Source organism: Hibiscus syriacus, unplaced genomic scaffold (assembly GCF_006381635.1).
Source record: "Hibiscus syriacus cultivar Baekdansim isolate YM2019G1 unplaced genomic scaffold, ASM638163v2 tig00112348_pilon, whole genome shotgun sequence".
Classification (NCBI taxonomy): Eukaryota; Viridiplantae; Streptophyta; class Magnoliopsida; order Malvales; family Malvaceae; genus Hibiscus; species Hibiscus syriacus.
In genome coordinates this window covers 22,808-94,896 of record NW_024063309.1, presented here as the reverse complement: position 1 = coordinate 94,896, position 72,089 = coordinate 22,808, and the positions used below count along the sequence as shown (strand labels likewise).

The 72,089-nt window shown below is 34.4% G+C and overlaps 4 protein-coding genes and 2 pseudogenes across 6 annotated transcripts; 3 read left to right on the top strand and 3 right to left on the bottom strand.

Annotated features, from left to right (window-relative positions):
• Positions 1–25,332: 25,332 nt before the first annotated feature.
• LOC120178383 (protein MHF2 homolog) lies at positions 25,333–27,887 on the bottom strand. Of its 2 annotated transcripts, none has more exons than XM_039184242.1 (6): positions 27,695–27,887; positions 27,552–27,600; positions 27,412–27,458; positions 27,300–27,339; positions 26,074–26,127; positions 25,333–25,447 (listed from the first exon to the last, which is right to left on the bottom strand). In XM_039184242.1, exons 1-6 carry the CDS (start codon positions 27,782–27,784, stop codon positions 25,344–25,346), a joined length of 384 nt encoding a protein of 127 aa, XP_039040173.1. In that variant the 5' UTR covers positions 27,785–27,887; the 3' UTR covers positions 25,333–25,343. The 2 variants fall into 2 exon arrangements, with proteins under 2 accessions (XP_039040173.1, XP_039040174.1); XM_039184243.1 differs by having other exon boundaries at positions 27,552–27,573.
• A 6,049-nt stretch (positions 27,888–33,936) lies between these two features.
• LOC120178382 (alpha/beta hydrolase domain-containing protein 17B-like) lies at positions 33,937–37,002 on the top strand. The gene is made up of 5 exons (XM_039184241.1): positions 33,937–34,238; positions 35,475–35,511; positions 35,605–35,841; positions 35,952–35,999; positions 36,131–37,002. The coding sequence occupies exons 1-5, from the start codon at positions 33,937–33,939 to the stop codon at positions 36,692–36,694; spliced, it is 1,188 nt and encodes a 395-aa protein (XP_039040172.1). The 3' UTR covers positions 36,695–37,002.
• Positions 37,003–39,797: 2,795 nt separating this feature from the next.
• LOC120178381 (autophagy-related protein 16-like) lies at positions 39,798–43,090 on the top strand. Of its 2 annotated transcripts, XM_039184240.1 has the most exons (5): positions 39,798–39,921; positions 40,046–40,172; positions 40,750–40,931; positions 41,037–41,232; positions 41,934–42,956. In XM_039184240.1, coding segments are annotated over exons 1-5 (1,530 nt in total). In that variant the 5' UTR covers positions 39,798–39,919. The 2 variants fall into 2 exon arrangements, with proteins under 2 accessions (XP_039040171.1, XP_039040170.1); XM_039184239.1 differs by lacking the exon at positions 39,798–39,921 and having other exon boundaries at positions 39,998–40,172; positions 41,934–43,090.
• Positions 43,091–43,238: 148 nt separating this feature from the next.
• LOC120178387 lies at positions 43,239–47,403 on the bottom strand (annotated as a pseudogene).
• A 7,952-nt stretch (positions 47,404–55,355) lies between these two features.
• LOC120178384 lies at positions 55,356–56,911 on the bottom strand (annotated as a pseudogene).
• A 1,074-nt stretch (positions 56,912–57,985) lies between these two features.
• Positions 57,986–60,902, top strand: LOC120178386 (26S proteasome non-ATPase regulatory subunit 6 homolog). Its single transcript, XM_039184244.1, has 8 exons — positions 57,986–58,139; positions 58,246–58,360; positions 59,280–59,370; positions 59,454–59,599; positions 59,698–59,917; positions 60,014–60,122; positions 60,266–60,434; positions 60,651–60,902. The coding sequence occupies exons 1-8, from the start codon at positions 58,001–58,003 to the stop codon at positions 60,823–60,825; spliced, it is 1,164 nt and encodes a 387-aa protein (XP_039040175.1). The 5' UTR covers positions 57,986–58,000; the 3' UTR covers positions 60,826–60,902.
• Positions 60,903–72,089: the final 11,187 nt, after the last annotated feature.

The following is a 72,089-nucleotide window of genomic DNA, read 5'->3' as shown; positions in this document are numbered from 1 at the left end:
ACGTTGGGGATGATTAGTGAAGATCATATAGCCGTTTTAGTGTGAAAACAATTAATAAAAATTGGTGTTTGATGCTTTCTTTCTTGTTTCTCTATGATTTCTTATCTTTCAAAGGCTTCAGAACTTGTTTAAATACACCTTGAATCACTTCTGAACGTTTTGGATGATTAGTGAAGATCATATAGCCGTTTTAGTGTGAAAACAATTAATAAAACAACTTGGAGCGTAGGGGGAATCGGTACCCCCTATGGGGAATCGGTTCCCTAAGTGTAAAATTCAAATATTTCGATCGTTATACAAGGGGGAATCGGTACCCCCTGGGGGGGGGAATTGGTTCCCTCCGAGCATACTGGAATTCTCGGAGCCAAACCATTCAGGGAGAATCGGCACCCCCTTGGGGGGGAATCGGTTCCCTCTGAGCAATCTGGAATTTTTGGCTTTGAAATGGTTCAAAATACTTTGTAAAATTATTTTGAAATTGTTTTAAGATTAAAACTTAATTTTACACTTGAGTAAGGATTAAAAATGATTTTTGAAAGATTTGGAGTAATGTTTTTATATTCGAATAGTTATATCGAATATAATTAGAAAATTATTTGGAAAATCTTAAAATTCATTTAACTTAATTTGTTATATCGAAACATCAAAATGTTTTCAACAATCTCCCCCTTTTTGATATAACAAAACATTTTAGTAATTTTAAGATTTTGAAATTACTCCCCCTTACTTTAACACTTCTCTCATTTATCATTTAAAACACATTTAACACTTCTCCCCCTTTTTGTTAAATCAAAAAGACATTTTAAAGAATTTAAACAAGGTTTTGAAATCATTTAGCCAATTGATTATATATAATATAAGCTACTAAGATCACAAGCAAGAGAAACGTTAGCCATTAGTTTCATAATCAATATTCATAATTAATGTGACATGGCAAAATTGGTCATATTGCTATAATGATGTAAATGATGCAATAAATTTAACTAAACCATCAAAAGAAAATATATAAATTCAAACAAACAAATCCAAAGTCACAAAATCAAACAATCCAAAAAGTTGAAGCAATAATCGTTTTAGTTCAAAGTTTTAAATTTAAGCACAGAATCACATATCCGAATCAGGAGGAGGAAAACGAGCTCGCATAGCGGGTATTTTGTGAGTGAGGTCATTAATATGCGCGTTGGTTGCTTCGTTGTTTGCACGCATCTCCCGAATAATTTCTAATTGTTGAGCTCCCATTGTGGATAAGTGGGACTCTATAGAAGTAAAGCGCGAATCCATGGTAGCATATCGGAAATCGAATGTCTCCATAAAGGATTGAAAATATGGAGGCATTTGATGCGTTTGTTGTGCTTGCTCTTCGGGCTTCTCCTCGGGTTGCTCAGACACATCTTCGGCTTCATCGATGTCTCGCATTAATTACTCAAGCTCGAGATCTTCTTCAGCTTCGGGTGGAGCTTGTGAAGAACTAGCTCCTGGAGTATTTGCAGAAGATCGAACTCATTCACCAGTTTCCTTATCCTTAATCCATCCCGCTCTCATTAAGGAAAGAAGGTTAATTTGTTTCTTAAGGGGGAAAACGGCATCTAGACCGACTCTAAGCCCAGCTTTGGAAAACAGATTACTCAAAATGCAACCGTAAACAAGAGATGAACAGAGTTTCTTCTTAGGAACAAGATTTACGGTTTCAACAATTTCAGCAAAAATAATCTGAGGTAGGTTAATTTTAATATTGTTTTCGAAACAATGTAACCACCAAAGATCTAAGGCTCTAAGAGTAGAATAACGACCTCCGGATGGTCGAAACCACCAAGAAATCATTAGATGAAGAAAACGTTCATGTAGGTCTAGGACACTCGTATTATCTCTTCTTTTATAACGAGATCCTAAAACCTGTTTTTCATTTAAAATACCATCGTTATCTAATCCGAATGTATTGGCTATGTAAGCCGAGTCAATATATAAGAATTGTCCTAGGAGGTAGGAACGAATTCCTATAGTTTCGGTTTCAGTTTGGTTTTTAACACAAACGGCATTACAATAGAAAATACAAACAAGTTGATGGTAAACGATGGGTTCAAGGTCAAAGAGTTTATCAAATTTTTCACTCTTGTAAAAGAGGAAGATATTTAAAATTGATAGCTAACATAGCTTGACGAGAAGGAATACGTTCTTCCCGGATTTTGTAAGAGTCGAAATATTGATAATACCAAAAACGATGATTTCTAGGACCAAGATGATTGAAACACGAATTTTGGATAGTCAAGTTAGGATCAATGGGATTAGGATTAGAAATTGGAATAGGAGGAGGATTTGGAGGTGGATTTGGTTGACGGTGTGAGCGACTAGATGATGACCTAGCACGTTTAGGATTGGACATGGTTTAGGAAATCAGAATAGAATGGATAACCTACAATTTAAAACACATGTATGTAATTCAATCAATCCCAAAACTCAATTGAGTCCTCAATATTTCAAGGTTCTCTAAATCAATCCTAATGGGCAAAGTTTTTGAAAACTTTTGAAAAATACGGTTTTGAGAAACAATATATGTATAGTTTTCATAACAACAACATAATTTAATCAAAACACAATAATTTGAAAATTAACAATTTTTTTTTTAATTTCGAAAATTAAAATAACAATTGGAAAATTCTTGTGTTTTTGATGAAATTAGTTGTAATATCTAGTTTCTAATCACTAAACAATCAATGCCCGATCTAAAGTTCATCCTAGAACTAATTAAAACTAGTCCTATGTTCAAAATTAATTAAATAGTGAGTTTAGAAAATTTTACCTTGAAGGATGAGATTGAGTGGATTTTGATGTTGTTTGCACGATTTTAATGATGATTGCAAGTTTAGGAGATGATATTTGAAGTGAATTCCGATTAAAATCGATGATTTGAGGCAAGAATAGAGATAGGGAGAGAGTTTGGTGGCAAGGAAGAAAATATAGGGTTTTTGAGGATTTTGAAGGGTTCTGCCCGTGTATAACTAGAACCCCAGGGGGGGTATCAATTCCCCTGTGGGGGGAATCAGTTCCCCTTCAAAGGGGGAATCGGTTCCCTCATGGGGGGATCGATTCCCTCTGCACCAAAATGCTAAAATCCGATTTTAAACACCCAAAATGCTAAATTAATTTCCTCTAGTGGTATTGGCAACTCATATATTGAAAATTAATCATGTTCAAACAATTAAATTAATCTTTAAACGATATTTGAACATAAAATTAATTTTTCATTAAGAATAATAAACTCCCCCTAACTAATAGCAATGAATTCAATCAAAAATTACTATTATAAGCATTTTTCAATATTTATTAAAAGTGCTAAAATTATTTTAAACACTAAGTGAAGATAGGTCAGTTAAACCTAATTCTCTCCTAAGTGTCCAAAATCTTTCCTTATCTAAGGGTTTTGTAAAAATATCCGCTAATTGGTGCAAAGTATCAACAAATTCTAGAGCTACATCTTCCTTAGCGACATGGTCTCTAATGAAGTGATGTCTAATTTCAATATGTTTAGTTCTAGAGTGTTGGATGGGATTTTTAGTGAGACAAATAGCACTAGTATTGTCACACACTTGATAGGAATAGTACTTACTTCAATTCCATAATCTAAAAGTTGTTGTTTCATTCATAAAACTTGTGCACAACAACTACCAGCTGAAATGTATTCTGCTTCAGTGGTAGATAATGCAACACAATTTTGTTTCTTTGAAAACCAAGAAATTAGCATATTTCCAAGGAATTGGCAAGTACCGGAGGTGCTTTTCCTATCTAATTTGCATCCTCCATAATCTGCATCTGAGAAGGCATGCAAGCTAAAGCTAGAGTCTCTAGGATACCAAAGTCCTATACTAGGAGTGTCCTTAAGGTATCTAAAGATCCTCTTAACAGCTAGTAAATGTGATTCTTTAGGACATGATTGAAACCTAGCACACAAGCAAACACTAAACATAATATACGATCTACTTGCGGTTAGATAAAGCAATGAACCAATCATGGATCTATATATTTTAACATCCACACATTTACCTCCTTCATCCAAGTCAAGCTTTATAGAAGAACTCATTGGAGTGGCATAGGGTTTCCCATTTTCCAATCCAAATTTCTTGAGCATATCCTTGACGTACTTAGCTTGATTGATGAAGATTCCATCTTTTCTTTGCTTGATTTGGAGTCCCAAGACCCCATCATGCTCATCTCGAACTCACTTTGCATTAGCTTAGAAAATTATTGGCAAAGAACATCATTAGTAGAACCAAATATTATATCATCAACATAAATTTGAACTACTAATAAATCTTTACCTTTTCTCTTTAAAAACAATGTAGTGTCAACCTTTCCTTTTGAAAAACCTTTTTCAATTAAAAAATTTGACAATCTTTCATACTAAGCTCTAGGAGCTTGTTTTAAACCATAAAGAGCTTTTGTCAATTTTAAAACATGATCCGAAAAATTTGAATCTTCAAAACCTGGAGGTTGTTCCACATACACTTCTTCTTTTATAAAACCATTTAAAAATGCACTTTTAACATCCATTTGATATAATTTAAATTCATGAAAACATGCAAATGCTAATAACATTATAATTGCTTCCATCCTAGCTACGGGAGCGTATGTTTCATCATAGTTTATGCCCTCTTCTTGAGTATACCCTTGAGCAACAAGTCTAGCCTTGTTTCTCACTATATTACCACTCTCATCAAGCTTATTCCTAAATACTCATCTACTACCTACAGTAGATTTATTACTAGGCCTTTCAACTAATGTTCATACTTTACTTCTCTCAAATTGATTTAATTCATCTTGCATAGCCATAATTCAATGTTCATCTTTTAATGCTTCTTTGATGTTCTTAGGCTCTATGCATGAAATAAATGCAACATAATTACAAATATTTCTAAGAGAAGATCGATTTGTTACCCCTTTGGATGGATTACCTATAATTTCACCATCCTTGACATAGTTGTACTCTCTTGGATAAGATACTTCCCTTTCTTCAATGGTTGGATTCTCAAGAGGATCATGAGTTTCCTCATTTTTCTTTTCTTCCTTTGATGATGGTTCTTCAACGTCATGTCTAACGTCATTTGTATTTATAACACCTACATCATCATTCACACAAGAATCCTTCCTCGGAAGGGGATTATCATCGAAAACAACATGTATAGACTCTTCTACAACTAAAGTTCTTTTATTAAATACTCGATAAGCTTTAGAATTTAAGGAATAACCCAGAAAAATTCCTTCATCACTTTTAGCATCAAATTTTCCAAGGTTCTCTTTACCGTTGTTTAAAACAAAACATTTATATCCAAAAGGATGAAAATAACTAATGTTAGGCTTTTTATTTTTTGAAAATTTCATATGGAGTTTTCTTTAAAATTGGCCTAATCATTACTCGATTTACAACATAACAAGCAGAATTTGTGGCTTCCGCCCAAAAATATTTTGGCAAATTATTTTCACAAAGCATGGTTCTAGCCATTTGTTCTAAAGTTCGATTTTTCCTCTCAACAACTCCATTTTGTTGAGGGGTTATAGGTACTGAAAAATTATGGCTAGTATCATTAGAATTACAAAATTCAATAAATCCAAGATTTTCAAATTCAGTTCCATGATTACTTCTAACACTAGTGATAGAGTAACCTTTTTCGTTTTGGATAATTTTTGAAAATGTGATGAAATGTTCTAATGCTTCATCTTTTGTACTTAAGAATAGAACCCAAGTATATCTAGAATAGTCATCTACCAAGACAAATGCATATTGTTTTCCACCCAAGCTAGTAATTCTAGTTGGCCTAAAAAGATCTAAATGGATCAATTGTAAGACTCTACTAGTTGATACATCATTAATAGATTTAAAAGAAACTCGCTTTTGTTTTCCTTTAGCACAAGCATCACAGATTTTATCATTATCAAATTTAAGCTTAGGCAACCCTCGAACTAAATCACCTTGAATTAGCCGTTACAAAACACTCATACTAGCATGTCCTAGTCTCCTATGCCATAACAAATCATCATGCTCATCCCTAGCAACTAGGCACAAAATAGTCATATTAATAAAATCTAAATGTATCATGTATATATATATATATCACTATTTTATGACCAACAAACATAATCGAAAATAGATGCAATGTTAATCAATTTTGCAATCATTTAAAATAAAACATTGTATCTTTTATCAAATTTATTTTTCAAAAGATTATGCTTTTAACTCATTCACATATAAAACATTATGCAATGTTGATTATAGAGATTAAGAGAACATGCATAAAGTTTTTGAAAATGTTATGCATTAAAACTTTATAATATTTAAACAAAAAATCTATGCATAAACATTAAGAAAAAAAATTCAGGTCAAAATTTTGCAAAACCAAAGTTTTTGAAAAATCGATATCAATTGTTAAAGAGATATCAATTACATTTAAAAACAATTTTGACCAAAAAATAATATGATGAACTAGAGTTTATAAATCATTACCCAAAAAAATTACCATGTTCATCATACAATAATTTTTTTTAACATACATGAGATAAAACATAATTCAACATTTTAAAAACTCATGCATGCATAAACTAAATGAGCAACCAAATAATAAAAACATTAAGTTTAGAGGTTACCCATTCCCTTTTTATGTGTGGCTAGAGCATCTTGAATATCATTATTTTTATCACCATTGCTCTCACACACCTACAAGAGACATTTAAATAGATTTTGGTATCCAAATTGCTTTGGATCCTCGAACATTAGTTTCAATGCCTCTTGTTCCTTTTGGAACCCATACTTGTCTAATTTTAAATCGTTTTCCTTTCTTTAAAGGACAAGTATGTTCCTTATGACCATGATAATGACAATGTGAACATATTGTCATTATTGAACTAGATGAATTATTTAGAATGATCTCTTTTTCTCTTGTTAAACATTCAAGCTTATCTTTCAAATTGAAATTTTCTTTTTCAATACTTTCAAATTTCATTTTTGATAGTTCTAAATCCTTCTTCAAGATTTCATTTTGATTTTCAAAATCCATTTTCATTTCTAGAAGAAGTTTGTTTAATTTGAAAATTTCTTTTTCAAAGTTTTCAGATTTTATTTTTGAAAGCTCTAACTCCTTTCTCAACATTTCATTTTGATTTTCCAATTCTGTTTTAGCTTTTAAAAGAAGATCATTTTAGCAATAAATTTAGAAATCAATTTATTGTATTTGGAGTTCATGGTCTCAAACTCCGAAAATAATTTATCATAAGAATCTTGTAACTCATTAAAAGATTTTGAATTTTATATATTTGAGTTAGAAGATACCTTTGGCTCTGTGAGAGCTAATAGAGACATCACTTTTATTGGTTCTTCATCTTCCTTGTCTTTATAGATCTCCTCAAGCTTATCCCACATTTCCTTGGCACTTGAACAAGAAGAGACTCCTTTATATATATTAGGATCAATTACACAACACAACATGTGCATAGCCTTTGAGTTTTGTTGAGCTTCCTTCCGTTCTTGAACACTCCACTTCTTTGCCTTCTTAGTAGGAGAGGAATATCCTTTCTTGATTATCATCCAAGCTTCCATATCAAATTCTTTGATGAATATCATCATACACCTCTTTCAATGACGATAATTTGTTCCATTGAAGTGTGGAGGCACGTCTTCTATAGAGAATGAACCGGAAGTAGACACCATCTTTATCGATTTAACTCTTCCCGGATCGACTCAAGAGGCGATTAAACCTTCAAATGAGTGAGGCTCTGATGCCAATTTTTGAGTTAATCGATTGACGGAATTGGCCAAGAGGGGGGTGAATTGGCAATTAAAATTTTGGTGGAAGCTTTTGCAGAAAATTGAAAGTAATTACATAGCGATTTAGAGTGGTTCGACTTTATCAACCAAAGTCTACGTCCACTACCTTAGCTATCCACACTAAGGATTTTCTAACAAATTCACTAATTTTTTCTTTCTTTTGAGGACAAAGAGTAACCTTACAACTCCCTCAAGAATTATACCCCAAATTCTTGAGCACACTCTTTTTCAAAGAGAAATACACAAATTTGCAAACTTACAAGGTAAAATGTTTGCATAATTCTAGAACAAGAAAAGAACACTCAAAGATAATTACAAATGAGCACAAATGGTGTTCTTGAAAGAAAAATGAATATTGAAAGGAAAATTGGCTTGATTTGCACAAACTTGGTGTTTGATGCTTTCTCTCTTGTTTCTCTATGATTTCTTATCTTTCAAAGGCTTCAGAACTTGTTTAAATACACCTTGAATCACTTCTGAACGTTGGGGATGATTAGTGAAGATCATATAGCCGTTTTAGTGTAAAAACAATTAATAAAACAGCTTGGAGCGTGGGGGGAATCGGTACCCCCTATAGGGAATCGGTTCACTAAGTGTAAAATTCAAATATTTCGACTGTTATACAAGGGGGAATCGGTTCCCTCCGAACATACTGGAATTCTCGGAGCCAAACCATTCAGGGGGGAATCGGTTCCCTCTGAGCAATCTGGAATTTTTGGCTTTGAAATGGTTCGAAATACTTTGTAAAATTATTTTAAAATTGTTTTAAGATTAAAACTTAATTTTACACTTGAGTAAGGATTAAAAATGTTTTTTAAAATATTTGGAGTAATGTTTTGATATTCGAATAGTTATATCAAATATACTTAGAAAATTATTTGGAAAATCTTAAAATTCATTTAACTTAATTTGTTATATCGAAACATCAAAATGTTTTCAAAAGGTATCCTAGAGACTCTAGCTTTAGCTTGCATGCCTTCTCTGATGCGGATTATGGAGGATGCAAATTAGATGGGAAAAGCACCTCTGGTACTTGCCAATTCCTTGGAAATATGTTGATTTCTTGGTTTTCAAATAAACAAAATTGTGTTGCATTATCTACCACTGAAGTGGAATATATTTCAGCCGATAGTTGTTGTGCACAAGTTTTATGGATGAAACAACAACTTTTTGATTATGGAATTGAAGTAGGTACCATTCCTATCAAGTGTGACAATACTAGTGCTATTTGTCTCACTAAAAATCCCATCCAACACTCTATAACTAAGCATATTGAAATTAGACATCACTTCATTAGAGACCATGTCGCTAAGGAAGATGTAGTTCTAGAATTTGTTGATACTTTGCACCAATTAGCGGATATCTTTACAAAACCTTTAGACAAAAAAAGATTTTGGACACTTAGGAGAGATTTAGGTTTAACTGACCTATCTTCACTTAGTGTTTAAAATAATTTTAGCACTTTTAAGTATAAATGAAAACTGCTTATAATAATAATTTTTGATTGCATTCTTTGTTATTTGTTAGGGGGAGTTTATGTTGCTTGATGAAAATTAATTTTATGTTAAAAAGAAGTTTAAAGGATTAATTTGATTGATTGAACATGATTAATTTTCAATATATGAGTTACCAATACCACTAGAGCCAATTAATTTAGCATTTTGAGTGTTTAAAATAGATTTTTGACATTTTTGTGCTTTATGCATCGATACACCTAACAGTGCATCGATGCATCCTTGAATGTGCATCGATACACCATGAATGTACATCGATGCATAGGGCCATGCATTGATGCATCCGTCGGGTTTTGGGTTTAAAAGGCTTATTTTTCTCATTTGGTTCAAACCCTAAAAAAACTAAACCTCTCTAGTCGCTCGTCCCTCTCACTCTCTAAATTATCTTCTTGCTCAAAATCAACAAAATTTTGTTGGAATCTTCAAGCTCTTCAACTCCTAATCCTGCTTTTATCATCAAATCGTGTAAAACAACATCACATTCCCTCAAATCCAAAATTTTTCAAGGTAATATTTCAAAAACTCTATTTCATTGATTTTTGATCTTAGGACTAGTTTAGATTAGTTCTAGGATGAACATTATATCGGGCATTGATTGTTTGATGATTATAAACTAGATTTTACAACCAATTTCATCAAAAACTCACAAATTTTCAATAAATTTTTGAATTTTCGAAATTAAAAAAAATCAAAAATCTGATTTTAGTTTTTAAATTTGATGTTTTTGATTTAATTATATTGTCTTCATGAAAAACTATACATATTATAATTTTCAAATGTTGTTTTCTAAATAGTTTTTCAAAAACTATGCCCATTAGAATTTGGTTTAGAGAACCTTGAATTATTGCGGACTCATTTGAGTTTTGGGATTGATTAAATTGCATACATGTGTTTTAATATGCAGGTTATATTCTTTTTTCTGATTCCTAAACTATGTCTAATCCCAAACGCCCTAGAACTTCATCGAGTCGTTCTCGTTCAAACCAACCTCCTAATCTCGTTCCTCCTCCACCTTCATCTCTATTTGGATCTTGTTTTAACATGCCTGAGCATCGTAGGGACGAATTGTACTCTAGGTACAGAAATTCTTTTCAAACTTATAGAATCCGGGAAGAGCGTATTCATTCTCTTCAAGCTATGATAGATATTGACTTTGAATATCTTCCGAATCTTAAAGCTTGGAAGTTTGATAAAATGTTTCAGCTCAAACCTATCGTTTATCAACAGTTAGTCCGCATTTTCTATTCCAATGCGGTATGTGTTCAAAACGAAACTCAATGTGGGACTATAGCCATTAGATCATATCTTTTAGGCCAATATATTAATATTGACCCCGCGATTATAGCTTCACGTTTTGGATTAGATGATGATGGGTTATATAATGAGAATGAAACTGTAGATTATCCCTATGTTCCAAACGCTAGTGTTAGTACTCTACGATCTCATCACGATCGCTTTCTTCATCTGATGATCTCTTAGTGGTTTAAACCATCTGGAGATAGGTACTCCACTCTTCGTATTAGGGATTTGTGGTGGATGCACTGTCTCAAGAATAAGATCAAAATCAATCTACCCTACATTATCTTCAGTCAACTAGTTGATGTCATAAACATTGTTCCTTCAAAACATGTCGAAACATTAGTTTATGGATGTCTTCTTAGTAACCTCTTTATCAAACTTGGTCTAGACGTCTCTCTCTACAATCCTATCCCACTCCAAAACCAAATCAATCTTACTTTCTTGAAGAAAGCGGATTGGAAACAAGACGAGGAAATCGGTCTTTGGGTATTTTGACCCGGTAAGCAAACCCCGGGAGCTAGCTCTTCACGAGCTGCTCCTAGCTCTTCTCGAGCAGCTCCTAGCTCTTCTCGTGCTCCTCCTCCTCCTCCGGCACCGGCTGCTGACGATGATCCTGAGTTTCAACAACTTATGCAAGATATCGACGATCACATTCCAGACGATGAGCCTGCATTGGAACCAGCACGACAAGAAGATCAAATGCCACCATATTTTTTATCCTTCTTGGAGTCATTTGATCTAAGGTTTGCCTCCATGAAGTCTCATATTACTGAGTTTCAGTGGGAGATGCGTGAACGTATGGACGCACTCACTCTTGAAGTTCGAGCTCATTATCCTCCTCCTCTCGATCTCCGATGGAGTGAATTTGTTTTCTTGGATTTTCAAACTTGGATTAATTTTTTATATTTTTGGATTGTTTGTTTTGGATTGATAAATGTTTGAATTTGTTAGAAGATGGATGTTTTATGGATTTTGAACTTATTATATATATATTTGGTTTGTTTTTATCTTTATTATTTTGAGCTTAATGATTATTAATTTTTGCATCATATTAGTTCATTTTGACCAATTATGCCATTTCACATTTAATTATGAATATTGTTTATGGAACTAATGGGTAATCTCTCTTTTGATTGTAATCTTAGCAGCTTAAGTTATATATATATTTAATCAATTGGATATGTTATTTCAAAACCTTGTTTAAATCAATTTTTAAGTCTTTTTGATTTAACAAAAAGGGGGAGAAATATGTTAAGTGTTGTTTTAAAAGGGAGAAGTGTCACAGTAAGGGGAAGCAATTTTTCAAAATTGATTTCAAATTTTTAGAAAATCTTAAAATAACACAAATGTTTTGTTATATCAAAAAGGGAGAGATTGTTGAAAACATTTTTGTGTTTCGATATAACAAATTAAGTTTAAATGAATTTTAAAATTTTACAAATGATTTTATAAGTATATTCGACACAATTATTCGAATATCAAATCAATTACTCCAAGTCTTTTCAAGATCAAATTCAAACCTTACTAAATGTGTGAAATTGTGTTTTATACTTCATATATTTTTGAAACAATTTTCACAAAGTATTTTGAACCAAAATCAAGCCTAAAATCAATTTTTCAGAGTGATGCACCGATGTACCAATCCAGCATCGATGCACCATGAATTAAATTGAACATCGAATGCATTTCATGCATCGATGCACATACCATGCATCGATGCACTGAGGATTTTATGAAAACATCGAATGCATTTGATGTATCGATGCACCAGCCATGCATCGATGCACTCTGGCTATTTTGAAACATCGAATGCACTTGATGCATCGGTGCACTCTTAGTGCACCGATGCACTAAGGGTCCAACGGTCAAAATATTTGAATTTTACACTGATGCACCGATGCACCGATGCACCATGGGTATGCATCGATGCACTGACGCTCCCAACTGAATTTATTAATTATTTTCAGACTTAAACGACTATATTGACTACACTAAGCATCCCCAACATTCAGAATCATTTGAAGGTGTATTTAAACAAGCTTAGAAGCCATTGATCAAAAACAAGAAATAACAATCAACAAGAATCAAGAGAGAATCAAAGAGAAAGCATCAAACCTCAAGTTTGAGCATTTCAAGCCTATTTTTCATTCAATATTCATTTTTCTTTCAAGAACACTACTTGTACTCAATTGTATTCATTTTTTAGTGTTCTTTTCTTTGTTCTAGAATTGTGCAAATAATCTACCTTGTGAGGATTTCCTTGTAAGTTTGCAAATTTGTAATCTTTTCTTTGAGAAAGAGTTTTCTCAATAATTGGGGTATATTCTTGAGGGAGTTGTAAGGTTATCTCTTTGGCCTCAAAAGAAAGAACAAATTAGTGAATTTGTTGGAAAATCCTTAGTGTGAATAGCTAAGGTAGTGGACTTAGACTATGATTGAGAAAGTCGAACCACTCTAAATCGATGTGCAATTACTTTTAATTTTCTGCAAAAGCTTCCACCAAAATTTTAATTGCCAATTCACCCCCCCCTCTTGGCCGATTCCGTCGATCGATTAACTCAACAGACACCCAGTGTATATGGTAAGCAATTCGGAGCATCTTTGACTCGAAGACCTAGAGTCTTCATAGGTTTACGTTTAGGCTATGGCTTATTGGTTAATAAATGATAAACAAGTGAATAAGCTTATGGAATACATGACAAGTATATTGGTAAGAAATTTATATGTGATTCATATCATGTTCATATTAGTAGCATGATTGGAAATGCAGGTAAAGTGATCATAATGCATTGAATATTGTTACTCATTTATATTTATGTGTTGCATTGCCTTGAATATTTCTATAATTGTCTCACTAAGTGTATACTTAGCATGTGATGATTTTCACTCGTAGGTAAAAGATAGCGAGAAGAGTAAGGAGTTAAGCTTGGCATCAATCATCAAGGGATAATTACATGTAACAGTGATGGCATCCTATAGTATTCTAAAGTTTCTAGCTGGCATGTATATGAATAAGGAATGCCTGCAGACTATTAATATAATCAATATCAAATATAATTTAGTATGTACAAATATTATGATACTAAACTATGTTTTAATTATTACTTTAAATGAGATTTTAAATGAGACAATTTTATTTATTATATGGAATAGAGTAACAACCCCGTTTACTGCCTAAAACTGGATTTGAAACAGAAGTTGAAATGTTATATTTTTATTTTCCAAGTTTACTTATTTTATAATAAATGTACAAATACTGAATTTGTGAAAGAAATTAGATTTTACCTATTTTAGGTTAAGAAATGTTTTGATTATTTGATGTGACATCTATGAATCATGTAAGGAAACTTATACGGGAAATGGGTGTAACACTTTTTGCACTTTGATCGCGCCTTTAAGGTACTCCACTTTGTTGATATCAATCGTCGACTTCTATTTTAGGTTTGTTAAATACTAATTTTTTTAGTTATTTTTAACCTTTTTTTCATGGTATTTGGATGCCTATCTTGGGATGGGCATTGGATAGGATGCCATCTTTTTTTAGGCTCATGTAAAGTCTAGGTGTACCAATATTAAGATCAAATAGATGATGCAATATTTCTCCAAGATAAATGCTTAGGGACGGTTTGAGATCATCGACCCCATATCACACTCCTGATTATGATAGATTGCATCAGAGGTCTCTATATTTTTAGAAAAAAAAAATTAATGTGTCCTATTATTTTTCTCTTCATGTAGTTTTCCAACTCAGAAATCAAACTCAATGTGATCCTTTGACCAACATTTTTCGTTGTTTTATAATTACGGTGTTGATATAGTAGTTTACGGTGTTTATGTGGTGGTCTACGGTACTAACGTGGTAGTTCATCTAGGGATTGGAATGAAACCCGGATCTGACAGGTTCTGACCGGGTTTTTTCTTTTAAAATTCACGTAACAACCCGGAAAAATTTAGAATAATATTAAATTGAAATTGGAGGTTAATTGTGAAAATTGGTAAATTATGAGGACTAAATTGAAAGTTTTGAAATTTTGAAGTCCATTTTAGAAGTTGAAAAAAATTCAATGACCAAGCCCTAAGTTATACCTTTGAGTGTCGGCAGGTTTTCCTTTTAAAGGAAATGAATTGGTTTCTGCGTGAAAACACAGAAAACCAATTCAGAAATTCCCTTTCCCCTACACCAGTTACCAACCTCGATTCCGACGCCGTCCGAATTCCGATCGTCGTTTTGAAACCACCGTTGTGTTCATCATCGAGCGAGGAACAAACCCTTCAAATTAATTGAAGCGAAACGCTGCCAAACGTCGAGAATTTCCAGTCAAAGTCTCGACGTTTTATTTAGCTCGATCGCCGGGAAAATCTCAAATTCATCGCTGATCGTTGCTTTGTTTACGACACCTCATGCACCATCGTGTTCCTTGTGCCGTTTCGATTCCGCCGGTGTTAACCTTGGTCTCCGTCGACGGCGGCACGTGAGGAGGTGGAGCAGTCAAAGTTTCGGCCAATTTAAAATCGAGCTCTCCGCCGTTCAAAAATTGGAACCGATCGTTGTAAGTATCTAGAAATCGCTCAAAATAATTTGTAGAAATTTTTCTGTGATTTTTAGAGCCCCGGAGGATGTCTCACGCGCCACCGCAGGGAGAGTGAGCAGCTGGAAAACCGGTTTGACCGATCTGAATCGGTTTGACCGGTCTGAACCGGTCCGACCCGACCCGACCGTTGACCGTTAACTTTCTTTGACCAAAACTTGAAATGGCTTTGACCGACCATTAAAAGACCGTTAATCTTTTCCGAGTATACATATTCTGATAGTTTTCGACGTTCCAAATCCGTTTCTGAAGTCCGTTTCATCAAATTCAAACCCGAAGGCCTCAAAATCGACGGTCAAAGTGGTTGACTTTGACTTTGACCAAGAATTTAAATTTTCAAAAAGTTATACTTTATGTTTTTCGACGTCCTGATTCCGATTCCGTAATCCGTTTGACCAAATTCAGACTTGAAATCCTCCAAATTGATAGTTAAACCCTGAAAATACTTATATACTTAAGAATTTTAGCTTTGAACAATTAAGTAAGATTTGGGACTGATAAATTATTATTATTTGAAGGTATAAGAGACTTTTCGGATCGTTCGACAGCTCAACCTAACTCTTCTAGATCAGTTAAACCACGTTCAAAAACTATAGCAGAGCGTTGTGAAACCAGCAATCAGTAAATCTACTATTTGAACCTATTATCGAGGTGTGTTCCCTAAGTACTATTTAATTGTTTTATTTATTTTGAAATATGGTACATTGAAAGCTATGATTTACTGTTTATTGATGGTTTATGGACAATGACTGATATATGATTATTGGTTTTTCACCTATATATGATTACGAATTTATGGAAATTATGCTTATTGCATAAATTATATTGATTGAAAATATTGATTTAGGGTTGGATTGAATTACAATGGTATAGCTCTGATCAAGCTAATAAACAGTAAGGACCTAATGTGACTCTTGGGTAGACTCGCGGGCCCAAGATGTTTCATTAGGTTGGCTTCCTTTACTGTGTGCTTAAGGTAAGCTATATGGACTTATGGACTTACGGACTTAAGGATATAAGCTCTAAAGCCTATCCTTATGTTGGCTTCCTTTTTGCTATGTGCTTAAAGTAAGCTATATGGACGCAGTTTTGGGAACTGCGGATGGTGCACAAGAAAAGGGTTTAAATTATGATTTTCAAAAGTTAAACTCTATTATGAAATTATGATGGTTTACTGAACTATTACTCGTTTATTGTACCTATTGTAATATTATGGTAATGTGGGACACACTGAGCCTAGCTCACCTTTCGAAAATGTTTTTCTCCCTTTCAGATACTGTTGGTTAGATACCCCGGATTGAGCACTTGGAGGATCAACATATCTCTTGAAGTCTATTTGATTGTAATGTTTTTATCATTCAGGTTGACTTTATTTTGGTGACATGGACCTTATTTTAAAGTATTGGATTTTATAGTGATTACACTTTTGCTATTAATATTCGGTTTATCGTGATTTTGATTTTTAAGACATGTTTTAAATTAATTTTTTTTACTTATTGGTATTATATTTATGAGTTGGGTTTTGATAGTATAATATCATGTCATTTATAATGTGATTTTACAATGATTGAATAACGGTTTCAGAAAATGTCTTTAAGAATCATGTATGTGATCCACTAGACTTAGTCGAAACGCATAGGTCGGGTCTAGGGGGTTACATACATTGGTATCAGAGCTTTTGGTTTTTAAACCACGGACTGTGTATGAGTCCACATTGAAAATACGGTTTTAGAAATATTTTACAAAACAAGTTACTAAGGCCATGTCACAAGTTATTAAGATTTTAACTGTGTTCGAGACTCCAAGTGCTTGTCTAACCCTAAGTTTTATCTCCTGTAGTAAACTCGAGATCCACCAAAAAAATGAGTGCTAGACATGGTCATCGAACTAGCCGTGGACGAGGTCGAGTGACTAGATTTGCAGACCCGATCAATGAGATACAAGTAGATCCCCCACCTCCGATAGGTGATCCTGCTCCTATGACCCCAACGAATCTGCCTCCTACCGCTGGTATTGGCATGACTACACCGATCATAGGAGCGACCGATATTGAGTCAGAGTCTACCGGAGTTGCTTTGGATGAGAATTTTGGTAGACAATTTCTGTAGTTAATACAGGGAGCAGTCAGAGCTACTGGTGTTGTATCCGAGGTTCCTATTTCACAGACTTTGATTGCCAATGGAGTTAGAACTTTTGGGGGACAGATTGGTGGAACTTCTACTGAAGCTGAGGATTGGCTACAGGATACAGAAAGGCGCATGGATTAGTTGGGTTTGGACTCAATTAAGAGATATTTGGGGGCAGTAGCGATGTTATATGGCAATGCCTACACTTGGTGGGAGTCAGTTACCAGTAGTGTTCCTACCGATCGTTTGACCTGGAATTTCTTTAAGGATCGCTTTCAGAGCCGTTTTCTGGGAGAGCGTTACTTAGCTCAGAGACGACAGCAGTTTCAAGACCTGGTTCAGGGAGACATGACCGTTTCTGAGTATGAGATCGAGTTCTTGAAGTTGCTGAAGTATGGATTCAGTATGGTACCTACTGAGAGAGATCGATGTCATAAATTTGCCCTTAGACTCAGATACGAGCTGCGTAGGCAAGTTGTAACCCATCAGGATGAGATATTTGATGTGCTGGTGGGCAGAGCCAAAGATGCTGAAGAAGTAGAGGTTTTAGCTTCTGGTAGAGAGCGTGTTGATCATGAACGATCTAAGAAATTTTCAGGCCCTATTGAGTCATCAGCACAGTCCGGGAAGAGGACTCGTACTTCAGCCCCTCAGAGAAGCAATACACGTTTCAGGCCTGCAGCATCCTCACCTTTAGTTGTCAGTCGAGGCGGTTCCTCGTCATATTATCATGGGCCCCTTTGTGAGTTTTGTGGTAAACAACACACATGAGAGTGTCGTAAGAAGATGGGTCTTTGCTATCAGTGTGGATTTAGTGGTCATTTTCGGAGGGATTGTCCTCAGCTAGCTTCGTTTGAGCAGACCGCTACCCAGACTCCTGTGCGTTCTCAGACTACAGTACAGACCCCAATTAGAGATCGTAGTCAAGGAAAGACTCGAGGATCAGCATCCAGGACAGATAGTAGAGTCCAACCTCAGCAAAACAGAGGGCCAACAATTTCTGAGGCTAGACAACCAGTTTTGGTTTATGCCACTAGACGTCGGGATGACAGAGATGAGTCTGAGGTTATTGCAGGTACATTTACTATATATTCCATTCCATACTTTGCATTACTAGACAATGGCTCCACTCACTCCTATGTATCGAGCTCAGTATCTCGAAACCTTCAGATTCCGATCGAGAATACTGAAAATAATGTTACGGTTACGAGTCCAGTAGGATAGACGATATTAGTGAATAAAGTGTTTCGGTGTTGTCCTCTGGAGGTTAAGGGAGAAATTTTTCCTGCTGATCTTATGGAGCTTCCTTTAGAGGAGTTTGATCTAATTCTTGGGATGGATTGGTTGACTAAACACAAGGTAAATCTGGATTACGAGTACAAGAGAGCTACTCTGAAAACTTCTGATGGTCGGACTGTTGTGTTAATTGGTGAACGTCGCGGCTATCTCTCCAATATAGTTTCAGCGATGGAAATTGATCGTATGATCCGGAAGGGATATGAGACTTTCATTGCTTGTATTTTGAACACCAAAGGTGCATTGTCCACGATCGAGGAAATTCGTACAGTTAGCGAGTTTCCTGATGTTTTTCCGGAGGAGTTGCCTGGGTTACCGCCTGATAGAGAGGTAGAGTTCGAGATTGAGACTTATCCGGGATCTGCACCTATTTCTATGGCACCTTATCGCATGGCTCCAAAAAAACTTAAGGAGTTGAAGGTCCAATTGCAAAAATTATTCGATAGAGGATTTATCAGACATAGTACCTCACCCTGGGGAGCTCCAGTTCTGTACGTGAAAAAGAAGGATGGGTCGCTAAGATTATGTATTGACTATCGGAAATTGAACAAGATGACGGTCAAGAATAAATATCCACTACCCAGGATTGATGACTTATTTGATCAATTGCGAGGAGCTACTGTATTCTCTAAGATTGATCTTCGTTCGGGGTATTATCAATTGAAAGTTAAAGGATCTGATGTTGCAAAGACGGTCATTCGCACTAGATATGGTCATTATGAATTCTTAGTGATGCCTTTTGGTTTGACGAACGCTCCTGCAGCTTTCATGGATTTGATGAATCGGGTGTTCCGACCATATTTGGATCAATTTGTGGTGGTCTTCATTGATGATATTCTGATCTATTCTAGTACTAAGGCAGAGCATGACGAGCATTTGAAGATCGTTCTGTGAACTTTGAGAGAGCATCGTCTTTATGCCAAACTAAGCAAGTGTGAGTTTTGGCTTCAAGAAGTGTCATTTCTGGGGCATATTATTTCAGGGTGAGGTATTCAGGTCGATCCAAGCAAGATTGAAGCTATTGTGAATTGGAAACGACCCAAGAATATCTCTGAGATTCATAGTTTCTTGGGATTGGCTGGTTATTATCGACGTTTTGTTGAGGGTTTTTTGATCATTGCTTCTCCTTTGACAAAGTTGTTAATGAAGAATGTGTCGTTTGACTGGGGTGAGGCACAATAGGAGAGCTTTGAGAAATTAAAGGCGGTATTGACTCAAGCACCAGTATTGATTCAACCAGAGTCCGGGAAGGATTTTACAGTGTATAGTGATGCGTCACACTCAGGACTCGGTTGTGTTCTAATGCAGGAAAGTAAGGTGGTTGCTTATACATCCCGTCAGCTGCGACCGCATGAGTGTAATTATCCTACTCACGATTTGAAGTTGGCAGCAGTAATTTTTGCCTTGAAGATTTGGAGACACTATCTTTATGGAGAGAAGTGTTATATTTTCACGGATCATAAGAGCTTAAAGTATCTTCTGACCCAGAAGGAGCTTAATTTGAGACAGCGACGCTGGTTAGAGCTTTTAAAGGATTATGATTGCGTTATTGATTATCACCCTGGTAAAGCTAACATTGTAGCGGATGCTTTGAGTCAAAAGGCGATAACAGAGTTGAGATCTTTAATGGCCAGGATGAATTTATATGACGATGTCACTCTGTTAGCAGAATTGCAAGTTAAACCGACCTTGGTTGATGAGATCAAGGCTAAGCAGCCCCTTGATAGCTCCTTGTTTCCCATCTTTGAACAAGTAGAGCAGGGGACAAATTCAGATTACGCAATTGATCGGAATGATGCTGAGTTGAGGCAGACTATCCTTATTGAGGCTCATAGTAGTCCATATGCTATGTACCCCGGTGGAGATAAGATGTATCGGAATTTGAGAGTGAGGTATCATTGGGTCGGCATGAAGAATGACATCTCGAATTTTGTGGCTAGGTGTTTGACTTGTCAGCAAGTTAAGGCAGAACATCAACATCCATCAAGTTTGTTACAACCTATCAAGATTCCTGAATGGAAATGAGAGCGTATTACTATGGATTTTGTTACTGTTTTACCTATGACTCCTTCGAAAAAAGATTCAGTTTGGGTGATTGTTGACAGACTTACAAAGTCAGCTCACTTCATTCCTGTGCGGGTAAATTATACTTTGGACAAGCTGGCGAGATTGTATATTTCAGAGATTGTCCGATTACATGGTGTTCCAGTGTCTATTATTTTTTATCGAGATCCGAGAATTACTTCGAGATTTTGGAAGGCACTACATACGGCTTTGGGAACAAGATTGGATTATAGTACATCCTTTCATCCACAAACTGATGGTCAATCTGAGAGAGTGATTCAGATACTAGAGGATATGTTGCGGGGTTGCGTAATCGATTTTCATGATAGCTGGGAGAACTTTTTGCCTTTGGCTGAATTTGCTTACAATAACAGTTATCAGACCAGCATTCGTATGGCACCTTACGAAGCACTCTATGGGCATAAATGTCGCACTCCGATCTGTTGGACTGAGTTGTGTGATAGGAAAACGTTGGGACCTGAGTTAGTGCGTGAGACGGAGGACACAGTCAGATTGATCCGTGACCGTCTCAAAGAGGCATTTGATAGGTAGAAGTCTTATGCAGATCAGAGAAGGAAAGATATACAATTTGAGTTTGGTGATCAGGTCTTTTTAAAAGTTTCACCCTGGAAGAAAGTATTGAGATTCGGGCGTAAGGGTAAATTGAGTCCAAGATTTATTGGACCATTTAGTATCTTGAAGAGGGTAGGACCTGTAACATATCAGCTTGAGTTGCCTTCTGAGCTCAGTCGTATTCATGATGTCTTCCATGTATCAATGTTGAGGCGATATCATCCAGATCCATATCACATCATTCAGGTTAAGGATGTAGAACTGAGACCTGATTTGTCATATGAGGAGGAGCCCATTCAGATCTTATATAGAGATGAACGAGTTCTTCGGAATAGGCGTATTCCAATGGTCAAGGTTCAGTGGAGTAATCGAGGCCCCTCAGAAGCTACTTGGGAGACATTGGTGTCAATGGAGGCTCAATTTCCTCATCTATTTTCATAAGGTAAATTTCGAGGATGAAATTTCTGATAGAGGGGGAGAATTGTAACAACCCGGAAAAATTTAGAATAATATTAAATTGAAATTGGAGGTTAATTGTGAAAATTGGTAAATTATGAGGACTAAATTGAAAGTTTTGAAAATTTGAAGTCCATTTTAGAAGTTGAAGAAAATTCAAAGACCAAGCCCTGAGTTATACCTTTGAGTGTCGGCAGGTTTTTCTTTTAAAGGAAATGAATTGGTTTATGCGTGAAAACACAGAAAACCAATTCAGAAATTCCCTTTCCCCTACACCAGTTACCAACCTCGATTTCGACGCCGTCCGAATTCCGATCGTCGTTTTGAAACCACCGTTATGTTCATCATCGAGCGAGAAACAAACCCTTTAAATTAATTGAAGCAAAACGCTGCCAAACGTCGGGAATTTCCAGTCAAAGTCTCGACGTTTTATTTAGCTTGATCGCCGGGGAAATCTCAAATTCATCACCGATCGTTGCTCCGTTTATGACACCTCCTGCACCATCGTGTTCCTTGTGTCGTTTCGAGTCCGCCGGTGTCAACCTTGGTCTCCGTCGACGGTGGCGCGTGAGGAGGTGGAGCAGTCAAAGTTTCGGCCAATTTAAAATCGAGCTCTCCGCCGTTCAAAAATTGGAACCGATCGTTGTAAGTATCTCGAAATCGCTCAAAATAATTTGTAGAAATTTTTCCATGATTTTTAGAGCCCCGGAGGACGTCTCACGCGCCACACGCACCGCCGCATGGAGAGTGAGCAGCTGGAAAACCGGTTTGACCGGTCTGACCCGACCCGACCGTTGACCGTTGACTTTCTTTGACCAAAACTTGAAATGGCTTTAACCGACCATTAAACGACCGTTAATCTTTTCCGAGTATACCTATTCTGATAGTTTTCGACGTCCCGAATCTGTTTCCGAAGTTCGTTTTGTCAAATTTGAACCCGAAGGCCTCCAAATTGACGGTCAAAGTGGTTGACTTTGACTTTGACCAAGAATTTAAATTTTCGAAAAGTCATACTTTATGTTTTTCGACGTCCTGATTCCGATTCAGCAATCCGTTTGACCAAATTCAGAATCGAAATCCTCCAAATTGATAGTCAAACCCTGAAAATACTTATATACTTAAGAATTTTAGCTTTGAACAATTAAGTAAGATTTGGAGCTAATAAATTATTATTATTTGAAGGTATAAGAGACTTTTCGGATCGTTCGACAGCTCGACCCAACTCTTCTAGATCAATTAAACCACGTTCGAAAACTGTAGCAGAGAAACCAGCAATCAGTAAATCTACTATTTGAACCTATTATCGAGGTGTGTTCCCTAAGTACTATTTAATTGTTTTATTTGTTTTGAAATATGGTACATTAAAAGCTACGATTTACTGTTTATTGATGGTTTATGGACAATGACTGATATATGATTATTGGTTTTCACCTATATATGATTACGAATTTATGGAAATTATGCTTATTGCATAAATTATATTGATTGAAAAAATTGATTTAGGGTTGGATTGAATTACAATGGTATAGCTCTGATCAAGCTAATAAACAGTACGGACCTAATGTGACTCTTGGGCAGACTCGCGGGCCTAAGATGCTTCATTAGGTTGGCTTTCTTTGCTGTGTGCTTAAGGTAAGCTATATGGACTTATGGACTTACGGACTTAAGGATACAAGCTCTAAAGCCTATCCTTAGGTTGGCTTCCTTTTTGATATGTGCTTAAAGTAAGCTATATGGACACAGTTTTGGGAACTGCGGATGGTGCACAAGAAAAGGGTTTAAATTATGATTTTCAAAAGTTAAACTCTATTATGAAATTATGATGGTTTACTGAACTATTACTCGTTTATTGTACCTATTGTGATTTTATGGTAATGTGGGACACACTGAGCCTAGCTCACCTTTCGAAAATATTTTCCCCCTTTCAGATACTGTTGGTTAGATACCCCGGATTGAGCACTTGGAGGATCAACATATCTCTTGAAGTATATTTGATTGTAATGTTTTTATTATTCAGGTTGACTTTATTTTGGTGACATGGACCTTATTTTAAAGTATTGGATTTTATAGTGATTACACTTTTGCTATTAATATTCAGTTTATCGTGATTTTGATTTTTAAGACATGTTTTAAATTAATTTTTTTTACTTATTTGTATTATATTTAAGTGTTGGGTTTTGATAGTATAATATCATGTCATTTATAATGTGATTTTACAATGATTGAATAACGGTTTCAGAAAATGTCTCTAAGAATCATGTATGTGATCCACTAGACTTAGTCGAAACGTATAGGCCGGGTCTAGGGGGTTACAATTCAGGTTAGGATCGGGTTCGGGTTAAACACTAAAAAAATCTGACCTGATCCAACTCGATCCGGTATATATTATTAACGTATTTACAAAACTGCCACTATATATGTGTGTGTGTGTGTGTTAGGGTTTCTTTATTTTCTCTCTCTATATATGTGTGTGTTAGGGTTTCTTTATTTTCTCCCTATCTCCTTTTTTTTCTTTTTCTTTTTCTTTTTGTTGCCCTTCCAAGTACCACTCTGGTTTTTTTCTTTCAATTCTTTTCCTTTCCTTTACTATGTATTTCTTCTCATTGATTTAATCTTCTACTTTTCATCTTCTATTTTCCATCTTCCTTTGTTCTTCTATTTCTTCTATTTGTTAACCATTTTTTTTCATTGAATCTAAAATTCTAAAACTTAGAAACTAAAGACTTGAATCTCAAATCCAAGACATATTGATTCAGTCGAGAGTGGTAGCTGCGAAATCAAATATGTTTCTCTTTCACTGCAAATTCATGAATTCGATCCTAAAGTTTTTTTTTTGGTACACATATTTTTTTGTTGTATTTTAATTCAATATTTTATAAATTTATTGGAGTATAAAATAGTTATATTTTACTCTAAATTGATAAATATATAAGAATGAATTTTTAAACCTTAAATTTCTTTTGGTTTGAATCTGTTGATTTTTTAGTTTATTTCATTTTGAATGAACCCTAATTAATGGGTTTTGCATGATTTTAGAGCTGACTTTTATGGTCGGGTCGGGTCGGTTTTTGTTTCAAAAAAATTGGGCCGGGTGGAACATTTCTAAAGTCGAGTTTGGGTGAAGTATAATATTCGGGTCGAAGTCGAGTTGGCCAAAAATCCGACCTGATCAGACCCATGCCCACCCTAAGCCATCTGCCGTGTTTAAGTTACCAATTTAGCTCATCTGCTATGTCAAGTTATCAACAATTGTAGAGCGTCACGTCAACACCGTGAACTGTCAGCACCGTAACGATCAACAATGAAAAATATTGGTCAAATGGTCACATTGGGCTTAATTTCTAAGTTGAAGGGTCACATTGAGAGAAAAATAATACGAATGTCACATTAATTTTTTTAAAGTACAAAGATATCTTATGCCTTTTTGCTTAAATGAAACAAAACATATTAGGTTAATTCATATGGTGAAATTACCAAATTCGTTCTCTTTCCTTACAAGAAAATCGAACAATTCCCTTTTATTTACAATTAATGATGTATACCAAATTAAAAAAAAAAACTATAATCACAAGATTCTTCACAAAAATTAAAGGCATTAGTTGGTGAGTTAAACACCTTAAAAATCAAGGAGTAATTGAGGGAGAATTCTTTCTAAATGAATTGCTTCCACCTTAGCGCCACCCTCTCCTTCAGCAACCGTAGCAGCTCGCTGCACTGCCTCTGTTTCAAAAATAAACAAAGAGTTAATTGCATTATGTGTCCCCAAACTATGTCCCTTCTTTTAAATTAGTCCTTAAACTTTTAAATATTCCAATTTCATGCTCAAACTATGACTCTCATTCTGTATCAGTCCTTAAACTTTTGAACATCCCAATCTTATCCACAAATTATGAATCTCATTCTAAATCAGTCCCTAAACTTTTAGATCTTCCAATTTCATCCCTAAATTCATCTAAATGTATAATCCATTTCAACCATATTTTAAACTATTTTTTTCAAATTATATAATAAAATAGCTTGGCCTAATGGTTTTATTAATAAGAGATGTGCCTACTATATACCTATAATTTAGAATAAAATTGAAATGTTCAAAAAGTTCAAGGACCAATTTAGAATGAAGATCACAGTTTGGGGATGGAAATGAAATATTTAGAAGTTTGAAGAATAATTTAGAATGATAGCCATAGTTTAAGGATAAGATTGAAATGTTTAAAAGTTTAGGGACCAATTTGAAATAGAGGTCATATATTAGGGATGTATGATGCAACTAACTCATAAAAAAAACTACCAAAAAAATAGTCTAATTTAAATTCTGCAATAAACACTTTTTTAAATACAAAAAGAACCTGTAATGAAAATCCGAACGAGTTCGCAACTCAGCTTTAGAGCATTTGGATTAGCTGCAATCAGATTGATTTCATTAATGGTAGATTTATACGTACTTTGAAGCATTAGTCAATGTTCAAATTACTAGAACACATTGAACACTAATTATTAGACAAAATGATAAAAACATTCTTAGCATCCGATTAAATCATATTTTTGACTCTTAATTTTTTTTTAGAATATTTTATTCTAATTTTTATTTTAGAGTAAAAAGATTGTTACGAAATCGGCAATTAATAAACATTAATTTATTAACTAACTTCTTATTAGATAGTCACTTAACTCCTTTTTTTAGTATTTTAATCTCAACATTCCATTTGAAGCAAAAAATCTTTTCATGAATGAAAACCGTCAGTTAATAAAATATTATTTTGTTTTGTTAAATAGCATTTGACTAAATAGTCATTTTAGTCCTTATGTTTAAACATTTTAGCATTAAGGTTTTATTTTTAGACAAAAAATTCCTTTATGAATGGAAACAATTGATTAACAAAGTGTCAACACTCCATGACATTTTTTCCCTAAATGAAATGTTGGGCCAAAATACTTTTCTTAAAAAAAGAATAAGTGTTAAAACAACTATTTACTAAAATATTATGGGAAAAGTTGCTCATGTAGGGCAGGGAAAAATTATTGGCTCATATGGGGTCTCGTCGGATTTATTTTCTGATATAATGTGAATGCTACAGTGCTAGTCGGGAGATGTCGGGAACACAATACATCTTCGAGAAGTCACGAGGACCACAGTGCGTCTTCTGTTTTGTTCCTATGGTAATATTGGCATTCCAACAACGTGAAGAATGGGGAAGACGTATTGTGTTCCCTGTGTCTTCCCTACACTGTAGCAATCACATCATCTTAAGAAATAATTCTGATTAAACCCTATACGATCCATTTTTTTCTAATGTTCCATGTGAGCAATTTTGCCAATATTACGAGTGTTTTTACCTTAAAATAAATTGTTTCAGGTAAAATGTTCTAAATAAAAGTAAATAATAATCAAAATAATTATTTAACCAAACGTTAAGATATATTTTCTTTTACACTGTATTTGATTGTTTTTATAAGTTTAAATTTATTATTGATCAGATTAAATATTGTAAAAATATATTATAAGAATAATTTATGAATCAATTTGTTCAATTTATAATATTAATATTTGAACCTGTTTAAGAAATAAATTTACCGAATGTTGGTCGAATCTTCTTTGATGTTCCTGCTACAACCTACGATTAAAATTAAAGATATCAGTGAAACAAGTGATGAAATGCGGAAGAACAAATCAGTAATGAAGGTACCTCGGAATCCATGGCGTCGGTCTGATGAAAATCGATTCCTTCACGCTCTGGAATTAAAAACACCGAAACCCTAAGTTTTAGATTATGAATTGAGGTTAAAATGGAAGGAGAAAACGGCGAGATCGATCAAATTGCGAAACCTTGAGCTTTTCTGGTCCAAATCTGCTTGAAGATGTCTCTGGTCAAATCCTTGAAGGAGAAACAAATATGCATTGATGCCAAACAAATCGATTCGAATAAGAAAAACATAAAAGGAAATTGATACAAAAGAGGCGGAGATTACAGGTTCAAGAACGGGAGTTTCGTGGTCATCCATGGCGGAATTGATTTGATTTTGTTCCTCGATCTTGACTTTTCGTCGCTTCTTGTCCATCTGAATCGGCTGCGGTTGGCTCAAATTGATGTGATTTGCGATGATTTTCAAAGAGATATAAAAAGGGAAGCCGAGAAATAGAAGCCGCCATGGCTCAGAGAGCTCAAGGGTAGAGCGTATCTCTTGTGAATTGGAGGGTCAACCTTCATGCACATTTTTGTTTTGGATAAAATATAAGAATGACCATTTCTATTTCAGTTTTGTTCACTTTTGGTCATCTATTTGTAAAACATTGTGTTTAGGTCATTTACGTTAACATTTTAATTTTATTATATTTTGATCATTTACGTTATCGATTGGTATATATTGATCACTGAGTCGTTGTTAGGTTGATGACACAAAACATTAATAAAATGAGTAATTTCTAATTTGATCTCTAAACTTTTGATAAAATATCAATTTAACCCTTAAACTTCAGGTAAAATATCATATTAACCCTAAAAATGTTAATATTTATAAATAAGTGACCATTTTGGTAATTTACCCTTTTTATTTTTCCGAAAATTGCCTTTTTGAGTTTAAATATAAGAATTTTAAATAGGAATTTGGATCCAAATTTAGTTTTCAAGTTGTTTAAGGGCTTCAATTGGAATTAATATTTTCTAACATTCATTTTCAAATTGAAGTGTATATTAAAATTAAAACTTCTACTATATTTCTAATTAATTCAATCAAGTATTTATTTCTAATTCATAACTCATCAAGTAATTTTAGAGGTCAAAGGGAGTGTTATTCTCTCAGAGGTCTCGGGTTCAAGCAACGACCCTTACAATGTGTGTTTATTGTCAACTGATCGAGAGAATTTCAAACAGATATTATCTTATAATCCCTCTACACTAATAAAAAACTATTCTAATTCAAAATGGAGCTAATTGACTTGAAAAAAAATCTAGCCTAATGCAAAACATATTATTTCACACATATTTAATCTATTCATTTTTTGGGTTGAAAGAAATAAATCACAAATATAAATAAATGGGTAAATCACACAAATGGTCCTTGACTATAGAATATTGCTTTATTAAGCGCCTAGACTATTAAAAGTTACAAATAGTCATCTGACTATATAGAAAGTTATTTTTTTAGTCCCCGACTATTAAAAGTTATAAATTGTCACCCGACTATTCATTATGTCCCAACTCATCCTTTTTCGTTAAAAAATTGATGATATTCTAAGCTGGATGTTAAGTTCTTGATTGTGATATGATAAAATTCGATCCCAAAATCTCAAATGACTATCATATCCTAGTCATCATGTTGACATACAACTTAGACAACCGCCAGTTTTTAAACAAAAAAAAGATGAGTTTGGAATATAATGAATAGTTGGATTACTATTTTGTAACTTTTAATAGTCGATGACTCAACAAAACAACAATTTATAGTCGGATGATCATTTTGTAACTTTCAATAGTTAGGGACTTAAAAACAGTACTCTATAGTTAGAAGACCATTTGTGTACTTTACTCTAAATAAATTTGAAAAAAAGACAAGTAAAATTATTAAATTATTATTTTCCCATAAAATTATCTTAAATCTCTCATAATTACAAAAATTCCCATATTTTATGGTATAAGAAAACTTGTAGGAAAATGACAAGTCAATAACTTGTAAACCCTTCTTCCCATGCATTAAAATTTGTGTACTTATAGTTTTTTTTATTAAACTAAGGTGATTACAAAGTAGTATATGTTCTAATTACTCTCAATTATTTGACAATGAATGTTCAATCACCCTGCTGCAACTGCTGGTGCTCGAACCCACAACCTCTAGGAACAACAACAATTCCTTTAATCAGTAAGATAAATTGGTTCGTGTAATCTAATAAATTTTCAAGATGGATGAACTTAAAAAAAATTAAGACATTAAAATAAATTATCAATATAAAATACAAAGAAAATATTTAAAATATACGAGCATTTAAATTTTTTAAAAGAAGCGACTATCCCCACCTGCTCCCTTAAGTCTATATTTGATTCCTAAACCTTTAAATTCTAAAACCCTGAATCTTAAATTTCTAACTCTAGACCCTAAATCCATAAAGATTAAAACATACCCTAACTCTAAAAGATAGAATTATGTAAATTAAATTTACACAACTTGTGTATCAATTATTTTTCAAATATTATAATTATGGAAATTTAAGAACAAGGTTATACAAAGCACATTTCTACTTGACTCAACAATACTACGACTTATATGATTATATGATATAAAGGAGTAAATTAAACATGACATAAAAAACAGGCTTAATAGCAAATAAGTACTTGAAGTATACCATCTTTTACATTTAAGTACCTAAAATATTTTTTGGTCAAAATAAGTACCTAAAGTTGTCTTTCTGATCAAAATAGGCACTTAATGTATTTTTTGATCAAAGCATGTACCTAAAGTACTCAATTTTTTCATCTAAGTACCTAAAATATTTTTTAATTAATTTCATATGTTAAATTTTTTAAAACTTTTTTTTATTAATACGTGGGAAGTACAAGGCAGTATTGGTTTTTTTATCAAGTTGATGCTTGTTTTCTTTTAAAATTAGAAAATTTATAATTATTATAACATCATATTGATTATTTTGTAATAATTTGATAAATATAATAATAATTTTTGTAAATTCAATTACCGACACAACCATTCAAATATAATCAAATAATCAAAGTTTTATTTATATTCAAAATCGACCCATCTCCATCTGTTGATTTAATCAGATAAAGTAATTGATCTCTTAAATAAATTCAAATATTTAAATATTAATATTATAAAAGAATAAATTAAATTAAGAAAATCGCCTCATTAATAGATATTTGTGGAATACAAAGAATTATAACAATATCTTTAAATATATATATAATTAATTATATTATTATTATCACCATAAATCTAAATTTAACCTAACTTTTATCTTCCAACTTTTTCTGACCCAAATATAATTTTTAATATAATCATATAAAATTAAATTAAATCAAAATTCACCGTATTCAAATCAAATATATATTTTCAATGACCACTGACGCCCTAAGTTCATCATTGGATATAAATAGAATGATCCTTCATTTAGAAGTGAGTAAAACTCGACTCGATTCGAAAAATTGATTTTTTTTTACTAAACTCAACTCAAGAAAACTCGATTCGAATTGACTTCGAGTAGTAATTTTATAAACTTGACTCGAATAATTTCAAGTTCAAATCGAGTTGTAGAATATAACTCAAAATTTTTAATAATTATTGAAATAATTTTTAAGTTTAATATATGTACATCGCATATGAAAAATATATGAAGAAATATATATGTATTGTATATAGTTATAAAAATAATTTAAATTGGAATCAAATAATATCATAATATTATAAATATTTATAATTAAATTTAAACATAAACTCAAAAATTCGATTCGACTCAACTCAATTCGAATAAACTCAAAAAATTTCAAATCAAATTGAAATAATAAAATAAAATCGTCAACTTCTATAACTCAAAATTTTTTAACCAAACTCGATGCCAATAATATCGGACCCTCACCGCTGCGGCTCCGCTCACAAATCTAAACATTATTATTGGAACTGATTCAACAGAAAATCATAGAGCCACGTGTAATAAAGTGGGACAACCTGGATGTTAACGGTGTAATCAATTTTTAATTTTGTACTTTTATTTCTCTATTATTGCATATAAGGACTTGAAAAGTTTCGCCTCATTCGTTTCACGACCTCTATTTTTAAATTTTTCCAAATCAAACCACTTCAGTCCCATAAAAACAATAAAAAAAATGTCTATTTTTTAATGAAAGTGAATACTAAACGAGGAAGAAAAAAATAAAAGTAAAGTAAAAAGGTAAAAAAACGACTTTTTTTAATTTTAAATTTTTAATAGCTGATCGATTTTGTATTCGATTAATCTTAATTTCAGCTATTTATTTAAGATTTTATATTTTATTTTGATAAAATAATATTATTTTTTTCTCTTTTAAACCCTGTTTATTTAAATTTTAAAATATTTCTCATAAATATTCTTTAAAAATTAGGTTTTCAAGAAAATATTTTTTAAACATTATTTTATCTCAAAAGAATTAGGGTAAAGAATACAAATGATCCATTGAGTATAAAATGTTACTTCATTGCATTTTCTAACTATTAAAAGTTATAAAATAGTCCCTTGATCAAATGGTGTTGCTTTGTTGAGCCTTCCGACCATTAAAAGTTAAAAATAGTCACCTGACTAATCATATGTTTCAGACTCATGTTTTTTGTTAAAAAATTGACGATTGTCTAAGCTTGAAGTTAACTTTCTAATTAAGATACGATAAAAATCATACTCTAATAATGTTTACTAACACAATTGTTGATTTCAAGCACTGACTTGACGATATAATATTTCAAGCACTAGCTCGATGACATAATATAAGTAGAGACTTGTTCCAAGATATATAACTCAAACGGTTCTGAAATCAAGAGCAGAACTAAAAATTTTAAAGTACAATATCATAATTTAAGTTATAATATTTAAGTAGAATTGTGTAAATTTATTTAAAAAGATATGATCAATTTTTTAAGGGTGTGAAACCATTTCAAAAGACACACACACATACGCAGTTAAGAAGACCATTTTATGAAAAGAAGAGGTAAGTTTAAAATATATAAATAGTCGGATGATTATTTTATAACTTTTAATAGTTGGAATACTTAATAAAATAATATTTTATAGTTAGAAAATTATTTTATAATTTTTTAATAACTAATGGACCCAACAAAACATTTTCATATAATTGAAGATCATTTAGTGTACTTTACCCAAAGAATTAATTTTATGTGTTAATTAAGGAAAGGATAAAGTACTTCAAATACCACCAATCTTTAAGTGTTGACTCGTTTATGCAACCAACATTTTAATTTTGCCAATTTTAACACCAACGTTTACTTTTAAGTACAATTATACCACTCAACAATTAATGATTTAACGGAATGGTGACATAACAGCTCCGAATGGTGATGTTGCTAACGTGGATGCCTAAAACGATGTCGTTTTGTTGACATAAATAATATGAATTTTCTAAAAATATCATAAAATTCCTTTAAAAACCCAAAATTCCAACACACAAAAACCCCTTAAATTCTTGAAAACCCAAAAAAATAGAAGTCCTAAATCATAACCCCTAAATTCACCAACTATCGTCATCGATAGCACGTTATTCACCATTCTTCTGTTTGATTGGTCATCTTTCATGGTTTGATTAGAACATTTTATATTCAGTGTTTTGACGATCGATTAACACATTATTCTTCAATTTTCGATGACGGGAGAGTAGGGTAATTGGTGGTAAGGGTTTGCTGACAAAAGTGGTAGACGGTGGCCGTTGATTCGACGACGATAATGAGTGAAATTAGGAATTTAGTATTTAGGGTTTTGAGCTTTGGGAGAATTTGTGAATTTTGAAAATTTTAGGTGTTTTTGAAAAAATTGTTATTTTTAAGAATATATTTATATGTTATATTTGAAAGAATGTAACCAAAAACTTAAGTTAGTTAAGTGGCTAAACTTCATTGTTTGTTTCCAAAGGTTCAAAGTTCAAATCCAATTAAACTCAAATTTTAATAAAATCTCTTTAAGAAAAGCGATGTCGCTACCATGTCATCACGTTATTAAATCATTAACAGCAGAATGATATAATTGTATTTAAAAATAAATATTAATGTTAAAATTGACAAAATTAAAATATTTGTGGTATATAAATAAATTAGCGTTTAAAGGTTGGTAGAATTTGAAGTAGTTTACCCTGAAGGAAAAATATTATATATATATATATATATTATATCAATAAAAGAAACCCAATAAAACCCCGCCACATAAATTTAAGGACGAACACAGTTCAGACACACGCGCTAAAGTAAGTCGTACGGACATCTGTTTCATATGCACAACAGTCACGGTGATTTTATCACTGCCTCTCCCTCTCTCTTTCTCTCTCTCTCCTTTAAGCGGACGCCAAAAGGAACATCCTCTGAAAAGCAAAGAACAGAAAAATAGGGAAAAAGAATTGTTAAAAAAATGTTCATAGTCGTCTTCTCCTCCTCAACCTGCCTTTGATTCCAAGTTTAAGTTTAAAACCCCGATAGTTTTTGCGAAGCTCGGGGAGCAATCTGAAGAAGAAAACATGGGTGGGGTGACGTCATCAATGGCTGCCAAGTTCGCCTTCTTTCCACCCAATCCACCTTCATATAAGCTAATTAAGGACGAAGCGACTGGGATTTTGCTCTTACACCCTTTCCCTCACCGCGAAAACGTCGACGTTTTGCGGCTCCCAACTCGCCGTGGCAATGAAATCGTTGCTGTTTACGTTAGGCACCCCATGGCTGTGTCGACTCTGCTTTATTCTCATGGGAACGCCGCTGATATTGGCCAAATGTATGAGCTATTCGTCGAGCTCAGCATCCACTTAAGAGTAAATCTCATGGGGTATGGATTCATTTCTTTTTCTGCAAATTTGAGCTTACTTTTAATTATTATTTCATCAATGTGCTTAAGCTTGTGATCTTGGCTTGGAAATGAGTATTTCTTTTCTCTGTGATTAACTCTTCTAGTTGTGTAAGGAATAAAAGAAGAAAATGTATGAGGGGTTTTTGTGAATGTTTCTAATTTTGTTTTTGCTTTACTTTTTCTCTTTATGATCTGATTGAGGGTCCTTGTTGGGCAAATTACTTGTTTTTTGAGCTTCAAGAATGCCAGTTTAGGTTGCTCATAAGCATGCCTCAACCGAATTCGGAGTTCAAAATCATGTGGTGGTTAATTTCTTTTTTCAGATCTGTTTCCTTAACTATCCTTAGGTTATTCCGTTACCGTCCGTGTTTCTTGTTTTCGATTCGAAACTGCAAAATATCAGTATGGGGTTGTACATAGAATTTTATATTAGATGACGAACTTATAAAATTATAGGGATAAAACAGATCACAAATGGAAAAATACAAAGAAAATATCTAAAATATATGCTAAATTGAAATTTTTAGGGGGTGATGATGGTAGAATGACATAGAAGGCATCGGAGTTGTGCTCTTTAGAATATTCTCAATCTTTGTTACTCGAATTCGGGTGTGAGTGTCGGACACAGGGATGTGTTTGATACGGATATGTTCAATTATTTCAACATTTCAATGTGATTGCAGCATCCTATACCCGTATTCTGCATCGAACATGAGTATTTCAAGAAAAATGAAGGGTCGGAATAATATAGTTCTCAACTAAGAGTCGATACCGTTTAGCCGAGTCGGTTTTAGATCCAGGGTTTAGTGGAAACTGGTGGTATTGTCATATATGAGCAAACAATTTTTTCTTTTCAAAGAGAGAAAGGTATGTTCTCAATGAAAATGAAAAGTTACGCTATAGCTTACTTGTATTCATATGTTCTCTTGAAGTACTCGTGTTCGACACCCGTGTTTGATGCATATCCGAACATGGGTACGGAGATTCGGTTCTCGAAAGATCATCCAAATATATGGGAGAACTTAGAACATACCAATATCTGACACGGTGACACTCTCACCTGAGTTTGAGTAGCATGGATTTGCAAGTAGAAGAATATATATCTTTCTTTTTGTGTTACTTTTCTGCTTGTGTTTCAGCTTCCATGAAATGCCCAACTGTTCTCATTAGCACGGCATCTCGAATATTTCGAATAATGTATACAAATCCTTGCAGGTATGACTACTCTGGCTATGGGCAATCATCAGGAAAGGTAATTGTAGCTTGGATCTTCTACTCGGTACCTGTATGAATTAAATGTGTCCGGAAAGCTGTGTCTGATGTTCATATATATGCTTTTGTTCAGCCGAGTGAGCAGCATACGTATGCGGATATCGAAGCCGCTTACAAGTGCCTCGAAGAGAATTATGGAGCCATGCAAGAAAATATTATACTATATGGTCAGTCTGTTGGAAGTGGTCCTACCGTGGATCTCGCTGCTCGTTTACCCCGTCTAAGAGCTGTTGTTCTGCATAGTCCTATATTATCAGGGTTAAGAGTCATGTATCCTGTTAAGCGCTCATACTGGTTTGACATCTACAAGGTTCTATTCCTCCTCTCTCTCATCGATTCCGTCCCGTAAATTCTGATACCTGAAGCGTGTGCATGTTAGTTTTTCATCATGTGCCTAACTTGGTTTACATGGTTTTGCAGAATATTGATAAAATCTCATCGGTGAAGTGTCCTGTGCTGATAATTCATGTAAGTCTCCAAAATTCGATATTTTGTGCGTGTGTGAACATATGCTTGTATGTATTTATAAATTGTAACGAATATCTGCAATGGGTGGCTTGCATTAACTCCGGTGATTTCATGTCGGTGACGGAATTTAGGGAACTAACGACGATGTTGTCGACTGCTCTCATGGGAAGCAACTTTGGGAACTTTGCCAAGAGAAATATGAACCGTTATGGGTGAAAGGAGGAAATCACTGTGATTTGGAACTCTACCCGGATTATATTAGGCATCTCAAGAAGTTCATCTCAACTGTTGAGAAGTCGCCTTCTCGAAGAAATGCTTCTCGGAAAAGCACAGATGGTATGGAACAGTCTAGGCAAAGCACCGAATGTTTCGAGGCTCCAAGAAGAAGCATCGACCGCAGGGACAAACCAAGGAAAAGCACTGATACCAGGGACAAACCTAGGAAAAGCACTGATACCCGGGACAAGCCAAGGAAAAGCATAGATAGGCCCGGAAAGTTGAAAGTTGACGAGTACAACAAATTTGACAACATCAACAAGCTCGAAAAGCTTAAAATAGCCTTAGACCAGATGGAAAGGATGGGGAGATCACGTCGGAGCGTGGAATGCTTCGATAAATCCCGGAGAAGCGTCGACCTCCAGGTAGAGAAAGGAAGGAAGAGTGTTGACTGGATAGATAGAATCCCAGCTGTTTAGAAAGCTGAAACGGGGAAAAAATAAGTGGAATTGGTTTTGGACTAATAACATAATTGTTTCCGACAGCTGCACGACGCATCGACGACGGTGTTTACGTGTCGTAGGAGTCGCAACGGCAGGATGAAATACGGTTACGAAATGTAGGGTTTGGTATATGTTTTTGAATGATTGAAGAATCTAACTTGCATGTTCATGTTGGGGAAGACTGAAAAGCTTTGTAATTAACAACTATTGTTTCACTATAACTCGTGGGAGCTGATAATGACGTGTTATTTTTATTTTTATATATTCAAATTTATTCTCTTGAATTTTATTTAATACATTAATGTTTTTTTATACAGATAAAATAAAATATTATATATAAAAATGCATGTCTGTATAAAAATATTTATATAAAATTCATGTATTTATAAAAAAAATGAACAAATAATCGTATCTGGAATTGAAGATTTGTACAAAATGTATCGTTTTATTTAAATTTATATAAATTCTAAAACAAAAAATAAAATCATTATTAAAATAGCATTATTTAATAGTATAAATTAGGATAAACTGCACTATAGCCACTGAATATTTAGGGAAATTTTCTTTTGGTAATTGAATTTTTAAAACTTGCATTACGATCTTTATTTTTTTTATTCGCTTCCATTGTACATTTTTAAAAATTTAATGATTATTTTATAATAATTTAATTTTTTTTAAAAATTAAATAATTAAAATCATTATTTCAACATTGTTTAATAAAAGGGTAAAGTATAGTAATGGTCACTGAACTTTTTTAAAGCTTTCATTTAGGTCCCCCAACTTTTAAAACTTGCTATACAGTCCCCTAACATTTAGTCCGTTTGCAATATGGTCCCCCAACATTTAGTCTGTTTGCAATATGGTCACCGGTCGTTTGACACCGTTACACTGCCATTAGTACGTTTGCAATATGGTCATTGAACTTTTCAGGAGCTTGCATTTAGGTCCCACAAGTTTTAAAACTTGCAACACAATCCTAAATTTCATTCTAAACCCCAAATTCCTTTTCGATCTCGAATTTCCTTTTTTGCTTCTCTCTTCTCATTTGCAGCGTAACTTTTCAGTCGGGGATGAATAGGAAATTCTAATATAACTTTGAATTATGTGGAGGTGTTGAATTAAATAAGGGTCAATTGAGAGAAGATCCGACCAAGGGACTATCGGGACAATCAACGATTCAAGGTGTAATGTTAGATATAGGTCATCTCAGGTGAAGCATAGATGTTCGATGAAATGCTTGTGAGAAGAAAATTGGGTTAGAAATGCATAGTTGACAAATACCACTAAGATGAACTAAGTCTCATTGTTGAAAGTCACCAGCAAAGCTGGAATTATTTTGTATAAATGAAATATAATAATTTATTCGTTTAATCCTTGTTCTTTAAGATTTTCCAACAGATGAACAAATGTAATGAAATCTCAAACATCGCATTCACCTCTTGTTTGATTTTTGTTCTTCAATTTTCCGCCATGTAAAATTGTAAACCCAAGAAGTGTTCTGTCTTTCAGCTTTTTATTTACAAAGAAAAAACGGAGGAAGAATTGTTGGAACGGAACACCGATTGCGTTTATTTCTTAGTCTTTCCCCTCACTTGCAAAAAGGTATTTGTTTTTTCTTTTGGGCTATCCGGACGTAAGCTTTTCCTCTTTCGCACTTTCCCATTTTCAGCTCGCATTGTGTGTTTTTTGTTGAAATTTTTATGTTTCTTGAACTGCATGTCAATGATCTAGATATTCAATGTTAGTTTTGAACCAAAACCATCTAATTTTCTTTCTTTCTTCTTAATCAAAACTTTTAGTACTCCTTATAAAAGATATTCAATCCATTAGAATATAAGAGAAATAGGGTCCTAGGTTAAATTTTTTTATCTTCTTGTTTGGTTTTTCTTTAAATCAGGGAATTGGTTGTGGGTATCGACATAGTGAAATTGCCAGGCTCAATCCGAGAGACTACTGATACTAGTTTACTAGGAATTGTATTGATCTGACATGTGGTTTTTGGCGTCCTGTGATCTCGTATTCTTTTTAATAAGTTCATGTTGATTATGGGACTGATATATCGTGAACGAATTAATTTTTTTACATGTTTTGGAAATTTTACAGTTGAATTGTATTGAATTATAGCTTTAGAAGAGAACTATGCATGCGCACAACTCGAAAGGCATCATGACAGGTGGTATATTTGGAGCAGCTACTTGACCCTGTCATGATGCCTTTCGAGTTGCGAAAAGGACTGAGAGGTGAATGCGCTGTTTGGGATTTCATTATTTTTAATCATCTATTGGAAAATCTTTAAGCACAAGGATTAAAAGAAAAAATTATTATATGACATTTATACAAAATAACTCCAACTTTGTTGGTGACTTTCAACAATGATACTTAGTTCATCTTAGTAGTATTTGTCAACTCTGTATTTCTAACCCCATTTTTTTTCTCACAAGCATTTCATCGAACATCTATGTTTCACTTGAGATGACCTGTATCTAACATTACACCTTGAATCGTTGATGGTCCCGATAGTCCCTTGGTCGGGTCTCCTCTCAATAGACCCTTATTCAAGTCAACACCTCCACATAATTCAAAGTTAGATTAGATTTTCTCATGCATTCCCGATTGAAAAGTTACGCTGGAAATGAGAAGAGAGAAGCGAAAAAGGAAATTTGAGATCGAAAATAAATTTGGGGTTTATAATGAAATTTAAGATTATGTTTCAAGTTTTAAAAAGTTGGGTGACCTAAATGCAAGCACCTGAAAAATTCAGTGACCATATTACAAACGTACTAACGGTAGTGTAACGGCGTCAAACAGTCAGGGACCATATTGCAAATAGACTAAATGTTGGGGGACCTATAACAAACGAACTAAATATTGGGGGATTGTATTGTAAGTTTTAAAAGTTAGGAGACCTAAATAAAATATTTAGAAAAGTTTAGTGATCATTATTATACTTTACCCTTAATAAAATTCTAAAAGGGCACGTGTGAAATGGAACCGTGTATGGAAAGTTTTTCTTCCAGAATTACCCTTTGATTAACTTCACAATTTCAAACTGATAAAAACTCATTGAAGAACTCTGTTCCTCACCCTATTTTCTATCGATCCCTCAATTACTTAGCCCAATCCTAATCCAAATCAAAACCCTAAATTGAATTTTAATTCCGATTCCTACGCTGTAAATTTCAACCTACGTCCAATCTTATTATGTAAGTGATCAAAATTCGTTCTTTTCCTTATACTAGAAAATTTTGCGAATTGGATTCCATTTTCCCCCTTTATTGATGTCGAAGAAATTGTGCCAAGAAACAAACGATGTTCAATGTTTCTCAGGTCGCAAGAGGAGTTAGCTAGGGACGCTATAAAACACGCTCTGAAGGCTCTGAAGAAACGGCATTTACTCGAAGAAGGAGCTCATGCTCCTGCATATATTGCTCTTTCCAGGCCCATCATCTCTCAGGTTTTTTTTTCTTTGTTTTTTGGGTTTATTTTTATCATAACAATGTATTGAGTTGCTATTTTTGAAAAAGAGAAGTTATTGTTGAAATAGGAGTTTGTGATTATTATGTTGCAAGATTGTGAAAACAAGTGCGTTTCGATTAAATAATTGGATAAATCATTGGCTTCCCATTAGAATAGAAAGCCCCTATGCAATGTTTTCGGGCCGGTGAGTATCGATACAGTTATGTGTTCATTCGAGTCCATTCAATTATTCTTTAAAAGCTTTTGCATGTATTTGGAGGGTTATTTCCTACACCTATCTCTGGTATGTGTGAGACACAAGTCTTAAAAGTAAAATGAAGAGTCGGAGCAATATAAATATTGGATATTTGACTTTGTACATGGATGTAGGCGTGAGTGTTGGATACATGTATGTGCCCGACACAAATATGTGCAATTTTTTCAAAGTTTTCCATGGATTTTCAGATCATATCTTCATAACTATGTTCAAATGTACATTGAAAACAAACGTCAGAGATGGATACTTAAAGAAAATTGATTAGTCAGAGTAAAGTAATTGGTGAATTTCTTTGTAGGGTTCGGAATGGAAAGATAAAGCTGAAAGCTTGGAACTGGAACTTCAACAATGCTACAAAGCACAGTCTAGATTGTCCGAGCAACTAGTGGTTGAAGTAGCTGAGTCTCGAGCTCTAAAAGCCTCTCTACAAGAGAAAGAAACAACTATTGCTGAATTGGAGAAGGAATTGACCCAAACCAGGTTTGGCTGAGTCCTTTTTAGGGTTTTGCGGGCAAGAGTGTTAGTTTTTTTTTGGATTTGAAGTCACCGTGAAATAAATAACTGATGGACTGTTTAAATTGGCAGGGATGAGTGCTCTCAGTTAAAAACAGATTTAGAAGAAAATATTAGAGCTATGGAATTGGTGACGATCGAACACCAGGAACTCAAAGCTCAATTAGAGCAAGTGACTGTCAGAGTAAAAGATTTAGAGGCTGAAAATAAAATGTTAGTTGATCGTTGGATGCTTCAGAAAATGCAGGATGCTGAACGGCTTAATGAGGTATGGTATATTGTTATTACAGAAAAAGGTATATTCTGATTTGTTGACTTGGAGAATGATAAATAGCTAGGCCCATATATATACTTAAACTTTAAGCATGTTTGGTTTATGATACATTAAGAGTTTGTTCATTCATACAATTTAGCAAAGTCTGAACATGATCAAATTGTCTCTGTTGGCATTATTTGTGACTTTCACGTTTCGATATCGGATGGGAAGCAAAAATTCTTACTATAACAATCAACTCTGAGTTGCTTGCTCCATGGTTAATATGCCTGGAATGATGGTATTTAATCATTAGGGGGTTCTTAAACAACTAATTTCGGTGGCTTAGACCCATCAGCTGTTTAATTGGAGCTGGGCCGATTTTGGGTTTGGACAAAGAGATCATCGTCTTTGCTCGTGTCTTCTTGAGTAACTAGAGGAATTTAGTGGTAACTTATTTGTTTTCATCAACTTTTAGGATTGGTTTTTCATATATTCCTTTAACTTTGTTACAAACTAGAGGAGATTAAATGATTGTCATTTAGAGTTATAGAACACTCCAGTGCAAGTTAGAAACCTAAATGACAAATATTAATGGATTGATTTTTTTAAAAAAATCCTATTCCTTAATTGTGAAAGGGTGTAATTTGTTTTTAATATACCTGTTTGATTACAAATATTAGTGCTTAACTTTAGTTTTCCTTTAATTAATTTAGGCAAATGCACTTTACGAAGATATGATTGAGCGGCTCAAGGCCAGTGGTTTAGAAAAACTTGCCCGAGAGCAAGTAGATGGTATTGTCCGTAGAAGTGAAGAAGGTGCTGAGTTCTTCGCAGAATCTACTGTTCCTTCTGTTTGCAAGCACAGGATCAATGCCCATGAAGGTGGTTGTGCTTCAATACTGTTCGAGTATAATTCTGGAAAATTGATCAGCGGGGGACATGATCGATCGGTCAAAATGTGGGATACTAGCACCGGGTCTTTAATCCAAAATCTTTCTGGCTGCCTCGGTTCTGTCCTTGATCTCGCAATTACCCATGACAATAGATTCGTAATAGCGGCAAGCAGTTCAAACAACTTGTTTGTATGGGATGTCAACACAGGACAAATCCGGCATTCTCTCACAGGTCACAAGGATAAAGTTTGTGCTGTGGATGTGAGCAAAGTTTCGAGTCGTCATGTTGTGAGTGCAGCGTATGATCGGACGATAAAAGTGTGGGATTTGCAGAAAGGTTACTGCACCAACACTATAGTTTTTCACAGCAACTGCAATGCTCTTTGCTTCAGCACAGATGGACTGACCATATGCTCGGGTCATGTCGATGGGAATCTCCGTTTGTGGGATATTCAGACCGGAAAATTAGTTAGTGAAGTTGCAGCACATTCACTTCCCATTACATCTATCTCCCTGTCTCGAAACGGAAATGTTGTATTGACGAGTGGCAGAGATAATTTGCATAATTTATTCGATATACGATCTTTGGAAGTTTGTGGTACATTCAAAGCAACTGGAAACAGGGTGGCATCTAATTGGAGTCGCTCATGTATTAGTCCGGATGACAATTATATTGCTGCCGGCTCTGCCGATGGATCCGTTTACATTTGGTCAATATCAAAAGCTGACATTGTAAGCACTCTGAAGGAGCACACTGTTCCAGTAATGTCTTGTACTTGGAGTGGACTCGGAAAACCATTAATCTCTGCAGATAAGAATGGGGTTGTCTGTATCTGGACATGATCCTCTGGCATGTTCAATATTCTCTAGTTATTTTATGTACTTTGAGGGTCCTTGGAGGGTTATATTCCAGTTCGAATATGTCTCATGCATGGGTACGTGAAGAGAAATTACAAGCCAGAGTAACATAAACGTGGAAAACCAGTATAGTTGTATATATATATATATATACACACACGTTTAAAATGATGATTTGTGTATGGAATTCGGTTTTGGTGGTGTTCTATTGAATCCGGCTTGATTCCGATTTCAACAATAGTTAACTTATTCAACCAACTTGATTCCTTGGCATTATTTCATGTCTTTGGCAGTTTCAGCTTGAACCAAAAATTGAAAACCAATAGTTGAATATAAATTTCAGTTTTACAGTGATATTTCAGCAGTCAGTCGGCAATATGAATGAATAGTATATACAACTGGATTAAACTGCTGATCTCAACGAACAATCATGGAAACGAAATAATATTGTAAGGTTTAACTTACTGTTTATCAAGAAGGCTTGCGCAGAATGCCAGATCAAACCTCTCTTCCGGTGGATCTCCGATGCAATCGAACACTGCATCCACATTTAAGAAGTCTTCATCAGCTGTGTAACTGCAACCAAAGGACCACTCAATGTTAAACATGGATTGCTAATGTTTGACATTGACATTGTAGGAAAATCTTGTCAGAGGTTTTTTTTCAGATCTCAATTTCCGGTTTTCCGGTTGTATATGGTTGAACTGTAGGACTGGTCGGTGAAAAATGAACATGTAGCAATGGATCTTTAGTTCTCATGTAACACAAATCTACAATTCAGCTGACATCAGGAAGTAGGATATGGTAATTGCTAGGGCATTGTATCACGTCTTCACGTCCTATCATACATATCTTTTGGAAAGAAAGTAATTGTCTGAGACAAGTGATATCAAAGCGACCATTAGACTATTTGATTTTATGTCGTGCATCCCGATGAGTGGGATAAACAAAGTGGACAATTGTGACGATAGACCCTGATGAGGGCGTCACAAAATTGAATGGGGAAGAAAGTTATATCTTTGAGAGATGGGAGACATTAATCCTACATCGAAAAGGAAAAGGGAGGCGCCCTGGAGTTTAAAAACGGTGGCCTTATACATCCTATCATACATATCTTTTGAAAAGAGAATAATAATTGATTGATTCAACCAAAAAAGAGCCAATGAAAACCAATTTAATCATCTAATTCAGCCCCCTATAATTTACTAGTACAGATTTCTCATTTAGTAAAGAAACTCACCCGCTCTTTGTCACTATTGCAAGTCATTCCAGCGGCTTTGGCAGCAGCAGCAAGTCCTATGGCACTGTCTTCTACAACAATACAGCTTAGGAAAAAAATTGGGAAGAAAAAGAAAATCAGACCTAATCTCCAATATATATCAACAAATGTAAAATAACAACAGATAAACATGAGCTTATATATATACTGATCTTTGAGAATCGATCAAGCACAATATATGCCTATGTTATTCTAAATCTTTATTTTTCTTGAAAGTACTCGTTTCCGACATCAATATCCAACAGATATCTACACTTGGGTAGAGAATATGATACTCCGAGGACTCATCATGGGAATCTCAGGGAAAATTAAACATACTCGTGTTAGACACAGGTCGGACACACCCCGGTGTCGTATTCTCACAACTGAGTCCGAGTAACATATATACACATGATTTAATTAGTCATTTTTGCAACGAAAAACATCAGTAAAGACTACGTTACGATGCAATACCTTGAAGGTTCAACACCAAGTGTGTTTGCTGCTAATGTATAGATGGCCTGCCATAAAGAACATGTACTCTTTAAGATAATCCATCTTCACGTAGACACAAATATGAAAGAACTTGAACCAAGTAAACTGTAACGAGTCTCTAGTGAACCACATCAGAAAAAATGTCCGGTTAAAGGGTTTCTTTGGTAGATAAATGTCCCCTATTTTTTCAATAATGCGTCCCAATTAGATATGCCTCGATTAAAATTATAAATGAATGAAAGTTTGTTTTGTAAATATATATATATAAAAATTAAGAGGGATGAAATACTCACTGGATCAGGTTTCTTTCGAGGAACCACATCTCCGGAAAAAATCTGTATTTTTTCTGCACGTTCTGTTCCCAGTAAACAAGAAACTACTGCAGAGACCCAAAAAAATACTCATTAGATGTACTGCACGCTGCAACTTTTACACCTTTCTCCAGAGCTTGATCAATCAACCTGTTTGATATAATCACAAATAACTCAAAAGGTCAGAATCTAGAAATCTAAAATATCTCAAAATAACACAAACATTTTAGTAGAATGCAAATTTTATCGGATTTGAGTGTGTCAGATACGAGTATGCACCTGAGTGTGTCAGATACGAGTATGCACCTGAGTGTTTCATATAATAACTTTAAGTTATTCTTTCTAAACATACTAAAGAATCAAATTTATGATTAACTTGAATCCTCTAAATAATTAAGTGAATATCATGCTAAACACAAACATTTGAGTACTAAAATCAAAAGCTATCTGGATTCGAGTAAGAGTTGGATATGGATATGTGTTAAAATAATAAACTTTTCCATGGTATTCTTTGTAAACATGTTAAAGAATCACATTTACAACTAATTAAGTGGATGTGATGCCAAACACAAACATTTGAGTAACAAAGTCCAACATTACTCAAGAATCTGACGAGTGTCGGATATGGCATATGGGTATATCTCCCACAATAGGTGTACTTTCGGAAGATCAAACCCATATCATGATATCAATGTCTGAATAAAAGTAATATTTTAAAAGAAAAAGATAACATAGTGATCGAACAATAAAATAAACACTAAGATTTTACATAGAAAACTTTTCAGAAAAAATCACGGGCAGAAGAAAGTCTACATTTATCAAACTAGATTTTTGTACTTTCTCCAATCAATTTGAATCGAATCGAATTCAGATCAAATTCTAACAGAGTCGAACACAAATGTTAAACACGAACTTTATATGGAACATTATAAAGGCTGCATAGGTTAAAAGAAGTAAGTGAGGGACTAACTTGGCTACACCGGGACGAAGTGGTAGCAATCTATTTTCAATAAAGGCCATGAACAACTATTTTTTCGTTTATGAAGTGAAGCAATGAATTCCTTTCTTTCTTCTTCACTCTTCGGAGCTTTATCAGGCCACCTTGTCTTGTTAAAGTAAGCTGTCATCCTAAAAAACATAGAATTAACTTAGTTGCGTTTAGGAACTTAGATTTTAAAAAAAACTTAAATTGTATAGGAATTTATGAACTGAACAAATTCATGGTTTTATACTATCAAATATATATTGTGTTGAAATAAAAAAAATGAATGCATCTCATATTACAAGTTACATGACAAATGAAATTTTCATATCCACGTTTGACATTTCCAAGTATAGCATTAAGAACTTCAAGCTCTTAGAAAAAAATAGGGTAAACTACCTATTTGCTACCCAGCTATTTTTGTGCTTTCGTTTTGGTCACTTAACTATTTTTTTTTCAAAATCATAGTCGTTAAGTTTTATCCTTGACTAAAAGTTAATGGTGATATGACATGGTATAATAACAATTTTAGTCCTCAAAACTTATACATTCTATCAAATTGATAATTATTCAATAAATCCATTATATTTAAATATTAAGGATTTATTGAATTGTATCGAATTAAGAACAATTTGATGGATGGAATATGTAAGTTTTAAAACTAAAATTGTAATTATATCATGTCAAGTCATCTTATCAAAACGGAAACAAAACATAATGTTAAGTATTATTTAACAAAAATGAATAACTGGATGATCAAAACAGAAATATCGGAATAAATGGAATACTAAACATACAATTAACCAAAGAATTTGTAAAAGAGATCACCTTTCTTTACCACTACCAATTTTGAGCAATTCACCGTACAATTCCACATCCCATGTAACGCCTAATTCTTTCTGCAATTCGCATAATAAAAAAAAATCCCTACAAATTAAAAAAAAATCACACAAAAAAAGACAAAAATTGAAAAGAGTGTTAAATTTACTTACTTCATTGAAAGTATCATTGAACGAAACCTTGTGGCCATCCTTCTCAGTATCAACAACAACGCCATCTCAGAAGGAAAAGTACTCGAAAACGAAGAAGAAGAAGCCGATGAGCATTTGATCCTGAAAGTAGTAGAAATTTGCTTCGTTGCTGAAAAAGTAGAGAGTGAACGAGATGGTGAGTTCTTTGCAATGAATAAACGGCGGTGGACGAAAGCGGGAGCTTTGGGTTTGACGGTAGAAGAAGAAGAAGAAGACGATGATGAAGGAATTGTTGGCAGTGAAAGAGAGATGGCGGTTGAAGCCATTTTGAAGCTGTGATTTTTGCTCTCAGAAGATGGATACCGTTGGCTATGATCGGTTGGTGTTTCTTTTAAATGTCTATTCTCTCTCACTCAGCTTATCCGCCACAATTTCCCACGTCCGTCTTTCAACTGGAATCGAACCGGATCGGGTCTAATTTAGGATATGGTAAACTACACCCAATGTCACTTTCGTTTTCGGTTTGTTTTATTTTGATCATCGGTTTTTTAAAATTATGTTTCCATCATTTATATAATTAACTTATTATATTTGGTCACTAAGTTATTAATTCTCGTTAGTTTGATGATGTGATATATTAAAATTGATAAACTTTTAATTTGATTTCTAAACTTTAAAAAATATCAATTTAATCCCTAAACTCTTTCATCTTCTTTTTTACCCTACTTCGTCGTCGTTTACTATCAACACTGCTCCTGTCACCTCCTCTGACAAGTTATGAATCTGATGACGTTCATCGTCGTTCCCTTCTTTCCACCCTCCTCTTTCATCTCTTTCCCCTTTCTTCTTTCTATTCCCCAGCCATAATGTAGATAGCCTAAAAAATCGTTTCTAATGGTTCTCTATTCACTTTTTCAATCCTCTAAGAGAAAATAGTCACTTTAACTTCTAATTTTTTAAAACATTTTGTCCCTCGAAATTTATTTTGAGACAAAATATCATTGATTGAATATGAACTATTAGTTGACTAATAATCAATGTTTATTGTTAATGCAATAAGTCTTATGTATTCAAAGTGACGAAATGACATTTACTATATAATCATTTATATATACATGATATGTGACACCTCATCACTTAGGCACAAGTGGTATGTGCTACTTTATCACTAATGCACGTATGATATGTGCCATATTATCATGTACATACATATGGTATATGCCACACATAATTTACATACACGTAAACATCAACATTTTAAAACATGTAAAATGTGTTACATCGTCACTTTTGACGTATATGATTTTCCATGTCAACGTCAAGCATTGACTGTTAGTCAATTAACGATTATATAAACTGATAATTATATAAATAAAAAGAAAAACAAACACATAACGTTGAAGGAGGAGGAGATGAGGGAATGTTTGTGTAACATCCCAAATTATGGGTTAGTGACAAAATTGTAAGTTTCAAAAATTTGGTAACAAAAGTATAAATTATTAAAAAGTTCAATGGTTTAAGTATGAATATTTCAGTATTGGATTAATGGTAATTATGGAATTATGGAAGGGATATAATGGTCTTTTTATGGAAAAGATATTTATCTCTTATTAAAAGAGATAAGCTTATGGGTGGAGAGTATCTAGAAGCTTATTTTCTTCTTCTTCTTCTTCTTCTCCTCCCCGTAAGCTCCATAGCAAAGGTAAGATTTCTTAGTTGTTGATTATTAGCTAAAATTTAAGTGGGGTTTTAATCATTAGGTGATACTTAAGCTTCGGGAAAGCTTAAGTTATCTTAAAATCAAAAGATGAAGAAGTTATAAAAGATTAAAGAAAATGAGTTTCAAAGTGAATTTCTGAAATTGAGTTAATAAATCAACTTTGAGATGAAATTTGACTTGTTCTCGATGTGAATAAGAAGTTATAAATGTTAGAATTGAATTTAGAACATGTTGAAATTTGAGTATGATTCTTAAATTTCTTAAGGAGAATAGGATATAGAGGTTAAAGAAGTGATTATTGAGTAGAAAGGAGTGCAAATATGTATATGTAAGTTAGGAATATGAAAGGGGTGAAATATAAAGCATTTGAGTTGAATTAAATGGATTTTTGGGCTTAAAATGCAAATTCTGGGCAAGGTGTATCGATGCATATTAAATGTGCATCGATGCACTCTTTAATGAAGAAACATCGAATGCAATTGGTGCATCGATGCATAAGGAATGCATCGATGCATCCCTTTAAAATGAAAACATCGAAGGTAATTTATGTATCGATGCATGAGTAGTGCATCGATGCACATGTTAAAGAATGCATCGATACACTGTAGAATGCATCGATGCACTTCAAGGGGAAATTGAAAAAGACATTTCTTTTGGTCTAAGAAATGATAGATTAGTGTATATCAATAGGATATTGATATGTATCAATGTATGATTATATAGATATCGAGCACGAACAAGTCCGGGTCGATTGGCAAGTTAAAATTCGATCGAAAGAGAGGAAATCATAAAGTGTATTGGAACGTAGTGAGGCCAAGGTGAGTGCACATTAGATATTATATTATGTATTAATGGAAATAAGACTTGTGACAAGTCTATTTCCTATAGTAGAATGCATGAATTCATTAATATGAGTATATGTTTGATATGTTATGTGTGTGTTATTGATTGTTACATATGTTAATGATATGAGTGAATAAATGTTTATATGATACATGTTAATTGTCCATGATATATGCACACATGATAATATGATATAAGTTAAATTATGTAATATGATACATAACTATGAGATATATGGTTACACATACATGTGGTATGTGACAGAAGAGAAAGAACAAGTGATATGAAATGTTATAAATGATAATGCCCATGTTATGTGATATGAGAGCTAGGGGTATATTTGGCATGCCAAGAGTCGAGGGTCTACCTATGTCTTTCGAGACATATGGACAGTATACCTATGTTCTAAGGAACATATGGATAGTTAACCTAGGTTCTTCAGGACCTATGGACAGTTATCGAGGATCTTTATGACCTCTGGATAGTTACCGAGGATCTTTATGACCTCTGGATAGTTACCGAGGATCTTTATGACCTCTGGATAGGTCCTTCGGGACATTTATACGAGCTGTGATGACATCATAGTTGTGCACAACCTCAATAGACTCACATATCTACAGTTCTCACATGTGTGCATGGGCTAATAAAGAGATAATTGTGAAATCAATATATGTGATATATGTATATGAATTGCATGATATGATATATGTATGATATAGGTTATTGTATATGTTACATGAATATATGTTGATGCATTTATGAGTGAGTATAAATGACTTATATATGATGATATAAGAATTTGTTATAAGTTATAGAATATGAATGTAAGAGATCATATGAATAAGAAATAAGAGATATGAACTATAATAGTATAGGAGCAGGATAAAAACATAAATGATGATATGTATGTAATTGTTATATGAAAAGTATATGAGTTAGATGATTTGATATGATGTGTATGATTTGATAAAAATAGTTGTTCATGCATGATTACAAGTTAGAGTTTACATTATATATTTATTTATTCGCCTCACTAAGTCATAGACTTAGCGTGTGAGTGTTTCACACGCATGTTCTTACAAGCTTATGGATTGCTGATGTACAAGTCAGGTCAGCATTTTTCCTTACAAAGTTTCAGATCAGAAAATAAATGATTTAAATGTATTTTATGGTATAAAAGACTAGTTGGAATGTATTTAAAAGATTTGAATTGTATAAGCTCTGAATAGTTTTGTAAACGTTTTGAATAAGTTATATGTTATAAAAGTATTTAAATTACTCACTATTTTATCCAAGTAAATGTTTTAAAAAGTCAATGTGACACCTCAGACTCGGATCCAGGTCGAATTCGGGTTGGGGGTGTTACATTTAATGGTATCAGAGCTACGGTTTAGCCGATTCTAGGCTAAAAACGACGTCAAAAAGTGTTTTAAAAAGTACACATGCCAACACAAAGTGAAAAATTTTCTGATCTGATAGAGTAAGGAGTGTGTTGTCTTGTTGATAGAGTTCAATTGTTATGTTATATAAGATAAGTGTATACATGAGAATGATTTATTATATATATATGTTTATATGATATGATAGAAGATATGTGAACATATGCAAATGACATATGTTATATGACATGAATTGGATGATCATATGCACATGTGATATGTGATAGAAGAAATGATATGAGCACATGAATTTATGAGAGCTTCCAAAGTGAAGCACAAGGCGATAGACCTGAAGGTAATAGCATTCACCTGCCCTGGCCAGGCAGGGAGAAGAGCGAAAAACCTCAGGGAATGTCTGTATATGATTAAAGAATGAATCATGATGTTGAAAGATGTTCCAATGTGTTTTCAATTATATACATCGTTAACTCATAGAATGAATGTATCAAAATAGTTAAAAGAGTAATGAGCACCCGAGCTCAAGGGCGAATTTGAGGAAGGTTCTGTTGTTACAGACCTTTGAATAAATGATATTAAGATAGTGTTAGAAGGTGTTCATTTCTCCAAAGAGGAGAAATTAAATTGAGAAGTTCGTTATTACGTGGATAATATAGAATATGGTGAACAAATGTCACCATAAGAACGTTAAAAGATTAAGTGATGTGGTTAGAATTTAGAAAAAAAAAGATTAAAGAATAAGTGCATCAGTGATACGTTTATAAGATGAATGAAATCAGAGTTATGGATATGAAACCAAGGGGTAGTACTGTGTATAAGCAAGAGTGTGGAAATAATATGGGTTTGTACTCTAGAAGAAAGAGTTTGCGTTGGCTAACAATGTTACACGATGAAAAATGTGTTGATCATATGAATGTGATGTAAAGAAGGAGATAAAGATTCGTGTGTTTAAGGGAAGTTAAGGATTGATAGAGAACAGTAAGGTAATGTGAAAAGAGTGAGGAAGTATAAAAGAAAAGATATAACCGATGTTGTAAGGATATTTTGATTTATGGAAAGTAATGAAATAAGGAAATGATAAGGTTTACAGAATCAGATATGACAAGGGATATACAAGAAGTATAGATTATAAGTTTGATAAAGAAATAAGAAAAGTGTATAAAGTAATATGAAAGGATCATGTGTATTGTAGTGCAGACAATGATTAAGAACTGAGGAAATGTTAGGTTTATGTTGCAAAGCAGTTAGATGAGAAGGAAAGAAATTAACTGAGTTATGATATCGAAAAGTAAGGATTGGATTTTTCTGTACATATGATGAGTAACAGTATATGGATTTATAAAGGTCAGAGATATATGATTGGTTAATTAGGGCTTGTGCCCTAGATTGAACCATTGATATTTGCTAATTGTAATAGTAAAAGTGATAGAGTTATAAGATTGGAAGAAAAGATGAAGTGAGTCAATTAAGTATGATAAGAATATTGAATATGATTATGTATTTGGATCCTATATAAATATGATGAAGGCAAAGAGAAGATTATTTACAAGTTTAAAGGGAGCTTTGAGGAAGGAAGATGCAGATTGAAGGAAAGAAAAGATGGAAATGGATTGGATTCTTTGGAAAATTGAAGGCAAATCATTGATTATAAATTGTGAATGGATAAAGTTGTGAAAACAACTTAAGAATATTAAAAGATATGTTCTTGTCAAAGTGTGCAATGGAAATTCGAGGATGAATTTTCTTAAAAGGAGGGGAGATTTGTAACATCCCAAATTATGGGTTAGTGACCAAATTGTAAGTTTCAAAAATTTGGTAACAAAAGTATAAATTATTAAAAAGTTCAATGGTTTAAGTATGAATATTTCAGTATTGGATTAATGGTAATTATGGAATTATGGAAGGGATATAATGGTCTTTTTATGGAAAAGATATTTATCTCTTATTAAAAGAGATAAGCTTATGGGTGGAGAGTATTTAAAAGCTTATTTTCTTCTTCTTCTTTTTCTTCTTCTTCTTCTTCTTCTTCTTCTCCCTGTAAGCTCCATAGCAAAGGTAAGATTTATTAGTTGTTGATTATTAGATAAAATTTAAGTGGGGTTTTAATCATTAGGTGATACTTAAGCTTCGGGAAAGCTTAAGTTATCTTAAAATCAAAAGAATAAGAAGTTATAAAAGATTAAAGAAAATGAGTTTCAAAGTGAATTTCTGAAATAGAGTTAATAAATCAACTTTGAGATGAAATTTGACTTGTTCTCGATGTGAATAAGAAGTTATAAATGTTAGAATTGAATTTAGAACATGTTGAAATTTGAGTATGATTCTTGAATTTCTTAAGAAGAATAGGATATGGAGGTCAAAGAAGTGATTATTGAGTAGAAAGGAGTGCAAATATGTATATGTAAGTTAGGAATATGAAAGGGGATGAAATATAAAGCATTTGAGTTGAATTAAATGGATTTTTGGGCTTAAAATGCAAATTCTGGGCAAGGTGTATCGATGCATATTAAATGTGCATCGATGCACTCTTTAATGAAGAAACATCGAATGCAATTGGTGCATCGATGCATAAGGAATGCATCGATGCATCCCTTTAAAATGAAAACATCGAAGGTAATTTATGTATCGATGCATGAGTAGTGCATCGATGCACATGTTAAAGAATGCATCGATACACTGTAGAATGCATCGATGCACTTCAAGGGGAAGTTGAAAAAGACATTTCTTTTTGTCTAAGAAATGATAGATTAGTGTATATCAATTGGATACTGATATGTATCAATGTATGATTATATAGATATCGAGCACGAACAAGTCCGGGTCGATTGGCAAGTTAAAATTTGATCGAAAGAGAGGAAATCATAAAGTGTATTGGAACGTAGTGAGGCCAAGGTGAGTGCACATTAGATATTATATTTTGTATTAATGGAAATAAGACTTGTGACAAGTCTATTTCCTATAGTAGAATGCATGAATTCATTAATATGAGTATATGTTTGATATGTTATGTGTGTGTTATTGATTGTTACATATGTTAATGATATGAGTGAATAAATGTTTATATGATACATGTTAATTGTCCATGATATATGCACACATGATAATATGATATAAGTTAAATTATGTAATATGATACATAACTATGAGATATATGGTTACACATACATGTGGTGTGTGACAGAAGAGAAAGAACAAGTGATATGAAATGTTATAAATGATAATGCCCATGTTATGTGATATGATAGCTAGGGGTATAGTTGGCATACCAAGAGTCGAGGGTCTACCTATGTCTTTCGAGACATATGGATAGTATACCTATGTTCTAAGGAATATATGGATAGTTTACCTAGGTTCTTCAGGACCTATGGACAGTTACCGAGGATCTTTATGACCTCTGGATAGTTACCGAGGATCTTTATGACCTCTGGATAAGTCCTTCGGGACATTTATACGAGCTGTGGTAATAACATAGTGGTGCACAATCTCAATAGACTCACATATCTACAGTTCTCACATGTTTACATGGGCTAATAAAGAGATAATTGTGAAATCAATGTATGTGATATATGTATATGAATTGCATGATATGATATATGTATGATATAGGTTATTGTATATGTTACATGAATATATGTTGATGCATTTATGAGTGAGTATAAATGACTTATATATGATGATATAAGAATTTGTTATAAGTTATAGAATATGAATGTAAGAGATCATATGAATAAGAAATAAGAGATATGAACTATAATAGTATAGGAGAAGGATAAAAACATAAATGATGATATGTATGTAATTGTTATATGAAAAGCATATGAGTTAGATGATTTGATATGATGTGTATGATTTGATAAAAATAGTTGTTCATGCATGATTACAAGTTAGAGTTTACATTATATATTTATTTATTCGCCTCACTAAGTCATAGACTTAGCGTGTGAGTGTTTCACACGCAGGTTCTTACAAGCTTATGGATTGTTGAGGTACAAGTCAGGTCAGCATTTTTCCTTACAAAGTTTCAGATCAGAAAATAGATGATTTAAATGTATTTTATGGTATAAAAGACTAGTTGACATGTATTTAAAAGATTTGAATTGTATAAGCTCTGAATAGTTTTGTAAACGTTTTGAATAAGTTATATGTTATAAAAGTATTTAAATTACTCACTATTTTATCCAAGTAAATGTTTTAAAAGTCAATGTGACACCTCAGAATCGGATCCAGGTCGAATTCGGATTGGGGGTGTTACAGTTTGTTTTTTTCATAGGGAGCAGGCTTTGTTGAATATTATTGTAAACCCTTCAGCCATGGCCGCATTGTTTACATCCCACTCTCCAAATTTAGCCAATAGTTTCCCCCTTTGCTGCTGAATCATATTCTTCTATTCACTCATCCATCAAATGCAACACAAACTATGCAACATGTTGACATTTGAAACTCGAAACTTCTAGAGAGAAATAACTCCGAATGCAGAAGATATCAATTCGTTCGATAATAAAAAGCCATCCGGATCACTGAGACGAATATAAGCTAATCCTCGTCCGATAATATCTTCATTCAACAAGCAGGCATTGTATTCATCTGCGGTTAAAATTGTTCTTTGTTCATTTAAGCAAAACATATGCCCACTTTCAACATATGGCTTATAAGCCTCACAAAGAGAAGCTACAACCGAGTTCCCAAATGCACATCGGAAAGACTTCAAATCGAGCCCTTTCGCGGTTCTAGAGAGAGCATCACGACATCTGAAGCCAAATCTCTAACGTCCCCATCGGTATCGGTGCCATTCTCCAAGCTCTGAACAAAATCGATGTACCCTCTCATTCTCTTCGGTAATGAGAACCTCATTCCACTTACATAACTAGCAGATCCTAGGCCAAAACCATAAAATGGTTTGTTTTCCCAGTATGTAAAATTGTGCTTACATTTGAATCCGTCTCGGGAATAACTGTTGATTTCGAAGTGGTTATAACGGGCATCGGAAAGCATTCTTGACGCCGTTCTATAAAAACAGGCAGACTGCACATCCGAAGGTAAAGGAAACTCGCCCGGTGTGTACCTACAAGGATTCAAATGTTAAGATGTGTGCTCCAAAACTAGATATTTCTACACTCAAATTCGAATTCGAGTATCATAGTAATGCTTACAATGTTCCGAATTTGGTGCCTTGTTCAACTTGCAAGTCATAAACATAGACGTGGTTTGGCTGAACTTCAATGGTTAACCCCAAGCTCTCGTCCCACATTTATGGGGTTTGATTAGGAAGAGACGAGATGAGATCCAAGCTCCAATTTTCAACACACACGATTTCACCATCTCAATGGCCTCGTAAACCTCCTTAACTCCATGAGCACTCCCACAAGCCTTCAACAGCTCTTTTTGAAACGCTTGAACTCCCAACGACACTCTATTCACTCCCAACCCCATCAACGCCTCCATCTTCCTAACGTCAAAGTTTCCAGGATCCATTTCCATTGATACCTCGGCATCTGAAGTCACCCAGAATTTCACTCTCAACAAATCAAGAATCGATACAACCAACCTCGGCGGAACGAGAGACGGCGTTCCACCGCCGAAGAAGACGGTTTCAAGCTGTGGGTGTGACTTGAAATTCACTTTGGAAGCATTGATTTCTCGGAGTAGTAATTGGATGTAGTTCGTTAGACGGGGATCGTCAACGTCGGTTTGTGTCGGTGAGTGAGAGCCGAGAGCGACAATTGGGAAGTCGGAGTAGTAGCAGCGTTTTCGACAGAAAGGGAGGTGAATGTAAACCGAAGTTGGAGCACGTTGGGAGGTCGTGAATATGTTGGGTGAGGCATTTTGTTGAACACTTGGAGTGGGATCCAAATTACAGGAGATTCCTCGCAAGAAGAGTCTTGGATAATTGGGTTTGGCTGGAAAAGTGGAGAAGATTGGAGTAAGGCTTGATTTGAGCATTACTTGATGAACAACAAAGAGATTATCACCGGTGGTGATTCTGGTGAAGAAGATTGAGAATTCCCACAACACCGCCTTGACATATAGATATATACGGGCCGGGCCGATGTATATTCAATGAAATTAATCCAATCAGAAATTTTATAATTATAATATTATTTTAATATTGATTAAATAAATTTTTAATCAAAATTTGATATTAAATTACTTAGTCAGAAATTAATTGTGTCCATTAAATTGATTAAAAAAATTTCAATTGACTCTTTCTATCATGTTATTATTTATATGTATTATCTCATTAACATCGTAAATTGTTATTTCAATATAATAAATTGTAATGTCAACTTTTTTAACTATTATGTAAGGATCAACTTTAGCTAAAATACAAATTAAAGCAATTGAATAATTTCAAGAAAAAAATTGATAAAATTAAAAATATAAGAATAATTTGAGTTTACTTCAAGAACAAAATAATCGACTGTCTCAATCGGCTAAATGATCGATTATAACGGTCGACTAAAGGAATTAAAATGTTTGAGTATTTGAGATTTTAGGGATTGAAATTTAGAGATTTGAGAATTTTGATTTTGAGATGATAGTAAGAGTTATGATCGATCATTGGGTGGTCGACGATGTATGGGTGGCCGAAGGCCAACAAATGGATGACAGGAGATGACCGACGGTTGTAGTAAACAAGAAAATAAATAATAAAAGAATTTAAAAGTTTAGGTTTTTTTGGTATTTTAGAAAAAATGAGTTTTTTTTTTCAAAAATAAAATAATTTTAAGTTTTTTTTTTAAATTTAAAATTATCAGATTAAGACACATGTTACTCAATGAAAGAAATTAACGTTATTGACGTCCCGTTTACCTAAAATGATCATATTTATAATATTAAACACCGTAAAAAAAATACATTAAACATTTATTTGTAAAACGGGTATAGTTTGAATAAGCTTTTTTTTTTTAATTAAAACTCGTTAAAAAAGAGCAATATTTCCATCGCGTATATAAATATAGCTCCCGAGTGAGTCCCTAACATCAAGCAAACTCTAAACGGAGCAGCATAACAGGTTTCATTCAAACTCAGAGGTTCACTCGATCTACTCACCAATGGACGCGCAAGATGGAAATCAGCAGTCGCAGCAATTCATCCTCGGCCATAACGTTTTCCTCCTCAAGCATTCAGATGTCCCTGACATAGAGAAGGTCCGCCTCAAGGACGAGGTCCTCAACTCGGTCAAATCCAACGGTAACTCATACGATTTAACACTTCTTCTTTTTTCCCGAGTCAATTATTCCTGCTCAACTCTAACCCAATGCTTCGCGTGTTTTCTTCATGGTTATGGCGGCTGTAGAAATGACTCCATATTACGAAACCCTAGTTGCTGATAAGGTGGTGGAGCTGGATCAGAGCGTTTTGGACTCGATGCGTGCCAAGAATGAAGAGGAGATTAAGAAGCTCGACGAGAAGTGAGATTTTATTCAGTTTTCTTCAATTTTTCTCATGTTTGCGTACTGGTTAGTTAGGTTTGACCGGACTTTTATTATAGTTAGGTTTTATGGTTTAATTTTTAATTGGAAGTGCAAGATTTTAGGTTTGGGATTTTTCCAGTTGTATAACGATGTAGAGCTTTTAGCCTAAAGAGAAGTTAGGAGAAAGAGACGAATTCTGAATGAGTTTGGGTTTTCAAGAATTGAGATTTTAATTATCGAGTTGTGGGTGGATTGAATTTTAATTTTATTTTCGTGCCTTTGATCAAACATTTTTGTTTAAGGGCTGTTACCATGAGAGGTGCATGGTTGTGGTTTCTTGTTTGGACCGAAAACATTTTCGAGTTGTGAATTTGAACATATTGTATTTTTTCTATTCTTACAAGAATTTACACCTTCCAAATTCATATCTCATTTTCAATTGCATGAGTGTTGTGGTTCTGATTTCTCTACTTCTGTTAGAATACCGATTCCCCTGGTGAAAATAAGCTGTGTTCCGACTCTTTTTGTTTGAAATACTCCTGTCCGACATGTATTCTGACATAAGTATGACTATGAGGATACGATTCTCTACGATCACTTCAAATGTGTAGAAAAACTTGGGGAAAATGTAACATACCTGTGTAGAATCTATAGCTGAATCAGGCACATTCAATTCCCAAGTAACTTTGGTAATAGGTATCGGACTAATGATGCTGTCAATTAGAAAACCAAAAATTTATAATCAACTGCATCTCAGCAGTTTTTTAACACTTTAATCCCCTCTTTGAAAAGGAAAGAAACACTTGTTGACGACAGATGAATTGTTGTTGTTGTTTTTTTCTTTTTTTAATTATGAATTGTTTTTTCTTTCCTTTTTTAATTATGTTCAACCGAAGCATGTCTGTTGGCATTTTAGGATTGCTGATGCTGAAGAAAACTTGGGTGAAAGTGAAGTTCGAGAAGCTCATTTAGCTAAATCCTTATACTACATTCGGATTGGTGAAAAGGTAATAATAATTGTAGTTTATTGCTAAAGGTGATGTCTAATCCTTATATTTTTCAACTTGACTCGTATCCATCTCAAATCTAGGAGAAAGCGTTGGAGCAATTGAAGGTGACAGAAACCAAGACGGTTGCTGTTGGGCAAAAGATGGACTTGGTGTTCTATACATTGCAGATTGGTTTTTTCTACATGGATTTCGATCTTATTTCCAAAAGCATTGATAAAGCGAAGAAGTACGTAATCATATTGATTAATAATATCCTACTGAATCTAACTTTTTCTGAACTTGAGATGTATGCCTTTAAACTTGTTGCTCCTATTTTGATGCCAGCTTATTTGAAGAAGGCGGTGACTGGGAGAGAAAGAACCGTTTGAAGGTGTATGAAGGCTTATATTGCATGGCCACTCGGAATTTCAAGAAGGCAACCAATCTATTTTTGGATTCCATTTCAACCTTCACTACTTACGAGCTTTTCTCTTATGAGACATTCATATTTTACACTGTACTTACCAGCATCATATCGTTGGATAGAGTTTCCCTTAAACAAAAGGTATTTTCTTCGAGTTTTACCTCAAAATTGTTGTCCTGTGACTTGTACTACTTTGTATTTGGGATGGGCAGATTTACTGATGGCTAAATGTTATAGGTTGTTGATGCTCCCGAGATCTTGACTGTTATTGGGAAAATACCGCATCTTTCGGAATTCTTAAACTCTCTTTATGATTGTCAGTACAAATCATTCTTCTTAGCATTCGGTATGTAATTAGCATAGCTATAGAATTGTCACTTTGTCACAATTATATGCCTTATCTTGTCCCACTGCTTTCTTAACATTTGATAAAAGCTAAAATTTCTTTCACTGATCGATTTGTTCAATTTGTTCCGAATCATATATCAGCTGGCTTGACGGAGCAGATAAAACTGGACCGTTATTTGCACCCACATTTTCGGTTTTATATGAGGGAAGTCAGAACTGTTGTCTACTCTCAATTTCTTGAATCCTACAAGAGTGTTACCAATGAGGCTATGGCAAAGGCTTTTGGAGTGTCAGTTGAATTCGTTGATCTGTAAGTGTTTGTATCAAATGATCATCTTATTCGGTTTTATACCCCTTTTTTCCTGTTTCTTATCATTGCTGCTAAAATCTCTATTACTTAGAATCTTCATTTTCTCTAAATTCTCTTATCCAACACCCCTGGCCGGTCTGTATCTGGACACGTGCATTTTGGTGTGTTACATTGCCTGCCCTTGCATGAGTGTTCCGTTTCTCTTCATGATTCCAGGGAGCTATCACGGTTTATTGCTGCGGGGAAGCTTCACTGCAAGATTGACAAGGTTGCCGGTGTTCTCGAAACTAACCGTCCCGATGCGAAGAATGCACTCTACCAAGCAACCATTAAACAAGGAGATTTCTTGTTGAATCGCATTCAGAAGTTGTCTCGCGTAATCGATCTTTGAATCAGATTAGCACATCTTATGAATTAGAAACGGATGACCAAAGTTTCAAAGAAATATGGGAACATACATTTATGTTTGAATGTTTCTGGTTTTCGATACACTTTAATTTCTTTCCTCGTTAGGCCAATTGATGTTATGCTACTGAAGTTTCCAAAGGTTCATAATCGTTGTAATCTGTTGTGTTCTTATTGCGTCTGTCTCTGATGATTCAGGCTATGCATGAGTTCGATTCGATATTAAAAATCGAGTCGAGTTCACTCAATTATGTTTGTTAGGTATTAAAAGGATCTGAATGTTTCAGAACCACAGATGATTCCCATGATTCGGGCAAAGGATATTGCCTTACTTCTCGTTGTGATTTGGTTTTTCAGTGATGGTGAGGGTGATTGAGAGTGGTGGTTGCAAGAGTCGATTTTGTTTGGTTGAGGGTGAGGGTGATTCGATAGGGACCCAAGACGTGAGATACTTCAGTGACGATAGGTTGGGCGGGTTGATGCTTTTGGGCTGGTCGATGGTGATTGTTGGAGTTTGAATGGAGGGTGAATGCGATGTGGTAGTATAGAGTTAAGATCGATAAATGATAATGGAGGGGGGATTTAACCGATGGGTGTCAATGGTTGAGGGATTTAGTCTATTTGTTTTTCTGTTTTGCAGCCTACATGAAGGATGAAAAACCCATGCACGACTAGAGATGCACATAGCCGGATTTAAATCCGATCCGGTTTTTCACTAAGCCAAAAAACTGGTTTATAAAAAAACTGGTTCGGATCATAACCGGTTTGGAGGGCCGGATGATGTAACCGGTTTTGGTTTGAAAAAACCGGTTTTTTAAAAAAATCAGTTTTTAATCCAGTAAAAAATTCGATCATCCAATTTTTTAAACCCCAGACCGGAATTTTAAACCCCAGACCAGATTTTTTTCCGGATAAAAAATCAGTTTTTTTCAAACAGGTTTTTAATCTGGCAAAAAATCCGATCGTCTAATTTTTTCCCCAAACCGATTATACTATCCGGTTTTAAAATATCCGATCCATTTTAAAAAAAAACCGGTTTTTTCCAAATCCGGTTTCGGATATTTTTGCGCAAAATTGGATATTCGGATTTTTTGTGCACCTCTATGCACGACCTTGGTGTTGGGAGTTGGTCGGTCGGGGTAGTAGTGGGACGTGGATGTCGGGATATATTTTTTTTATTTGTTTTAGAGTCAATGGGTTGTTAATGTCAGCATTATGTTATTTACATTATCCGTTGTTAACGTTGAGTGATCGATTTGTTATAAGAGAAAATAACTTCAGTGACCAAAAATGCCTTATAATATACGATTTTAACCAATTTTTTTTGGATTTGTCAAAATGACCAACTAAATCGCAATGCGATCGATAATTCGCAACGTAATCTCCGGAATCGTAAATCAGTTTCCAGATTCGCAACGCGATTCTGACTATCGCATTGCGATTTTCTTAATTCGCGTTGCGATTTTCCTAATTCGCAATGCGAATATGTAAATCGCAATGCGAATACGTAAATCGCAACGCGAATACGTAAATCGCAACGCGAATCTTACTATCGCAATGCGATTTACATAGCGCCATTCGTATTCAACGCATATTTATTTTTCAAATTCCAAACATGAATATATTAATATATCGGAACACTGAACCGTCCACAATATATCACATAATCGCAACTCATAACCTAAAACCCTAAATCACAACTCAGTCTCATCTCCATCTCTCACTCTCTAAGGCGACATCCGTCCCCATCTCCGACGAAATCAGTCCCCATCTCCGACAATATCAGTATTCATCTCCGGCGAAATCATTCACGGTCAGAAATGGAAAATCAACCAAATCAACCACCGAGAGTTAGTTTTTTTAATTATTTTTATTTTAAAATTTTTGCATTATTATTAGGTTTTTCATATTGAAATTGATGATAAGTTTACTGGTATTTTCAATAATAGATTAATCATTTCACTTAGATTGCTTATTATATTCATTCGATTGCTGCCAATACTGCTAAACTGTTTAGTCTTTAACCCTGTGAAGTTAGTATTTGTCTTTGTTTTGTCATTTGGTTGAAGTAATGCAATCTATTCAAGTTTCTTTCAATTTTAGTATTTGAAACCGAGAATGACTATCGCAATGCGATTCTGTCGTTGCGATTTTCATTTCGCGTTGCGATAGTCAAATTCGCGTTGCGATAATCATTTTCGTGTTGCGATTTTCATTTTCGTGTTGCGATTTAAAGTTTCAGAAACTATTATTCTTCTGCAAATTGAAACTTGAATGAATTGCATTACTTCAACCAAAAAACAAATACTAAATTCACAGTGTTGCAAATTTAAGTTTGAAGAATAAACTACTACTCTTTATGTTTTATTGTTCTTGTTATATCTTCACAGTGTAGTTTTTGGTATATCTAAATTGGTATGTTTATTGTTTTTGCAGAACTTTTATTCGGCTCAATTGATCTTAAGAAATAAAGTAAGCCTGGCCATAACAATTGCGTCGAAGCTTTCACATGCACAAAGAAAAATATTTGAGGATACTTGCTTCGGGCCATGACTGAAAGTACAACATCCGGGTGGAGATGCTATGTTGACCTATCTGTTTCTTCAAACCATGACTAGTGATCTACCAGAGACTATACAACGTCGTGATGAAGAGATATGGTTTGATTTTCCACCGGCGTATACGTGTTTTGGGCGGGAGGAGTTTTGCTTAATCATCGGTCTACGCTTCAGACACGATGATGTAGATCGGCACACTAGACATATTACCCGCCTATCATGGTTTTCCCGGGTTTTTCCTGAGCTGTCAACGGAGAAGTCGAATTTACACGTGGAAGACTTGACGAGATTATTGAATAAGAAAGATGGTTTTACTCGGATGGATGACGTCGATGTTGTCCGAGTATGCCTTCTAATACTTTTGCAAGCCGGCTTTTTAGGCAGAGAGGCCCGACAACCTATTCCTAATGATCTAATTAAATTGGTAGAGGACCTAAATCCATGGAACTTGTTTCCGTGGGGTTCGTATCTATAGAGAGCTACATGGAATAAGTTGTCATCTGCCTTTGATGATCGGAAAAGTTTGCGTGGCGATGGTTCCAAATACACTTTGTCAGACTTTATTTGGGCCTTTAAGGTAATAATTTTTATATAATGTTTCCAAAATTATAATTAATTTTTTAACAATTACTAATGTTTGTTACTATATTGTTTGTAGATTTGGATATTTGAGGCATTTCCCGCCATGCAGACATATGCATTAAAAACTTCTAATGATATTCCTAGGGTTATTTCTTGGAAGAGGAAATGGTCCTTGCAGCAATGGGAAGATTTACTACCGTATACTACAATAAATAATGTAAGTTAACACAAATACTACCATATGTTTATAAACAAGTTATTACTAGTACACGCTTAACTTTGTTTAAGCTTTTATATTGTTAGGAGGCCAACACTCCATTACAGATGCTGACACCCACGGAAGCTGAGTTTGCCACTGATTGGTGGCAAGCTAGTAAGCGTTTTTTTTATGGCACAGATGATGAGCAACCACCACTTCGAGAGCCATCACCTCACCCAGAGCCATCACCTGATCGACCCGAATATACACCTCCACAATGAGAGTCATCACCTATTCTGTCACATCATCGAGCCTCTTCTCCACCATCACCTCATGATAGGCGACCGACAAAGATGCCACGACGTTTATCTCCCTGTTCTCCACCTCCACCTCCACGGGATGAGTTAGGGGAGTTACGTAATGAGGTCAATGTCTTGCGTGAGGAGGTCGGTACTTTACGCGATGACAATGGTGTATGGCGTGTTGAGGTGTCTACATTACGTGGTGAGGTAGCAGCTCTACGTGAGATTGTAGCATCGTTGCAGAACGAGGTTCATACTCTACGCAACGAGGTAAGTTTAATATTTTTCATATTTAACATGATGATAAATTTACTCGTAATTTCACTTAGATTGCTTAGTAAATTCATTCGGTTGCTGCCAATACTGTTTAACTGTTTATTCTTTAACCCTGTGAAGTTAGTATTTATTTTTGGTTGTCTTTTGGTTCAAGTAATGCAATCCATTCAAGTTTCAATTTGCAGAAGAAGAATTGTTTACTATCGCAATGCGAAAATGACTATCGCAACGCGAAAATGACTATCGCAACGAGAGAATCGCAATGCGAAATGAAAATCGCAACAACAAAATCGCAACGTGAAAATGACTATCGCAATGCGAAAATGACTATCGCAATGCAAATTTGACTATCACAACGAAAGAATCGCAATGCGAAATGAAAATCGCATTGCGATTCTCTCGTTGCGATAGTCAAATTCGCATTGCGATAGTCATTTTCGCGTTGCAATAGTCATTTTCGCGTTGTGATTTTAAGTTTCAGATTCTATTCTTCTTCTGCAAATTGAAACTTGAATGAATTGCATTACTTCAACCAAAAGACAAATACTAACTTCACAGTGTTGAAAATTTAAGTTTCAAGAATAAACTACTACTCTTTATGTTGTCATTGAACCTTCACTAAATCTAAATGTTATCCTTTTATATGTTTATATAAGTGCTTACTTCTGGAATGTTATCTGATGCATTTTGTGAACAATGATATAATAATGACTTGGGTGAATACCTTGCAAGTTTGAAATATATTTGTCTTTGTTTTCACTGTTTAATATCATGTCTGTTTATTTACTGATTTATGTATTAATTTATTTTTAGTGGCCCGCTAAGGTGGATGCTCTACGTTGGGTTTTTCTTGCAAGACGGAGTTCACGCATCAGACGACGTGCACATGCCATTACGTCTCCGTTCACCCCAATAGTGCGAAGAATCCGTAAGAAAAAGCCTGACTCACCTGTCATCGTTCAAGAGGCCTCCCCTATCGTTCAAGAGGCCCCTATCATCCCTCAAGAGTCCCCTCCCACCGTTCAAGAAGCCACTGTCATCGTTGAAGAGGTCCCTCCCAACATTCTAGAGCCCGATTCACACGACGTAATATATCAAATTATTGAGAAGCCCCCTCACGTGCCGGACATGATGGATGATTGTTGGCTTTCGTATAAGTTACCGGCCAGTACCATTCCGGCAGATGAAGTGGAGAGGAAACAACTACAGGAAACAATTCTGGATAATACCCTTTGGGCTAAGACCGCAGTTGATTTTTATCTACATGAGTGGAGCCAAGGAAATTGAAGAAAAATATAAAAAAAAATGCGATAAACAATTCCGGCAGTTGAATGGGGGGTAAGTCTTATATTTATTCTTATATTTCAGTTTGATTAATTTTTTTTAAAATTTATGTAATTCACTAATATATGTCTTTTTTTGTAAAACATCATATTGATGTATGGGTGACACGTCTTCTAATTGTAAGGAAATTGAAGAAAAATATAAAAAAAAACAATATACAATTATGCCGACGTCTTTTCACGTAGTTCACTTGAAGAATCAACGACAGTAATCATATGTGTTGGCTAATGGACAAGCTAAATTTTATCCTGCATGGTGGGAGGTCGATAAGGTTAGTATATTTGTTTAAATATTTTAAAGGTGTTCATAAATAAGTGTGCAATTTGAATTATTACATTTCGATGCAGGTGTTTATCCCTGTTTTGGAACGTACTCATTATCTTCTCGTCGAGCTTCAGCTCCCATCCCTAAAGACAATAGTATATGACAACATGAGAAATTACATATCATTGTCTGATTTGAGAGATATTATTAAGGGATGGAGCTCTCATTTGGATAAATTCTTGGATGCAATTAATTATTGGACTAATTCTGGAAACAAGAAGCCAAAGAAGTTCAATGTTACAGTTATCAGAGACGAGACCGCGCCACAACAAACGAAGGAAGCCAGAGGGGATTGTGGTCCTCTCGTATGCATGTGCTTGGAGCATTTGACGATAGGAAGTACACAGTTTCTACCTCCCACCAATAGAGATAAAGGTGCAGTAGGCTTGTGGTTTCGGCATTTTATAGCTAGAGCGATATATGCGAGACGCTTCCTACCTGCATCCGCGTTATGAAATGTCCATAAACAATTTGTAAGTCAAATTCAAGTGTTGTTAAACATATATACTCTTTTTGGTTTGAAAATGTTTGGTTAAGTAGCTAGAATTCAATAATTTGATGTTTGTAGATTTTAGATGTGTAGAAAGTGTTGTTGATTCAATGTTTGGTTTCTGCAGGTTAATCCTAAAGTGAGCTGCGTGAAATGGATGTATGGGTGCAAAAGTTGATTCAATAATTGATGAGGAAATAATTCTTATTATTATTTTTTGATTGTTTAATTGATTTGTAAAAGATGATTTATAAATGTTGATTTGTTTAATTGATGTGTACATAATTATTATTTGTGCTTGTTTAATTGATTGAAATGTAATAGTTGATTTGCTGATTTCAATCTGCATTATGTTGAATGCAAAATAGACTATCGCAACGCGAAAATGACTATCGCAACGAGAGAATCGCAATGCGAAATGAAAATCGCAACGAGTGAATCGCAATGCGAAAATGAAAATCGCAACGCGAAACTAATTACGATTCTCTCGTTGCGATAGTCATTTCCGCGTTGCGATAGTCAATTCCGCGTTGCGATAGTCATTTCTGTGTTGCGATAGTCATATTCGCGTTGCGATTTCCGTGTTGCGATAGTCAAATGAATGTCTAATAAGTGATAACAACTGAACATATCATAGCAATGTTCAAACTCAAGTTACTAATACATGCCTAATTGAAAATGTTAAAAGTTCACACATAATATACACATAATACAACGTTTGCATTTAAAAATCACCTAAGTTAACAGTCCCAAAAGGTGAAGCCGGTTGTGATTGGGATTTTGATGAGGATCCATATTTTGGTAGAGGAAAAGATGATTGTGATGGCACTGGTGATCCACATGTCAACCTTGTATGACCACTTTCCTTGCACCGACTACATGTCGATCTCTTCTTCTCTTCACCCTTAGACGATATACGATCGTGACTTTTTGGTCGGCCAGGTAGCCTTCTGTCCATGGCTGGTGGTAAAACTGTTTGTAAGTCATCTGGTATGTTTCACTCAGAAGGATCTGGAATAGGGTAGACAATCTAGACATAAGCATGTCGATATACTTCTGTAGTGTAGCAATCCATAGCGTATACGCTTGAATCATCTTGGTTTAGATGAAGAGCAACTTTTATAACATGGCCACACGGATAACCAGATGTTTGCCATTTCATACAACTACACGTATTTGCATTTAGATCGACAAGCCCATTTAAGTTATTATCCAATACTTCAAACAAAGTGTTTGAACATGGTTCAACTCTCCATGACGTTGACTTCACAACACGTTTCGTTATCTTTTTTTCAGTCCATGGTGTAACACGATGTTCCAATGTTCCTGTAAATTTAAATAAATAATACTTAATAAAATATATGATAAGTTACGAATTTAAAGAAATAATACCTGCATGGTTTCTTTTCTTGTAGTACCACTGTTGAATAGAGGCTCGAAAAAACTCCATTAACATAGTAATGGGTAATTTCCGGGAATGACGACTTAGAGCGTTGATTGATTCTGCACTATTAGACGTCATGAAACCATATCTTGCTCCAAGTTGATGTACTCTTAACCATCTTTCAAACCCGACATCTTCTAGTGTTTAAGCACACTGAGGTAAAACACGTCTTAAACAGTTTATATGCTTATTAAAATCCACTTCCCGATAAGCTTTTACAGCCTTCCAGTATGTCCATTTGTGATTTTTTTATACCAGCAGACCTTGATTTTAGATTTCTATACAAATGAACACCACAAAGTCCATGAAAAGCATCTGGGAAACACCTTCTAACAGCGTTGTCAATTGAGTTTGCCCTATCGAATATGATTGTCAGATTGCTAATAGGACCTATGCAATCCCTAAGATGCCCCATAAACCATGTCCATGAATAAGAGGTTTCAGATTTGCCAACCCCGTAAGCTATTGGCAGTATCCCATTGTTAGCATCCATGGCTATTGCTAATAAGTTTACTCCAAGGTATCGACCTTTTAAATGTGCTCCTTCAACTATAATAACTGGGCGCATGCAAGTAATAAACGAACGAATCTACAAAATCATATACACAAGAAATATAATCATTTAAATGTGAAATGCATATAACTAACAAAAATGAGTCAAAAAAATTATATTTATTTACTAACCGCAGCACCAATGGTGATAAATAACAACTCAAAGCGTCAATCTCTATCTGTTTTGATATGAGTTACCGACCCAGGATTTTTCAGCTTTAAATTGTGACAATAAGCCGGCAGTTGGGCAAACGATGCTTCTGGCGACCCCCTCAACAATTCCAAGGCATAACATTTGGCTCTCCAAGCTTGAGAATATGAGATACTAATCTTGAACCGAGCATTCATGTTAGTCATAATTTCATGTCCCCGATATACCCTGCCATTCAAAAACATTAACTCAGCCAGAAAACCACCCAACACCTTTTTGTTTGCCTGTCTATGGTGAGGAAAAACTTGGGTTCTTGAACATGTATGTTTATCAATAAAAGTCCTAACTTGAAACATTTCGCAAACTTTTATCCTCTTTGCAATCATACGCCACGTACAGTTTTTGTCAATCATACACCTTGTTTCGAAACGATCTTTGCTTGATTTGTTAACTTTTAGTTGATAGCCATCTTCCACACATTTCGTATACAAAGCTATCTTCAAGTCTTCCTTTGTATCAAAACAATCATCTTTCTTGATACGAATAATTTTTGTGTAACAATCAACTGCTATCTTTACTAATTCTTCTTCCGGTATCTGAAGTAATTATGGCATATTCCAGTTATACTCCCGTGGCATTTTCTTTGGGGATTTCTTCTTCTTCTTTTTCTTCTTCAGGGTTATATGAATTACAGAATGGATGTTCAACATGTTCATTTACAGTCGTAACTTCCTCCTCATTATCATCAACAACATCTTCCTCGGCAACGGCTGTTTCATCATCAAAATTCGGGTATTGACCAATATCAAAATCATTACACGCAGGGTCTGTTTCTTCTTCTGAAAAATCATCAAAATCCGAGTATTGACCAAGATCAAAGTCCGGGTATTGACCAATATCAAATTTTGAATACTGACTAGTACTCACAATTTTTTCTGTTGGCTCATCATCGTCTAACTGGTCAATACGAAAACCGGAATTTGGTGCTGAAAGTTTATTGGGATTTGGATTAGGGAAAGGTTTGAGATTGTGTTTGGTATTGGAAATGTGGTGAAACAATATTTGCTTGGTGATGAAATTGTGGTGGAACCATTAAATTTTGAGCACCATAAACTGGGGTTGAAAAACTTAGTTGATTACTACCCGCTACTGACCCAACTTCACTACTTCTAGGTTCAACAACATACAATGTAACATCATCACTTGAAACACTAATGTAAGCAATGAATCGTTCACCATCTTCATTGTTGGTTAACAAATAAACTTTACCATTTCTCTGATAAGATAGCCTAAATTCACTTAAGGGCTCTAAATTTAATTTATTTGCAACACGTAACATTAGAGTTTCATAAGTTAACTTTTTTAATGACAGTTTTAGTTGAAGATTCATGGGTAAAGGCATATATTTGTAAAACACCATGAACATTCTCCCATGACCCTCCAAAACACAAATCTATCCAAACATGATCAACATTAGATGATTTCATTATTGTAAATTAATTTACTAAACAAACGAGCTGCGAAACTAAAACCTGTTGCCGGATGGGGAAGGATGTCGTTGGATATAGGAACGGATGTCGCCGGAGAGAGTGATAGATGGAGATGAAATGAGTTGCGATTTAGGGATTTAGGTTATGAGTTGCTGCTGCTGCGTAGTTATATACCCAAAACATTTGTGTTGCGAAACTAAAACCTGTTGCGAATTCAGAAATCGAGTTGCAAATTTGAAATTCAGTATTGCGATAGTCAGAATCTCGTTGCGATAGTCAGAATCTCGTTGCGATAGTCAGATTCGCTTTGCGATTTACGTATTCGCATTGCGATTTACGTATTCGCATTGCGAATTAGGAAAATCACAATGCGATAGCCAGAATCGCGTTGCGAATCTGGAAACTGATTTGCGATACCGGAGATCGCGTTTGCGAATTATCGATCGCATTGCGATTTAGTTGGTCATTTTGGTAAATCGTATATTATAAGGCATTTTTGGTCACTGAGGTTATTTTCTCTTGTTATAAATCACTAACGTTATTGATCATTTGTGTAGTTTACTCAATATAAAACCTTGGGTACCTAAATCTATCATTTTTGTTTGTTTTAATACTTAAACTTTTAGTTTTTTCAAAAATATATATAACATTTAGTTTTTGTTTATTTTTGTATCCTGTCCTTAAAAGCTTAATGTGTAATTAAATTATCAATTTTGATTCACTTTTGTATTTAAACGAATCATTTTCAAGACTTAATATTAAATTTTAAACAAGGGTATTAAATAAAATAAAATTTAAATTATAGGTATAATTTGAAAAAAATTAAATATTAAAATAAACTAAAAATGATAATTTAAATACTAAAAGTGTAATTTATCTTAAAAACTTTATCATTAATAGTAGTAGTAAACTTTGAACTTGTTTTTCCTTTTTTTTTAATCTCCGTATTTCAAATTTAGATGACTCCACCAGTCTCCATTAATTTCGAAATCTTTCTCTCTTCTTCGGTTTAGATTTGGTAGATTCAAAACTTAAATGCCTCAAAATCATAAGATTTCCTTTCCAATCAATCCCTGTCTTTGCTTTCTCAAATGGCAACTTCAGCTTTCAAGTCGACAACTAGGAGAGCTTCCCTCGCAAGCTCACCCGCCGACTCTTCTTCCTCGAATCGCTCCTCCTCCTCCTCTGTCCACCGCCGCGCCAGGAGTCTCAGCAGAGTCCCCCGCCGGCTTCCCTGATCCGGCGAAGATGAGGCTACCCCGGTTCCGAAGAGCAGGGGAAGTTCGTTAATACCGTTAGGGGAGCGGGATTCCCAGATATTAGTCTCGATGATCTCGCTATCGGCTCTTCGACTCTTCACTCCGAGGACGTTACACTTCAGGGATTGATGACGTCAAACCACGCAATGGTAGAGGAGGAGGAGAGAATGTGAATCAGAGAAGAGGACGTTCAGTGTCCAGGCAAGAATTCAGGGGTAGTGCTGGAGGAAGGTTAACTTCGGACACCGCTAGCTCCAGAAGGAGAAGTTCGGTCTCTGT

Excerpts from the sequence above, each read along its gene's own strand:
- LOC120178383 (XM_039184242.1), bottom strand. The coding sequence starts at position 27,784 with ATGGACAAGAAGCGACGAAAAGTCAAGATCGAGGAACAAAATCAAATC. Across the intron at positions 27,459-27,551 it reads TTGGACCAGAAAAGCTCAAG|AGCGTGAAGGAATCGATTTT; the intron begins GTTTCGCAATTT and ends TTTTAATTCCAG. Across the intron at positions 26,128-27,299 it reads GAAGATTCGACCAACATTCG|CTAATCCAAATGCTCTAAAG; the intron begins GTAAATTTATTT and ends ATCTGATTGCAG.
- LOC120178382 (XM_039184241.1), top strand. The coding sequence starts at position 33,937 with ATGGGTGGGGTGACGTCATCAATGGCTGCCAAGTTCGCCTTCTTTCCA. Across the intron at positions 35,512-35,604 it reads ATGGGCAATCATCAGGAAAG|CCGAGTGAGCAGCATACGTA; the intron begins GTAATTGTAGCT and ends GCTTTTGTTCAG. Across the intron at positions 36,000-36,130 it reads GTCCTGTGCTGATAATTCAT|GGAACTAACGACGATGTTGT; the intron begins GTAAGTCTCCAA and ends GACGGAATTTAG.
- LOC120178381 (XM_039184239.1), top strand. The coding sequence starts at position 40,035 with ATGTTTCTCAGGTCGCAAGAGGAGTTAGCTAGGGACGCTATAAAACAC. Across the intron at positions 40,173-40,749 it reads CCAGGCCCATCATCTCTCAG|GGTTCGGAATGGAAAGATAA; the intron begins GTTTTTTTTTCT and ends ATTTCTTTGTAG. Across the intron at positions 41,233-41,933 it reads ATGCTGAACGGCTTAATGAG|GCAAATGCACTTTACGAAGA; the intron begins GTATGGTATATT and ends TAATTAATTTAG.
- LOC120178386 (XM_039184244.1), top strand. The coding sequence starts at position 58,001 with ATGGACGCGCAAGATGGAAATCAGCAGTCGCAGCAATTCATCCTCGGC. Across the intron at positions 58,361-59,279 it reads ATTAAGAAGCTCGACGAGAA|GATTGCTGATGCTGAAGAAA; the intron begins GTGAGATTTTAT and ends TTGGCATTTTAG. Across the intron at positions 59,600-59,697 it reads AGCATTGATAAAGCGAAGAA|CTTATTTGAAGAAGGCGGTG; the intron begins GTACGTAATCAT and ends TTTTGATGCCAG.